This window comes from Schistocerca cancellata, chromosome 2 (genome assembly GCF_023864275.1).
Source record: "Schistocerca cancellata isolate TAMUIC-IGC-003103 chromosome 2, iqSchCanc2.1, whole genome shotgun sequence".
NCBI lineage: Eukaryota > Metazoa > Arthropoda > Insecta > Orthoptera > Acrididae > Schistocerca > Schistocerca cancellata.
This window is the reverse complement of record NC_064627.1, coordinates 868,140,228-868,212,316: the sequence shown is the minus strand read 5'-3', so window position 1 is coordinate 868,212,316 and position 72,089 is coordinate 868,140,228. Positions and strand designations below refer to the sequence as shown.

Sequence of the window (72,089 nt, the reverse complement as noted above, 5' to 3'; positions counted from 1 at the left end):
AAAGTTATTTTGAAATCGGAATTTTAGTGGCCAGTCGATAGGGCGCTCCAAATTAAGTTAGTCTGTTATTCGTTTTTTCGATATGTATTAACAGGGACAAGAATGCAACGCTGCTGACAAGGGTAACACCTCATCGCACCCCTTCAGATTTAGTGGTGAGAGGACCCAGTGGACAGCCCGCCAAAAACTGAACACAGATCAAACATGAAAACAGGAAAAAGGTGTACTGAACTATGAAAAGAAAGGAAAATAGAAAGTCAGCGAGCTCCAAGAACAAGAAGTGCAATATAGAGCAGCTTAGATTAGCAACGGCGTAGTGGCTGAAAGAAAGAAAATTTCCGCCGGCACGGTAGCTCAGCGTGTTCGGAAAAAAAAATAAACGACGAACTCAACGGTTTCAACGAACGATATCGACATATATACGCCGCTAGTCACCTAGCGGTGTCATGTTTCCTCCCCCCCCCCCCCCCCCCCCTTCCCTGTTCCTCTCGGGGATCGCGCGTGGGAGAAACGACTGTCTGAACGCCTCAGTACGAGCTCTAATTTCCCTTATCTTTGAATGGTGATCATTGCGTGATTTGAAAGTTGGTGGTAATAATATATGCTCAACATCCTCGGCGAAGATCGGATTTCGAAATTTAGTGAGCAGCCCCTCCCTTTAGCGCGTCGTCTATCTGTAAGTGTGTCCCACTTCAAACTTTCAATGAGATTTGTAACGCTCTCGCTATGGCTAAATGTACCAGTCACGAATCTTTGCGCTCTTCTTTGGACCTTCTCAATCTCTTGGACCAGACCTAACTGGAAAGGGTCCCATATAGACGAGCAATACTCTAAGACTGGACTAACGTATTGTAAGCAATGCCCTTTGTTGGACGACTGCATCGCTTCAGGATTCTACCAATAAACCGCAATCTAGAGTTCGCCTTACTCGTTACTTGTGTAATCTGATCGTTCCATTTGAGATCATTTCGAACAGTCACACCCAGATGCTTGACGGATGTTATCTCTTCCAAAGACTGGGTACTTATTTTGTACTCGTACATTAATGGGGAATTTTGTTTTATTATGCGCAGTAGGTTACACTTACTGATATTGAGAGATAACTGCCAGTCATTACACCACGCATTTATTTTCTGCAAATCGTTACTGATTTGTTCACAACTTTCGTGTGATACTACTTTCCTGTAGACTACAGCATCAACGGCAAACAGTCTAATGCGGCTGTGAATACCATCAACCAGATCGTTTATGTAGATCGTAAAAAGTAGCGGACCTATTACGCTGCCCTGGGGCACACCTTCTGTTGTAGTCTCCCAATTCAGAACGACATACCGCTCTCTGCCTGTTAGAAAACTTCCTGCCCTACTGCATATGTCATCGGATGACCCGCAAGCGCGCACTTTTTGGAGCAAGCGACAGTGTGGAAATGAGTCGAACGCCTTTCGAAAGTCGAGGAATATGGCATCAACCTGGGAGCCGGTATCTAGAGCCTCTGCACATGCTGTTTCTCACATGACCGCTGTTTCCTAAACACGTGTTGGTTTCTGCATATGAGCTTCTCAGAGTCTAGAAAGGTCATTATGTATGAACACAAAATATGTTCCATGATTCTACAACAAATTGATGTCAGTGTAATTGGCTGGTTATCATGTGCATCCGCTTTTCTACCCTTTTTAAAGATTGCTATGACCTGGGCCTTCTTCCAGTTCCGTGGAACTTAACCTCTGTTCCAGTGATCTCTGACAGATGATGGATAAGAATGGTGCTGTATTTGTAGCATAGTCAACACAAAATGAGATTAAAAAAAAAGTGGTTAAGTCACCATGGTGTTGGACTGCAGCTCGAGCAACCCGTGTTCAAACCTCACTCCCACGAATTTATTTTTCACTGTTCGCTGTATTTAAACTTGTGTCTGTGCCGTGGTGTAACGTCCGTTTGCAACAGCGGGCTGTAAGGAAGGAACCTAAAGTGACAGTTGATTCTGCACAACTACTCTATTAGCAGCCGAGAGGAATTGGCTTTTGAATGGGAACCCAAACGTTTGACGACTAGGTGGCAAGTCAACCGAATCCTCCGCCGGAAAACACGCACGTGGAAACGGTGTTTGTGCAGCAATCGCCGACACAGTGTAACTGAGGCGGAATAAGGGGAACCAGCCCGCATTCGCCGAGGTAGATGGAAAACCGCCTTGAAACCCATCTGGTGTCACACACGGCATTAGTGATAGTACGTGTGCCATATGATAGGAATCTCTTATCCAGGCATCTAATTTGTACGTCAGATTTAGGTGTTGGAATGAATGTGAATGTGATCACTTCCAAGGAAATGATGAAAACATGATACATTGTCACGTTAGTTGCTACAAATGAACACAACAGTTTCAAAGTCACACAGCTTCTCTGTGTCCTGTCGAAACATATGTTTTTAACGTTTTCTTAAGTTGCGTTCCGTTTTGGAAGTTTTTAGTATTGAATTCCTTTGTTGTAACATTTATGTATGTATTAAACTGGGGACCTAGATACGACGGAGAGGCTTCGTCCCGCCGTAGCCCTCACAACACCACAACAGGCGACAGCAGACCACCCACCCCACCGCCGCCTTACACCGACCCCAGGGTTATCGTGCTTTCCCGCCCACAGTGGAACCCCCGCCTCCTCCCCCCGGCGAACGTCTCAAGCCAGACCAGACGAGAGTAACTCCAAATGTTTGCGTGGTAGAATAAGTATGGTGTACGCGCACGTGGAAACGGTGTTTACGCACAAATCAAAAAAATGGCTCTGAGCGCTATGGGACTTAACATCTGTGGTCATCAGTCCCCTAGAACTTAGAACTACTTAAACCTAACGACATTACACACATCCATGCCCGAGGCAGGATTCGAACCTGCGACCGTAGCAGTCGCGCGGTTCCGGACTGAGCGCCTAGAACCGCTAGGCCACTGCGGCCGGCACGCAACAATAGCCGACACAGTGTAGCTGAGGCGGAATAAGGGGAACCAGCCCGCATCGCCGAGGTAGATGGAAAACCGCCTTGAAACCTTTCCACACCGCCTGGCCGGCACTCCGGACCTTGACGCTAATCCGCCGGGCGGATTCGTGCCGGGGACCCGAGAAGCAGCGCGTTAGACCGCGCGGCTAGCCGGGTGGGTTTAGTTGTAACATAGTACACTTCCGTTCATTTCTTGTTTTTATTTGTGTGAGACGTCTGTGTGGTATCTCTCCTGCCTTTACTTTCGATGGTAACGTATTCTTATCACATGTCTGATATTCTGTGACCAGTCTATAGTATGACAACTACCAAGACCACACAAATAAAACAGTCATTTCAATGACCGCGCGGGCGGTTCATAATGTTGAGAAAAAAATAAAATAAAATAAATGGCGCGAAGGAGTTTTTGAAACGGCTTCTCTGCTTGAGAGTCCAACACCATAATTACATTTTTTCTCATTTTGTTCGTTGTATTTGGTCGTAGCGGACGTCACATGACTCCGTTGAAGTTCATTGTTGATACTTTTACTGAGTTTTTTATTAGAGAGACCAGCCATCTCTCTGACTGAACAAGCTCAGCTGCCGTGCCGGCTTTAACCACTGCCGATCACTATCGCTCAGTATTGCACTTATTGCCTTGGACCGTTCACTGCTTTTTTTCTTTTCTAATTCAGTACACCTTCTTCTTGTTTTCATACTTGATCTGTGTTCAGCTTTTACGGGCTATTAACTGGGCCATCTTATCAATAAATCTGACGGAGGGTGCGATGGGGAGTTTGTCTTGTGAGTCGCTACTGGATTGCTGATTATTCTTCGTGTTTTACTGTCCCTGATGATACATATCGGAGTAGAATAATTTTGGAGCGCTCTGTCGAATGGATACGTGAAATTCCGATTTAAAAATAATTTTGTTTGTAATGGGAAACAAACCAACGCTTTCTGTTGACACTAAGTGTTGCATAAAAGATGCGGTAATTATTAGGGCTGACTCTAGCTGCACAATGCAAAAAGAAAATTGTAAATATCTGCAGAACCATCAGAGAAAATACGCCTTGTGACACTTAGGAGAGATACCCTGCGTTTTTAATACACATATAGATGTGTGAACCGTAAAATGTTAGTTTAGAAAGCCAGCCAGGCGCTTCAGTAGTGAACCGCTCGACCACTACGGTCGCTGGTTCGAAACCTGCCTCGGGCATGGATGTGTGTGATGTCCTTAGGTTGGTTAGGTTTAAGTAGTTCTTATTTCTAGGGGACTGATGACCTCAGATGTTAAGTCTTATAGTGCTCAGAGTCATTTTTTTTAGTTTAGAATACAAAATATCTTAATATTTGAGGTGCCACTGTCGCTATCGAATGATTAATCCCAAAACGTAAAGCAGATGAGAAACAGAGGTACTATGAAGTATAGAAAGGCTGAAGACAGCTCAGCAGAGCCACTGGAACGGCTCACATTGAGCAGTGTGATAGATAAAATGTAAATATCATGTTGTGAATCCAGAACAACTCAAGGAAATCCGGATCAAGGTACGCACCCGTTGACCAGATGGTGAGATATTCGTTGCACACGACATTTTATCTATTAATTCTAAATTAACAACAGCCTCAGTTGCAATGTTTAACTAGATTTACCTAGGTTTCAGTTGGGATAATCGAACCTTCTTCAGAATAAAAGGACTTCAGAATAAAAGGAATTTTATTCTGAAGAAGGTTCGATTATCCCAACTGAAACCTGGGTAAATGTACGAGGGCAGTTCAATAAGTAATGCAACACATTTTTTTTCTGAAACAGGGGTTGTTTTATTCAGCATTGAAATACACCAGGTTATTCCCCAATCTTTTAGCTACACAACACTATTTTTCAACGTAATCTCCATTCAATGCTACGGCCTTACGCCACCTTGAAATGAGGGCCTGTATGCCTGCACGGTACCATTCCACTGGTCGATGTCGGAGCCAACGTCGTACTGCATCAATAACTTCTTCATCATCCGCGTAGTGCCTCCCACGGATTGCGTCCTTCATTGGGCCAAACATATGGAAATCCGACGGTGCGAGATCGGGGCTGTAGGGTGCATGAGGAAGAACAGCCCACTGAAGTTTTGTGAGCTCCTCTCGGGTGCGAAGACTTGTGTGAGGTCTTGCGTTGTCATGAAGAAGGAGAAGTTCGTTTAGATGTTTGTGCCTACGAACACGCTGAAGTCGTTTCTTCAATTTCTGAAGAGTAGCACAATACACTTCAGAGTTGATCGTTTGACCATGAGGAAGGACATCGAACAGAATAACCCCTTCAGCGTCCCAGAAGACTGTAACCATGACTTTACCGGCTGAGGGTATGGCTTTAAACTTTTTCGTGGTAGGGGAGTGGGTGTGGTTTCAGGTTCGAAGTGATGAACCCATGTTTCATCGCCTGTAACAATCTTTCACAAGAAATTGTCACCCTCAGCCACATGACGAGCAAGCAATTCCGCACAGATGGTTCTCCTTTGCTCTTTATGGTGTTCGATTAGACAACGAGGGACCCAGCGGGAACAAACCTTTGAATATCCCAACTGGTGAACAATTGTGACAGCACTACCAACAGAGATGTCAAGTTGAGCACTGAGTTGTTTGATGGTGATCCGTCGATCATCTCGAACGAGTGTGTTCGCACGCTCCGCCATTGCAGGAGTCACAGCTGTGCACGACCGGCCCGCACGCGGGAGATCAGACAGTCTCACTTGACCTTGCGGCGATGATGACACACGCTTTGCCCAACGACTCACCGTGCTTTTGTCCACTGCCAGATCACCGTAGACATTCTGCAAGCGCCTATGAATATCTGAGATGCCCTGGTTTTCCGCCAAAAGAAACTCGATCACTGCCCGTTGTTTGCAACGCACATCTGTTACAGACGCCATTTTAACAGCTGCGTACAGCGCTGCCACCTGTCGGAAGTCAATGAAACTATACGTAACGAAGCGGGAATGTTTGAAAATATTCCACAAGAAATTTCCGGTTTTTTCAACCAAAATTGGCCGAGAAAAAAAATGTGTTGCATTACTTATTGAACTGCCCTCGTAGGTAAACATTACAACTGAGGCTGTTGTTAATTGAAAATTAATATTTATACAGTTGCTAACGGGCCGAGAAATGTTGAAAATATTAACATTTCATCTACTGTCGTGCTCCGCAAGCTACAGTGTTGTCTGTGGTGGAGGGTACCTCGTGTCTTCCTTTTCTTGTTCCACTCTCATATGGAGAGAAGGGAAGGTTACTGTCTACATCCCTCCGTAGAAACCTTAACTTCTCTTATTTTGCCTCCGCGAGCGTTAAGCTAAATGTAGTTTGGTAGAAGTATAATCGTTCTGCAGTCAGCTACAAATGCAGATTCTCCTGATTTTCTCAACAGTGTTTCGCGGAAAAACATCGTCTTCCATCCAGGAATTTCCATTTGAGTTCACGAAGCATCTCGCGTGTTGATCGAACCTACCTGCAGCATATCTAGCAGGACACCTCTGAATAATTTGTGTAACTAAACGTCTGAAGGAGATAATGAGCACCGTAGCAACATAGATTAAAAATAAATATCGCACTGCAGTGGGCATTTTAATCAGATACAGTAGAATAAGACTTGGAGTATACCTGCTGCAAAACAGGGAAGGAGATGTGTTGGTAAAGACATTCAACTCTGAAGTATGAGGCATTTGCAGTTGAAGTATAAATTAACGTGTTCAGTGATTTCGCACTCTTTGAGCTACAACTTTATTTCCATTCTTGTCCGAGGCCGCATTTGGTAGATACACTATGACAGAGTTGTTAATTGCACCAGGTGTTTTCCGTTATCTTGGTTCAAATGGTTCAAATGGCTCTGAGCACTATGGGACTTAACTTCTGAGGTCATCAGTCCCCTAGAACTTAGAATCACTTAAACCTAACTAACCTAAGGACAGCACACACATCCATGCCCGAGGCAGGATTCGAACCTGCGACCGTAGCGGTCGCTCGGCTCCAGACTGTAGCGCATAGAACCGCACGGCCACTCCGGCCGGCCGTTATCTTGGACAACATAGGATGTAGTACTGCAAATGGGACGTAGAGTGGCGCAGATGACTGTTGGAAAACTGTCTCATAAAGCATAACCGTAAAGTTGTAGCAGGAACCGGTTTAATGTTTAAATAACAAGTGTTATGTAGAGAAAAACTAAAAAAATGGTTCAGATGGCTCTGAGCACTATGGGACTTAACATCTGAGGTCATCAGTCCCCTAGAACTTAGAACTACTGAAACCTAACTAACCTAAGGACATCACACACATCCGTGCCCGAGGCCGGATTCGAACCTGCGACCGTAGTGGTCGCGCGGTTCCAGACTGAAGCGCCTGGAACCGCTCGGTCACACCGGCCGGCAAAAACTAAGCGGTAGTAGATTATGCGGTTCAGTTCATAATTCTGTTCGACGGAGGCAGCGATATCTGTAAGCACACATTCTCAGTGAGCTCAAGGCACCCAGCGTAAAGTGCTTCCTTCAGTGTCTAATCTGCTCAAGTAGCCTGCTCTCGACTAACGATCCGCCTGCGAACAGACGACGCGCCCTCTCTGTGTTGGGATCGGCCACTCGACAAGAGATTCACCGATTGTTTACTTATCATTAGGTTCGCCAGCTCTACTACTTTACCCCGTCAAGCGAGAAAACTAAGCTAGTGGCCTCTACTGGTAGTCGCTGAAATGCTTCTCCTTGAAAATGGGAGTACTGCTGGAACGTGCTGTAGGGGCAACGAGTAAGCATCGGCGACGGCGGCTCCCTCTCAAACAGGAGAGTCATAGTACAAGTACTTTGAATTACATGGGAAACGAAGAAGAACCTGGGGTAACGTGGCTGATCGGTGGATAGATTTCGCTAACTCGTGCTACGGGGTGTATACCAATTGAACGGATGCTTCGATGCCGTCAGCTACGCGTGAACATTGAATGCCGCCTTCATTATTATCCGAAATGTCGATAATTCTATCACATTTCACGCTCTGGTATAGTCGAGAAGAATTTTATTGAAATGGACGCCTGCTGCTAAGGTCTACGCTTTTAGGACGTCGTCAGAATTTCTGTTTCCCGCAGATATCGATTACAGTTATAGAAATGCGTTGACGTATTCCATCCGTGCTCGGTGGCTTATGAGCCAGGGTAACGGCATGCCAGTCCATTCGTCGAATATCCCTTCGTGCCAGAAGCTCCTATACCTGCGCATTTCGATCCGGTAGCGCATTGTCATCTGAAAAAACGAAGTCAGGGCCGAACGCACACCCGTAAAAACGCACATGCGGAAGGAGGACGACGCCGCAATAACGTCACTGGCGAGTGTAACGTTACCAGACAGTCCCTAATGACCTCGCTGTCGACGGGACGTGAGAAACTAAGCTCTTCCTCCCACCATTGTCAAAGATGCCGGATGTGCCCTCATGTGACGAGACGTGGGAACACGTAATGCACCCAGGAAAATTGTCGACCTGGTCCAGATATTATGGTATAGGGATGTATAATAATTTGGACATGTCTGTACTTCAGCGAAGTTTAAGAAATTACAGGTGCATAAGACAGCCAACCAGTTGCAATAAATTGTGGTTTTCAATTAAGCTTAACCATTGTTTCAAAGGATTTAAACCTGTCTTGTTCAGAAGAACAGACTTCACATTAACAAACAGTCAGTTAATAAATCGATCTCCATATCAAATTTGTCGGCAGCGGTTGGACGTCTATTCGAAAAAGGTAATGCTCCTAAAGCCGGGCGCTGTGGCCGAGCGGTTCTAGGCGCTTCAGTCCTGAACCGCGCTGCTGCTACAGTCGCAGGTTCGCATCCTGCCCCGGGCATGGATGTGTGTGATGTCCTTAGGTTAGTTAGGTTTAAGTAGTTCTAAGTCTAAGGGACTGATGACCTCAGATGTTAAGTCCCATAGTACTTAGAGCCATTTGGTTTGAATGCCCCTAAAATCAAGAACTTGTCACATCAGCGAAATCAATCAATTAAAATGCCAGACCATGTTAAGAGCTATATGCCGACTCAATGCATAAAGCTGCATGGGCGTACTAACCCCCAAACTCTCGAATACGGTGAGCTTACTGTTCAGGCTTATTGTGACACTTTACTCCTTCCTGATGTGGGTCTTTTCAGAGGTGCATTCAGCATGGTACGGCCAAACTTTCAGGAAACATTCCTCACACACAAAGAAAGAAAATATGTTATGTGGACATCTGTCCGGAAACGCTTACTTTCCATGTTAGAGCTCATTTTATTACTTCTCTTCAAATCACACTAATCATGGAATGGAAGCACACAGCAACAGAACGTACCAGCGTGACTTCAAACACTTTGTTACAGGAAATGTTCAAAATGTCATCCGTTAGCGAGGATACATACATCCACCCTTCGTCGCATGGAATCCCTGATGCACTGATGCAGCCCTGGAGAATGGCGTATTGTATCACAGCCGTCCATAATACGAGCACGAAGAGTCTCTACATTTGGTACCGGGGTTACGTAGACAAGAGCTTTCAAATGCCCCCATAAATGAAAGTCAAGATGGTTGAGGTCAGGAGAGCGTGGAGGCCATGGAATTGGTCCGCCTCTACCAATCCATCGGTCACCGAATCTGTTGTTGAGAAGCGTACGAACACTTCGACTGAAATGTGCAGGAGCTCCATCGTGCATGAACCACATGTTGTGTCGTACTTGTAAAGGCACATGTTCTAGCAGCACAGGTAGAGTATCCCGTATGAAATCATGATAACGTGCTCCATTGAGCGTAGGTGGAAGAACATGGGGCCCAATCAAGACATCACCAACAATGCCTGCCCAAACGACCACAGAGTATCTGTGCTGATGACGTCGTTGCACAATTGCGTGCGGATTCTCGTCAGCCCACACATGTTGATTGTGAAAATTTACAATTTGATCGCGTTGGAATGAAGCCTCATCCGTAAAGAGAACATTTGAACTGAATTAAGGATTGACACATTGTTGGATGAACCATTCGCAGAAGTGTACCCGTGGAGGCCAATCAGATGCTGATAGTGCCTGCACACGCTGTACATGGTACGAAAACAACTGATTCTCCCGTAGCACACTCCATGCAGTGACGTGGTCAACGCTACCTTGTACAGCAGCAACTTCTCTGACGCTGACATTAGGGTTATCGTCAACTCCACGAAGAATTGCCTCGTCCATTACAGGTGTCCTCGTCGTTCTAGGTCTTCCCCAGTCGCGAGTCATAGGCTGGAATGTTCCGTGCTCCCTAAGACGCCGATCAATTGCTTCGAACGTCTGAACGGAACGCCTTCGTTCTGGAAATGTGTCTCGATACAAACGTATCGCGCCACGGCTATTGCCCCGTGCTAATCCATACATCAAATGGGCATCTGCCAACTCCGCATTTGTAAACATTGCACTGACTGCAAAACCACGTTCGTGATGAACACTAACCTCTTGATGCTACGTACTGATGTGCTTGATGCTAGTACTGTAGAGCAATGAGTCGCATGTCAACACAAGCACCGAAGCCAACATTACCTTCCTTCAATTGGGCCAACTGGCGGTGAATCGAGGAAGTACAGTACATACTGCCGAAACTAAAATGAGCTCTAACATGGAAATTAAGCGTTTCCGGACACATGTTCACGTAACATATTTCCTTTATTTGTGTGTGAGGAATGTTTCCTGAAAGTTTGGCGGTACCGTTTTGTATTTGCTACACCACGAAGATGACGTGCTACAGACGCGAAATTTAACCGACAGGAAGAAGATGCTGTGATATGCAAATGATTAGCTTTTCAGAGCATTCACACAAGGTTGGCGCCGGTGGCGACACCTACAACGTGCTGACATGACGAAAGTTTCCAACTGATTTCTCATACACAAACAGCAGTTAACCGGCGTTGCCTGGTGAAGCGTTGTTGTGATGCCTCGTGTAAGAAGGAGAAATGCGTACCATCACGTTTCCTACTTTGATAAAGGTCGGATTGTAGCCCATCGCGATTGCGGTTTATCTTATCGCGGCCGGCCGCGGTGGCCGTGCGGTTCTGGTGCTGCAGTTCGGAACCGCGGGACTGCTACGGTCGCAGGTTCGAATCCTGCCTCGGGCATGGGTGTGTGTGATGTCCTTAGGTTAGTTCGGTTTAAGTAGTTCTAAGTTCTAGGGGACTTATGACCTAAGATGTTGAGTCCCATAGTGCTCAGAGCCATTTGAACCATTTTTTTATCTTATCGCGACATTGCTGCTCGCGTTGGTCGAGATTCAATAACTGTTAGCAGAATATGGAATCGGTGGGTTCAGGAGGGTAATACGGAACGCCGTGCTGTATCCCAACGGCCTCGTATCACTAGCAGTCGAGATGACAGGCGTTTGTAAGACAACAGCAGCATGGACTATCAGCTCGCAGACGATGGCTGCGGTTGCCGTTGACGCTGCATCACAGACAGGATCGCCTCAGATGGTGTACTCAACGACGAACCAGGTTGCACGAACGGCAAAACGTCATTTTTTCGGATGAATCCAGGTTCTGTTTACAGCATCATGATGGTCGCATCCGTGTTTGGCGACATCGCGGTGAACGCACATTCGAAGTGTGTATTCGTCATCGCCATACTGGCGTATCACCCGGCGTGATGGTATGGGATGCCATTGGTTATACGTCTCGGTCACCTCTTGTTCGCATTGACGGCACTTTGAACAGTAGACGTTACATTTCACATGTGTTACGACCCGTGGCTCTACCCTTCATTCGATCCCCGCGAAACCCTACATTTCAGCAGGATAATGCACGACCGCATGTTGTAGGTCCTGTACGGGCCTTTCTGGATACAGAAAATGTTCGACTGTTGCCCTGGCCAGCACATTCTCCAGATCTCTCACCAACTGCAAACGTCTGGTCAATGGTGGCCGAGCAACTGGCTCGTCACAATACTCCAGTCACTACTCTTGATGAACTGTGGTGATATCGTGTTGAAGCTGCATGGGCAGCTGTAATTGTACATGCCATCCAAGCTCCGTTTGACTCAATGCCCAGGCGTATCAAGGCCGTTATTACGGTCATAGGTGGTTGTTCTGGGTTCTGATGTCTCAGAATCTACGCACCCAAATGTGAAAATGTAATCACATGTCAGTTCTAGTGTAATATATTTGTCGAATGAGTACCCGTTTATCATCTGCATTTCTTCTTGGTGTAGCAATTTTAACGGCCATGTATTCTGACTGGTTTGATGTGGCCTGCCAAGAGTACCTCTCCTGCGACAATCTTTTCGTCTAAGAGTAGCGGTTGTAGCCTATATCCTCAATTATTAGCTGGACGTATTTACTCCCTACAGCTTTCTCTAGTACAATGCGAGTTATTCCCTGGTGTCTTAACAGATATCTTATCACCATGGCCCTCCTTCTTGTCAGTGTTTTTTATAATTCCTTTCCTCGAATATTATGTGCAAAACTCCCACATTTCTCACCTTATCGTCCACTAAATTTTCAACCATCTTTTGTTTGCGTCACATCTCAAATAATTCGATTCTCTTCTGTTCCGGATTTCCCTCGGTCCATGTTTCTCTGCCAGACGATGCTGCGCTCCAGACGAAAATTCTCAGAAATTTCTACCTCAAATTAAGGCCTATATTTCATACTAGTAGACTTCTGTTGGCGAGGAATGCCCTTTTTGTCTGTACTAGCGTGCTTTTTATGTCCTCCTTGCTCCGTTCATCATGGGTTATTTTGTTGCCTAGGTGGTAGATTTCCTTAACTTCGCCTGCTTCGTGAGCCCAGTTCTGATGTTAAGTTTCTCGCTGTTCTCATTTCTGATACTTCTCGTGATTTTCGCATTTCTTCGATTTAATGTATATCTATATTCTCTAACCATTATAGTGTCCATTCCATTCAACGAATTCTGCAATTCTCCTTCATTTCACTCGGGATAGCAATGTCGTCAGTAAAACTTATCACTCATATCCTTTCGCCTTCCACCTTCATCCCACTCTTGAACATCTCTTTTATTTCCGTCATTGCTTCTTCGATGTGTAGATTGAACAGTGGGACCGAAAGACTACATCCCTGTCTTACACCATTTTAAGCCGAGCACTTGGTTGCTGGTTTTCCAGTCTTCTTGTTCTCTCTTGGCTCTTGTACATACTGTACATTACCTGTTTCTCCTTATAGCTTACTCATTTTCTTTTAAGAATTTCGATCATTTTGCACCATTTTATATTATCGAACTCATTTTCCAGTTCGATATCGTATGAAAGTGTCTCGATTTTTCTTCAGTTTTGCTTCCATTATGAGCAGCGTATTCTTAACTGCCTCTCTGCCGCCTTTAGCTTTCCTGAAGCCAGACCGATGGTCTTCTCATAGATCATCAGTTTTCTTATCCTTTCTTTTGCATATTATTCTTGTGAGCAACTTGGATGCATGAGCTGTTAAGATGACAGAGCCATTATTCTCGCACTTTTCGGCTCCTGCTGTCTTCGGAATTGTGTAGATGACGTTTTCCGAAATTCGGACGGTATATTGCCAGTCTCATTCAATCAACACAATAAATTGAATAATCGTTTTGTTATCAGTTACCGAAATGATTTTAGAAATTTCGATAGAATTACCTGTGCTTTTTGCTTTAATTAAAGTCAAGTCGTCCAAAGCCGTTTTAAATTCAATTCTAATACTTCCCTGTAGATTTCTGTCTCTTCTTTTATCACGTGACCAAGGAACCCCTTCCCCCCAGGCAGGGCTTTGACGTACGCTTTTGCACCTATCCGCTCTCTTCTTTGCATTTAATAGTGGAGTTCCCATTGCACTCTTAATATTACCACCCTTGCTTTTAATTTGTCTGATGTATGTTTGGACTTTTTTGAAATCTTTTGTTTTTTGATTTCTTCACATTTTTCATAGAGCCATTTCGCTTTAGCTTCCCTACATTTAATATTTATTTGAATCCTAAGTGACTTATATTTCCGTATTCCTGAATTTCCCTGAACATTTTCGTTCTTCCTTCTTCTGTCGATCAACATAAGTATGTCTTGTAAGACCCAAGGGGTCTTCCCAGTTACCTACCTTGTAATTTTTCTTTCCAATTTTTGTGACTGCCCTTTTTAGGGATGTCCATTTCCCTTCATCTGTACTGTCTACTGAAATATTTATTATAGCAGCATCTATGGCCTCAGAGAACTTCAAGCGTGTCTCTTTATTCTTTAGTACTAAACTATCCCACTGCTTTGCGCGTTGATTCTTGCTAATTAGTCTCTTAAGCTTCAGCCTATTTTGGGTCAGTAGTAAATTGTTATCTGTGTCTGTATGAACCATGGACCTTGCCGCTGGTGGGGAGGCTTGCGTGCCTCAGCGATACAGATGGCCGTACCGTAGGTGCAACCACAACGGAGGGGTATTTGTTGAGAGGCCAGACAAACATGTGGTTCCTGAAGAGGGGCAGCAGCCTTTTCAGTAGTTTCAGGGGCAACAGTCTGGATAATTGACTGATCTGGCCTTGTAACATTAACCAAAACGGCCTTGCTGTGCTGGTACTGCGAACGGCTGAAAGCAAGGGGAAACTACAGCCGTAATTTTTCCCGAGGACATGCAGCTCTACTGTATGATTAAATGATGATGGCGTCCTCTTGGGTAAAATATTCCGGAGGTAAAATAGTCCCCCATTCGGATCTCCGGGCGGGGACTACTCAGGAGGACGTCGTTATCAGGAGAAAGAAAACTGGCGTTCTACGGATCGGAGCGTGGAATGTCAGATCCCTTAATCGGGCAGGTAGGTTAGAAAATTTAAAAAGGGAAATGGATAGGTTAAAGTTAGATATAGTGGGAATCAGTGAAGTTCGGTGGCAGGAGGAACAAGACTTTTGGTCAGGTGATTACAGGGTTATAAATACAAAATCAAATAGGGGTAATGCAGGAGTAGGTTTAATAATGAATAAAAAAATAGGAGCTACTACAAACAGCATAGTGAACGCATTATTGTGGCCAAGATAGACACAAAGCCCATGCCTACTACAGTAGTACAAGTTTATATGCCAACTACCTCTGCAGATGATGAAGAAATAGATGAAATGTATGACGAGAAAAAAGAAATTATTCAAGTAGTGAAAGGAGACGAAAATTTAATAGTCATGGGTGACTGGAATTCGTCAGTAGGAAAAGGGAGAGAAGGAAACATAGTAGGTGAATATGGATTGGGGGGAAGGAATGAAAGAGAAAGCCGCCTGGTAGAATTTTGCACAGAGCATAACTTAATCATAGCCAACACTTGGTTCAAGAATCATAAAAGAAGGTTGTATACCTGGAAGAATCCTGGAGATACTAGTAGGTATCAGATAGATTATATAATGGTAAGACAGAGATTTAGGAACCAGGTTTTAAATTGTAAGACATTTCCTGGGGCAGATGTGGATTCTGACCACAATCTATTGGTTATGAACTGCAGATTGAAACTGAAGAAACTGCAAAAAGGTGGGAATTTAAGGAGATGGGACCTGGATAAACTGAAAGAACCAGAGGTTGTAGAGAGTTTCAGGGAGAGCATAAGGGAACAATTGACAGGAATGGGGGAAAGAAATACAGTAGAAGAAGAATGGGTAGCTCTGAGGGATGAAGTAGTGAAGGCAGCAGAGGATCAAGTAGGTAAAAAGACGAGGGCTAATCGAAATCCTTGGGTAACAGAAGAAATATTGAATTTAATTGATGAAAGGAGAAAATACAAAAATGCAGTAAATGAAGCAGGCAAAAAGGAATACAGACGTCTCAAAAATGATATCGACAGGAAGTGCAAAACGGCTAAGCAGGGATGGCTAAAGGACAAATGTAAGGATGTAGAGGCTTGTCTCACTAGGGGTAAGATAGATACTGCCTACAGGAAAATTAAAGAGACCTTTGGAGAGAAGAGAACCACTTGTATGAATATCAAGAGCTCAGATGGCAACCCAGTTCTAAGCAAAGAAGGGAAGGCAGAAAGGTGGAAGGAGTATATAGAGGGTTTATACAAGGGCGATGTACTTGAGGACAATATTATGGAAATGGAAGAGGATGTAGATGAAGACGAAATGGGAGATAAGATACTGCGTGAAGAGTTTGACAGAGCACTGAAAGACCTGAGTCGAAACAAGGCCCCGGGAGTAGACAACATTCCATTTGAACTACTGATGGCCTCGGGAGAGCCAGTCATGACAAAACTCTACCATCTGGTGAGCACGATGTATGAGACAGGCGAAATACCCTCAGACTTCAAGAAGAATATAATAATTCCAATCCCAAAGAAAGCAGGTGTTGACAGATGTGAAAATTACCGAACAATCAGTTTAATAAGTCACAGCTGCAAAATACTAACACGAATTCTTTACAGACGAATGGAAAAACTGGTAGAAGCCGACCTCGGGGAAGATCAGTTTGGATTCCGTAGAAATGTTGGAACACGTGAGGCAATACTGACCTTACGACTTATCTTAGAAGAAAGATTAAGAAAAGGCAAACCTACGTTTCTAGCATTTGTAGACTTAGAGAAAGCTTTTGACAATGTTAACTGGAATACTCTCTTTCAAATTCTGAAGGTGGCAGGGGTAAAATACAGGGAGCGAAAGGCTATTTACAGTTTGTACAGAAACCAGATGGCAGTTATAAGAGTCGAGGGGCATGAAAGGGAAGCAGTGGTTGGGAAAGGAGTAAGACAGGGTTGTAGCCTCTCCCCGATGTTATTCAATCTGTATATTGAGCAAGCAGTAAAGGAAACAAAAGAAAAATTTGGAGTAGGTATTAAAATTCATGGAGAAGAAGTAAAAACTTTGAGGTTCGCCGATGACATTGTAATTCTGTCAGAGACAGCAAAGGACTTGGAAGAGCAGTTGAACGGAATGGACAGTGTCTTGAAAGGAGGATATAAGATGAACATCAACAAAAGCAAAACGAGGATAATGGAATGTAGTCAAATTAAGTCGGGTGATGCTGAGGGAATTAGATTAGGAAATGAGACACTTAAAGTAGTAAAGGAGTTTTGCTATTTAGGGAGTAAAATAACCGATGATGGTCGAAGTAGAGAGGATATAAAATGTAGACTGGCAATGGCAAGGAAAGCGTTTCTCAAGAAGAGGAATTTGTTAACATCGAGTATAGATTTAGGTGTCAGGAAGTCGTTTCTGAAAGTATTTGTATGGAGTGTAGCCATGTTTGGAAGTGAAACATGGACGATAACTAGTTTGGACAAGAAGAGAATAGAAGCTTTCGAAATGTGGTGCTACAGAAGAATGCTGAAGATAAGGTGGGTAGATCACGTAACTAATGAGGAGGTATTGAATAGGATTGGGGAGAAGAGAAGTTTGTGGCACAACTTGACTAGAAGAAGGGATCGGTTGGTAGGACATGTTTTGAGGCATCAAGGGATCACAAATTTAGCATTGGAGGGCAGTGTGGAGGGTAAAAATCGTAGAGGGAGACCAAGAGATGAATACACTAAGCAGATTCAGAAGGATGTAGGTTGCAGTAGATACTGGGAGATGAAGAAGCTTGCACAGGATAGAGTAGCATGGAGAGCTGCATCAAACCAGTCTCAGGACTGAAGACCACAACAACAACAACATATCTTCTCGATGGGCACACTCTAAAATATACTATTTGATTTGAGGATCTCTGCCTAGCAGTGATTTAATCTAATTGCAATATTTATTTTCGGCCTTTTCCAGGTGATATTTGAAGCAGAACTCAATTAGACTTTCTCTTCTGTCATTCCTACTACCAAGCCCATATTCTCCAGCAACCCTTTCTTCTACTCCTTTCCCTACAACCGCACTTCAGTCTCCAATGAATATTAGATTTTCATCTCCCTTTGCGTACTGAATAACCTTTCAACATTCTCATATAGTTTCTCTATCTCCTGATTTTCTACTTGCGATTTCGGCATACCTTCCTATTCATAACGAATACTACCATTTTCTGCTGCTGTTGATATTAAGCTACACTCATCCGATCAGAAATCCTTATCTTCTTTCCACTTCACTTCACTGGCCCATACCATACCTACACTGAGCCTTAGAATTTCAATTTACAGATTTTATAGCCGTTGATCATTGCTGATTCTTCTGCTTTTTAGGGGCAGTTTTCGACCCAACGGCAAGAGAGTGACGTGAAATATTCCGGCCTCTTTGTCAAGGCCCTTGGCAGAACAAGGGTGACTTCTTTTGCCGGAAGTCTTCGGCTGTCTTTGCTGATGATTTTCATCCAAAATTAACCAGTGGCGAGCTTCTAAACTGGAACCGAGGATATTTTGATTACAAGTCAAACACATTGCCCCTTTTCTTTTTAAGTCGCTACTTCTTTTAAGAAACTGCAACAAAAATCAAAGTTACCCTCACTTGGCACCGCCACTTCTACCCCAACATAAAAATGGTTTATTCATCTTCAGGAGTTGGCACTAATTATTCCCAAAAATTTTCCTAAGGCGTTAGGATCCCAAGGTGTCATAATTTATTTATTTATTTATTTTCAGTTATTAATTATGTGATTATAATTAATAAAAGTGTAGAAATGAAAATTCTGTAAAACGCAATGTTACACAGAATGTTAATCAAAGAATAAACAGAAGTGACTATTGTACATCACTTGTGCTACTTCAACTTAAATAATCTTTCTTCAAGGAATGGAACGACTGGATTTTTCTTGTCCACTGCCATTGGCATTTTCTACCTCTAGCAATGCCGTGTACCGTACCTGTAACAGACTCATTCTTCTTTGCTAATGTCTCAATGAATACAACTTTCCATGAGCCAGCAAATCTCTTTCCTTTCTCACTCCACACAGTTCAGGACATTCTGTCTTCATGCGATGCTAGATGGAACTTCCAACAGAGCATGGCAGTTCCCAGCTAGGGGAGGGGAAAACACTGCATAAATAAAAAGTTTTCGATTGTGTTGGGACACAGTCAAGCAATACTTTGTAAAAGAGCCAACAGCCATATGACTGTATATTCCGATATTCATCTTCTGTACATCTATATTTCGGATTTTATGCTATTATCAAATGCATTGCTAAAAGTTGTTAGAGCATTATTATGTCATACCTGTTAAGGCTGTCCAAAGCGGGTAAACTTGTACTTGATAATGGCATAAAACCCCAAATCTGCATACATCAAAACAAGTTTTGCATCACCTTGGTTCCGAGAGTTCCGGAACCTGTACAGAAAATTGGAAAAGAGACCAACATAAACATCATGTCCGTCCTTTTTATTGCTCATGAAAACCACAAATTGCATGTTGTACCACCATACAGCGAGACTTTTGGATCCCGGGTTCGATTCCCGGCGGGGTCAGGGATTTTCTCTGCCTCGTGATGGCTGGGTGTTGTGTGCTGTCCTTAGGTTAGTTAGGTGTAAGTAGTTCTAAGTTCTAGGGGACTTATGACCACAGCAGTTGAGTCCCATAGTGCTCAGAGCCATTTGAACCATTTTGAGACTTTCGGAGGTGGTGGTCCAGATCGCTGTACACATCGGTATCTCTAATACCCAGTAGCAGCCCTGCTACTGCATGCCTGTATTAGTCGTGGCGTACTATCCACAAGTTAATCAAGGCACTGTTGGTCCAGATTCACCCATTCCTTAACGGCGATTCGTCGTAGATCCCTCAGAGTCGTTGGTGGGTCACGTCGCCCATAAACAGCCCTTTTCAATCTATTCCACTCATGCTCGATACGGTTCATGTCTGGAGAACATGCTGGCCACGCTAGTCGAGCGATGTCGTTATCCTGAAGGAAGTCATTTACAAGATAGGCACGATGGGGGCACGAATTGTCGTCTACGAAGACGAATGCTTCGCCAATATGCTGCCGATGTGGTAGCACTAGCGGTCGGAGGATGGCATTCACGTACACCCGTTATGGCGTCTTCCATGACCACCAGCGGCGTACGTCGACCTCACATAATGTCACCCCAAAACAGCAAGGAACCTCCACCTTGCTGCACTCGCTGGACAGTGTGTCTAAAGCGTTCAGCCTGACCGGGTTGCCTCCAAACACGTCTCCGACGATTGTCTGGTTGAAGACTTATGCGACACTCATCGGTGAAGAGAGCGTAATGACAATCTTGAGCGGATCATATGTACCGCACTGCATGGTGTCGTGATCGCAAAGATGGACCCCGCCATGGACGTCGGGAGTGAAGTTGAGCATCATGCAGCCCATTCCGCACAGTTTGAATCGTAACACGAAGTCCTGTGGCTGCACGAAAAGCATTATTCATCATGGTGGCGTTGCTGTCAGGGTTCCTCCGAGCCATAATCTGTAGGTAGCGGTCGTCCACTGCCGCAGTAGCTCTTGGACGACCTGAGCGAGACATGTCATTGACAGTTCCTGTCTGTCTGTGTCTCCTCCACATCGCTTTCGTTCACTCCCAGACGCCTGGACACTTCCCTTGTTGAGAGCCCTCCCTGACACAAATTAACAATGCGGACGCGATCGAACCGCGGTATTGACCGTCTAGGCATGGTTGAACTACAGACAACACTAGCCGTGTACCTCCTTCCCGGTGGAATGACTGGAACTGATCGGCTGGCGGTCCCCCTCCGTCTAATAGGTGCTGCTCACGCATGGTTGTTTGGTGACATCTCTAAACAGTCAAAGGGACTGTGTCTATGATACAATATCCACATTGAACGTTTATCTTCAGCAGTTCTGGGAACAAGGGTGATGTAAAACTTTTTTTTTATGTGTGTAGATAGTTCAGAAGATAAATACAGTAATACATTGTCAAATTTCGGTTAACTCTTTTAAAACTTGTGTAAATAATTCACGAAGAACGTGCAGTGCCTAGGTGTGCGTTCAAGGATGTTATGAGCGTTTTTCAGGTACCTCCAGTACTCAAACGCTACTTTCTCCCGTTTGCCGAAGACATAGTTGATGGTCATTCCCATGAGCCATGTAAGCGCATGATATTTGTGGGAGGGAGGTCACAGGCAGCTGGAGAGATGAGCTTGGAAATTTCAGTTACTTCAGGTGTGACACGAAGGTAACAAGCTGAGATCTGTGTCAGTCGCCATACACCAGACGATGACACACACGAGAAGCGATGTTCATCAACGTTCAGGAGGCGTCAGCCAGGGAGAAGAAGGGGGGGGGGGAGTCAGTTAATCCGATAGCATGGAGCCAATATCTCGTAGTATATTTTCTGTTCGTGACTTGATACCATGCCACGCGCTCAATTGTGGGCAGAAAATTGTGGCGTATCGTTTTCCACACTCTTGGCCGATGGACAGATGGATACTTGGTTTCCACCAAGTAACACAGAATCGCCAGCAGAGGGCGGTGTAAAACTCGTTGCGGTGAGATCCGATTTGGCGTACCTTACTCAAGAATGAATGTCGATACATGGCAGAGCAGTGTCACGACGTGCGCCATCGACAGCGGCAGGACGTGAGAGACCGTCATCACAACTTCCAATAGGTGACCCGTGAGGGAGGCGTGTTGACTGGTCCACAGCTGCCTGTACTCAGACGTCATCAGTCCCAGCTGTCCATCACACAGGGGGAAGGAGAGAGTTTCTTTTTTTTTTGTGTGTGTGTGCTCAGTCTACTGACTGGTTTGATGCGGCCCGCCACAAATTCCTTTCCTGTGCTAACCTCTTCATCTCAGAGTAGCACTTGCAACCTACGTCTTCAATTATTTGCTTGACGTATTCCAATCTCTGTCTTCCTCTACAGTTTTTGCCCTCAACAGCTCCCTCTAGTACCATGGAAGTCATTCCCTCATGTCTTAGCAGATGTCCTATCATCCTGTCCCTTCTCCTTATCAGTGTTTTCCACATATTCCTTTCCTCTCCGATTCTGCGTAGAACCTCCTCATTCCTTATCTCCAACATTCGTCTATAGCACCGCATCTCAAATGCTTCGATTCTCTTCTGTTTCGGTTTTCCCACAGTCCATGTTTCACTACCATACAATGCTGTACTCCAGACGTACATCCTCAGAAATTTCTTCCTCAAATTAAGGCCGGTATTTGATATTAGTACACTTCTCTTGGCCAGAAATGCCTTTTTTGCCATAGCGAGTCTGCTTTTGATGTCCTCCTTGCTCCGTCCGTCATTGGTTATTTTACTGCCTAGGTAGCAGAACTGCTTAACTTCATTGACTTCGTGACCATCAATCCTGATGTTAAGTTTCTCGCTGTTCTCATTTCTACTACTTCTCATTACCTTCGTCTTTCTCCGATTTACTCTCAAACCATACTGTGTACTCATTAGACTGTTCATTCCGTTCAGCAGATCATTTAATTCTTCTTCATTTTCACTCAGGATAGCAATGTCATCAGCGAATCGTATCCTTTCACCTTGTATTTTAATTCCACTCCTGAACCTTTCTTTTATTTCCATCATTGCTTCCTCGACGTACAGATTGAAGAGTAGGGGCGAAAGGCTACAGCCCTGTCTTAGACCCTTCTTAATACGAGCGTACGAGATACCATGTCAGTGTGGCTGTTACTACGTCGGCCAAACAGTACGCACTGTGGAGCGACGCCAGACGGAACACGAGAGGTGCTTACGCCTATGCCATCCAGAGAGTGTTGTAACGAACGAACTTTAATTACTTGTTCTGTGGCCAGAAAATACGGAAGGCTGCCTACAGTTTGCCACCTATCAAAGCTGAAGAGGAGCGGAGCGGGGGGGGGGGGGGAAGGGGCGAAAGGGGCGAGACCTGTGCCACGTAACTGAGTTTTGACGCCACATAGAGATTCAGTTATTCCACATGTTGCAGCTGCTTAAAGTCCCAGGGCAGGTTCTCATTCACCATCAAGTGTGCGATCTGTTGTAACCATCGACAGTTTGCCGTGGCCATTCCGCGCACAGCCATGTATCTTAGTTCAGTAACTTTTAGGAGCGTGGAGCGACAGCGCCCAGCCCAAGACTGCACCCAATATGCAAAGTCACTGACTTGCTGATGTTCAGAAAACTGCCCCACACTGTCCGTATCGCTCGAGCCAGTTTGCAAACTTCATCAATCGAACGAATCAGCAGTAACAGGTCTGCGGCGGAAGGTGATGTCTCGCAAGGTAATGCCAGATAGCGTGCAGTTAAGTCTCCCGAGGTGTGGTTCGAGCGCGATTGCATAAAGGTAGGTAGAATTGGGGTAAACCTTAGTGGGTATTGGGCTCTGTGCACCTGGCTGGTGGCTGGTGCCAAAAGGTTCCGCAGGTTGTCGATGAGGTTCAGGGGAAATCCCATGTGGTCCATCACTTGTAGAAGGAAGTGATGGTGCACTTTATCGAAGGCCCAAGTGAATTAGATGGAGACGATTGCCGCTCTCAGGCAGCACGCCAAGGCGATCCTTACTGAGACCCTGCGGCTGCTGGTGGCCATTTGTATGTTGCCATCTCCTCCTTGCGACGTCTGTTCTGGGATGAAGATCATTGGTAACGTTGTTTCAATGTAACCTGCCAAAAGCCTGGCGAAGGTCTTGAAGTTGGTGTTCAACGCTGGTAAAACTCGATTGGTAATCCGTTAAGCGATGGAGATTATTGACCGCACCTTTGTCCAAGGCAACCCCACCTCTTCAGATGAGACTTCCCCCGTTAATGCCATCACTGTTGCAGTGTCCAAAGTGTACCTTAGCTGATGTAACACATTCACATTGGCCTCGTCGTCTATGCTTGTTTCCTGGCTTTCACTATGGTTGCTTGGGTCTCATGTCACAAGCCTTGGCATGTGATTAAGATCCTGTCATGATGATCTCTCCACTGGCAAAAGATTCCACTAGGATCTCTGGGACGGAAACTCCAAGGTGGACGTGACTATGAGTAACAGATTTAATAATCAACTAAAGTGTAAGTCAAATGGGAAGAAGACAAGGATTTCTGGTCAGATAAGTCTAGGGTAGTATGAACAGTAGCAGAAAATAGTATAATGGAAATAGGATTCGTTATGAATGAGAAAGTAGAGCAGAGAGTGAGTTACTGTGAGTAGTTCAGTGATAGGGTTGTTTTCATCAGAATCGACAGCACACCAATACTGGCAACAATAGTTCAGGTGTACATGCCGACGTCGCAAGTCGAAGATGAAGAGATAGAGAAAGTATATGAATATATTGATCAGGTAATTCAGTTTAAATGCAGATGAAAATCTGATAGTCATGAGGGATTGAAATGCGTTGTAGGGGGAGAAGAAAGGGGTGCGGGAGAATGTGGGCTTGGTGGCAGGAAAGAGAGAGTAGAAAGACTAACTGATTTATTCAAAAAATTTCAGTTTTAGAATCACAAGACGAGGAGGTATACCTGGAAAAGGCCGGGAGATAAGGGAAGATTTCACTTAGTAGTGATGAAGAGTAGGCAGAAGTTCAAGAGGCTAGTCAGGAAGAATCAGTATGCAAAGAAGTGGGATATGGAGGTACTAAGTAATGAAGAGATACGCATGAAATTCTCTGAGGCTATAGACACTGCGATAAGGAATATCTCAGTAGGCAGTTTGGATGAAGAGCAACTGATATCTCTAAAAAGGTCAATCACAGAAGTTGTAAAGACAAGCATAGGTCAAGGTGAAGAAACCATGGGTAACAGGAGGAATATTTCAGTTGGCCGACACGGAAGGAAGCACAAAAATGTTCTGGGAAATTCAGGACTGCAGAAAAACAAGTAACTAGGAACGAAATAAACAAAAAGCGTAGGGAAGCAAAAGTGAAATGGCTGCATGAAAAATGTGGAGAAGTCGAAAAATAAATGATCGAAGGCCTGTAAGAGGGCGAAAACATGTTTGATGACGTGATAGGAAAAGAAACAAGGGTCGATATAGAAGAGATTCAGAATGAGGATTTAAAAAGCTTTCGGAGACTTAAGATCGAATAAGGCCATAAGGATATATAATATCCCATCAAATTTCTGAAATCACTGGGGGAAGTGGCTACAAAACGGCTGAAATGTTGGCATGTAAAATTTATGAGTCTGGTGATGTACCATCTGAGACAATTCCGAAGATTGCAAGAACCGACAAGTGCGAGAACTATCGCACAGTCAGCTTAACAGTTCTAGCATCCAATAGCTGACGAGGATAATACACAGAAGAATTGAAAAGAAATTGAGGATTTGTAAGATGACGATCAGTTTGTTTTTAGAAAAGGTAAAGGAACCAGAGATGCAATTGTAACGTTGCGGCTGATAATGGAAGCAAGACTAAAGAAAAATCAGTGCGTGTTCATAAGATTTGTCGACCCTGAAACAGCCTTCGACAATGTCAAACGGTGGAAGATGTTCGCAATTCGGAAGAAAACGGGGGTAAGCTAGAGGAAGAGGCGGGCAATGTACAGCATGTGTAAGTAGGCTGTTTATGTTTTCTTATTGGCAACGTTACGTAGCGCTCTATATGAAAATCACTGGCTGTGCTGTGTGCAGTCTGTGGCTAGTTTGCACTGTTGTCTGCCATTGTAGTGTTGGGCAGCGGCAGCTGGATGTGAACAGCGCGTAGCGTTGCGCAGTTGGAGGTGAGCCGCCAGCAGTGGTGGATGTGGCGAGAGAGATGGCGGAGTTTTGAAATTTGTCATGAACTGCTATATATATTATGACAATTAAGGTAAATACATTGTTTGTTCTCTACTAAAATCTTTCATTTGCTAACTATGCCTATCAGTAGTTAGTGCCTTCAGTAGTTTGAATCTTTTATTTAGCTGGCAGTAGTGGCGCTCGCTGTATTGCAGTAGTTCCAGTAACGAAGATTTTTGTGAGGTTAAGTGATTTGTGAAAGGTATAGTTTAATGTTAGTCAGGGCCATTCTTTTGTAGGGATTTTTGAAAGTCAGATTGCGTTGCGCTAAAAATATTGTGTGTCAGTTTAAGCACAGTCATGTATAAATTGTTCTAAGGGGACGTTTCATATGTCGACCCTTAGCCGAGGATACCTCACTGGAATCTTCTGATTTTTTCTTGTAGTTTGTGTAATTAGTGTAGATTTTGTTTATTGCTAGCGCGTAATTGTAGAGAGAATTTCCTTTGTAGTCGCAGTTTTTCATTGTTGTACAGTAAAACAACTGTGGCATGCATATAGATTTGCACCAAGTATTTCGCAGCTGCGCTTGTAATTAACTAGATATTATTTTCAGTGCTATGTTAATGTGTTCCCTTATTTTTGCTCTTCAAATTGTGTTTTTCTGTGTTGTCGTGTGAAATATTGTGACAATAATGGCTTGTGAAAAACGTAACACTAGGCTCCAAAGTAAACTGAGAAATGACAGTGAAGACGAAAGCAGTGTGTTAACGCCACCATGTAATGAATTAACTAATATTCAAAGTAGTAATTTGGTAACTGTGCATAGGGAAATGGAGCGGGCGTCAAATAATGGTGTAGACAGTGGAACAGGTGGTAAACAGGGAAGCATTATCGATCGATCGGTCGGCAACAGCTCGCCTCAGGAATTGGGAATGACAGAACACAATATTGCAAATACTGTAGACTCTGGTTTTGGGTTCTCACCGTTTTCTCAAATGAGTCAAGACATATTTTCCGCTTGTCAAAATGTGAATGTTGCCGGTGCAAATTCACTGCCGAAAAGCGTAGAGGAACAGATTCCAGACACTAATGCATTGTTATTACAATTAATGCAACAAATGGGACAAAATCTTCAAAAGTTAGACACAATGGAACAGCACCAGAGACAAACACAGCAACAGTTAGACACAATGGAACAACACCAGAGGCAAACACAGCAACAGTTAGACACAATGGAACAAAAGCTTCAAAAGTTAGACTCAGTGGAACATAAGCTTGAACAAACACGTGAAGATTTAACTACTGAGTTACATAACATTGAATCGAAATGTCAAAAAGTCTGTAATGACGTAAAAACACAAATTTGTGAGCATTTTCAACCTATTTTTTCGCGGCATGAAAATGCATTACAGAATCACGAAGCAGCCATAAAAGAACTGCAAACTATTGTTCATGAACATCATGAGACCTTGCAAGCTAAAATTGACTCAGTTGCATCTACCGATTTGGTTACGCAACTTTCAAAAACTCAAGAAAACTTAAAGGACACAGTAGATACTCTGAAAATTGGTTCAGAAAGACACATGGAGGAAATTAGTTCATTATCAGAGAAAGTAGTTGAACTTTCGGATCAGCTAAATAATTTATCTACGAAGGTAGATGATAATCTGAATGACACAAAACCAGTAGTCTTTAATGACACAGAGGATTGCGAACAAATTAGGAAATTCAAACAAAATCAGAATCAAATTAATACGCAACACCAAAGAGAAATCCGGGAAGTACAAGATCAGCTGACACAGGTAATACAAGAATTACGTATTTCAGAGGACACTCGCGCCCCAATACGGGAAGAGGGACATAGAAATACGGAACAGCCACAAAATAATAACACAGAGCATTTCGGAAGTTATGAAAGAAATTGGCAATGTGCACCGAATTTTGAGATGGAACCGCCGAAACGACGTAACAATGACTGACATGCGACTCGCCGACATGATGATTTTGACTATAAACTGTTCATTACTACACGTAAATTCAAGACGTTTAAGAATTCTGCCAACGACATTCATCCACAAGCGTGGCTCCATCAATTCTCTCATTGTTTTCCTCCCAACTGGTCATTAGAGCACAGATTAGAATTTATGTGTGGCTATTTAGAGAATGAACCAGCTGTAAGAATGCGATCAGTCATTCACGATTGCCACAGTGAAGGAGAATTTTACCATGCTTTCCTCTCAGCATATTGGTCTCAAGCTACACAAGACCGAGTAAAACATAGCATCATAATGATGAAACATTTCGAACAATCTGAATTTTCCAGTCTTGTGAAATATTTTGAAGACATGTTGCACAAGAATCAGTACCTGTCAAACCCATACAGCCCCTCAGAACTCATCCGCATTTGCTTAATCAAACTGCCTGAACATTTACGACATATTATTTTAGCAGGATGTTGTAAAGACGACATTGAAGCTTTTCAGGGACTCTTACAAGAATTAGAAATTGACACAGACAGTCATGGGATGCGAAAACGGGAAAACAATCACTACAGGTCACATCCGTCACAATTCCGTGATGACAGAAACAATAACTGGCCACGACAAGCCTATTCTTACAACGTAAATCGTGACCAAAACAGACACCACCCGTATGACAACCACTGGTAGAGTAATAGGTACAGAGAAAGATCGCATTTCCGTAGTAATGAATATGACAGAGACAATCATAGAAACAGACAATTTGGCAACCAGAACTATTATTATCACGGGAGACAGAAAAACTTCAGATGCAACGGTCCACTGTGCAGTGATAATTCAGGGAGAAATTCTCCACCACTTAACCGACAAGAAAGAAACTATGGAATCTACCGACATGACGACAGACGATATAATCGTAACGACAGACCTGAACTACATCAGAACTGGCGGGATTTAAACAAGGCAGGACCCTCTCGTCACGGTGAATTTGTAGAAATTTGGTCTCTAAATCCCAATAACGACTCGCGCCAACAAAGAGACAATAGGCAATGACTCACACCGCTGGCAGCCACAAAACGTACTTATGAAACTGACGACGCAGCTGCCATAGCTAGTAATTATGTAAGAATGGAAGACATTAGAGACATCTTACTCCAGGAACACGACGTAAAACATAACAACATTGCATATCCTGTGATTCACATTACAGTAAATGACGTAAATTTACGGCAGTACTTGACTCTGGCAGTCCCATTTCAGTAATTAGTGAAACAGCTTTTAGCAAATGCAACAAATCGAACGATTGCCCCACACTTCCGTTACGTAAGATTAAATTACAAGGTGAAATCTTTGGAAAAAGTGTAGATGTACGCCAACAAACCAACTTAGAATTCTTTTGTCAAAGCCACAGCTTCCCTATGAACTTCCTTATTGTTCCATTATTGTCGACGGAAATTATACTGGGAGTAGACTTTTTGAATGAATACAAAGCAATCTTTGGCTTTCACGATGCTGAAATAAGTTTAGAGAAAGAAGGTAAGTCAATAGCTTTGAAATTTGAAGATTGGCTCTCAAACCATGACAAGGAAATTAATCGGCTTTACCTTCTGTTAGACAACAGTTCGGAATTTTCTACGGAACTAGACACTAACAATCACTCTGCAAGTACTGACAGGAATGATATCGACGGCATATTTGAAATTAATGAGTTAATTCAGAATAAAATTCAAACAATTGAGAACTGTAATGACACTGATAGGCAGGACCTTTTTGAGATTTTACAAGCACATTCCACAGTTTTTACTCACAAAACAGGAACAATCAAGGGATTTCAATACCAATTTCGTGTTCGTGAGCATACTAAATTTTGTGTTAGACCATACATAATTCCAGCACATTATAGGGACCGTGTTAGAACAGAAATACAATCTATGCTTGACGAGGACATTATTGAGCCTGCAGTAAGCTCATACAACAATCCATTACATGTTGTTGAGAAAAAAAATGGATTGATCAGGCTTGTCTTAGATTCGAGACAAATTAATACTATCATCATTCCTGAAACAGATAGGCCGCAGACGATGGAAGAACTTCTTCAAAATTTTAATGGTATAAAAGTGTTGTCTTCCATTGATCTCAGATCCAGCTTTTATCAGATCGAACTTCATCCAGAATGTAGAAAATACACAGCTTTTCTTTGTTTCGGCGTTTGTTATCAGTTTCGGAAACTTCCTTTTGGTTTGAACATTTCTTCAGCAGCATTCATTCGCGGGCTAAATTCCATATTACCTGAGTTCTTAAAACGTCACATCACCTTATATGTGGACGATATTCTAATAGCAAAAGCTTCATGGGAACAACATAATCGCATCCTCAACAGTTTGTTACGTATTTTTGCAGAATCTGGAATTACAGTTAACTTGGAAAAGTCTGAATTCGGTAGGTCAAAGGTGAGGTTTTTGGGACATATTATTTCTTCTGAAGGTATTCAGCCGGATCCTGAAAAGTTAGAAGCAATCAGAGTCATTCCAGTTCCATCCACGAAAAGACAAGTCCGCAGTTTTCTAGGTCTCGTAAATTTTTACCGTCGTTTTCTGAATATGCAAATTCTAGTTACACCAAAACTTTGTTCTCTCACTGGAAAAAATACTATTTGGAACTGGGATGAACAAGCATAGTTGGAATTCAATTCTTTGAAAGAATCGCTACTTAACGCGCCAATACTAGCTCATCCAGATCTGTCACAAGATTTCTGCCTTAGCACGGATTCTTCTATAGTCGGTCTTGGTGCCCATTTATTTCAAGAAGCCACAGAAAATGACACTACTGTTCAGAAAACCATTGCTTTTGCTAGCCGAGTGCTAACAAAATCTGAAAAAAAATTATTCCGTTACTGAATTAGAAGCTTTAGCTATCGTTTGGGCATTTAACAAATTCCGTTTCTTTCTTTCTGGCAAGCACGTAAAAGTATACAGTGATCATCGTGCATTACAATTTCTTATGTCTTCAAAATTAAATCATGACAGGTTAAAACGTTGGGCATTGTTTCTGCAAGAATTCCGCTTCACAGTAGTCTACATTCCCGGCAAGGAGAACATTGTTGCGGACGCACTGTCACGCGCACCGGTTGGGCTTGAGAAAAGTAACACAGAAGGCAACCTCGAGAAAAATTTCAATATTCTTTACATTCAGAAAGTCGCCTTTGAAAACTTCATCACCACATCTTTAAAGGATATTGCTAATGAACAAGATAAAGATCCGATTTGGAAAGACATCAAAAGTAAATGGCATGAAAAGACACACACTCAGATTCGGCATTATTACCTGGTTAGAAACAACATACTCTTCAAACGCTGCACTGTTGATGACAAGCTATGGGTACTTTGCATTCCTGACGATTTTGTTAATAAGCTCATTTGGTACATTCATTTCAGCTATGCACATTTTGGTCCACGAAAATGTTATCATATTCTTCGAACGACTTGTTATTTTAACAATATGGAAAAGCGAATTCGAAGAGTCTTGTCTATTTGTAAACTTTGTCAAAAGGCGAAACCATCTACTATCTCACATCGTGCTCCGTTGTTTCCTATTATTCCTTCTAAATTAAAAGAATTTGCTGCTGTTGATCTCTTGGGACCCCTTGTCAGAACATCGAATGGATTTTCGTACGTTCTAGTCGCTGTTGAACTTACTTCAAAATTTGTTTCTTTCACTCCGTTACGTAAAGCCACTGGACGGTCTGTATCCAACGCCTTTGTTAAAAATTTCTTACGTGAAGTTGGACACGTTAGTAAAGTCATTTCAGATAACGGACCGCAATTCAGTTCTGCTGTTTGGTCACGCATGCTTCGGAATCATAAAATCAAACCTGTTTTTATTTCATTGTACTCACCACATTGTAACCCGTCTGAACGGATTATGAAAGAAATCAATAAGCTTTGCAGACTTTATTGTCACAGAAAGCATCAGCATTGGGACAGATATTTACACTTATTTCAAAACGTGCTGAATGAAATGCCTCATGACTCCACTGCTTTACCACCTACTCTTGTACTAAAGAATGAAGAACCACCGAACAGAATCAGAGAGCTTGTACCTTTCCCGAATACACGAAAACTTCGACACAAAGACATAATTGATTTGGCTCTTAAAAATATAAAATCTGCAGCAAACAAAAGGAGAAAACTACACGGTAAAGCAAATGCAAAGAAATTATATATTGGTCAGAAAGTTCTCATTAAAGATCATTCATTGTCACATAAGAAGAAACACTTGAGTCACAAATTCTTTCTAGTGTACAATGGACCTTACAGAATCCGACGTATACCACATGATAATTGCGTTGAAGTTGAAACTCTGCGTACTAGGAAGAGTAAAGGTTTACACCACATTTCACATGTAAAACCGTTTATTGAAAGATAATCTGCTTTTTAAGTTTGTCTTTGCCATATAACTTTTCACTTTACATTACCAGTATGCTTTGTCAGACTTAGTATCTGTTAACATGCAACAGTGTTTGAAGTTAAACATCCAGTCAAGAACCAAGAGAACTTATTTAAACAGAAATTACGAATGCATTGTTATAGTGAACGGACGATGCAGTGTTGTTGTTTGTACATTCTTGCTTGTTAGTTGCACGATTACGTAACGACTATAAGGCTCACATACTTAGAACATTTACCAGTACTGCTAATGAGATTCTAATGCAACATTTTGGTGTACTTGAAAATACATTCTGAATTAAAGTACTTTCTGAGAGATACCAGATGACACAGTGGTTAGTTTATGTGACAGCTACACGATTTTATCACTACGCTACTAATGAGTGACAATTTACAATGTTGCTTTTGCGGTGTTTCTGTTTTATATCAGCACAGTAATTCTAAAATTGTTCTAAGGGGACGTTTTTTTGAAAGTCAGATTGCGTTGCGCTAAAAATATTGTGTGTCAGTTTAAGCACAGTCATGTATAAATTGTTCTAAGGGGACGTTTCACATGTAAAGAGCCGAGGGACAATAATAAGACGGGAAGACCAAGAACGAAGTGATTTGATTAAAAAGGACTGTTCAGTCTATACATCGAAGCAGCAATGATGAAATTAAAGGAGCTTTTACAACGGAATTCAAAATTCAAGGTGAAAGGATACCAATGGCGAGATTCGTTGATGACATTGCTATCCTCAGTGAAAGGTAAGAAGGATTACAGGATGTGTTGAATAGGATGAAAAGAGTCCAATGAGTACTGGATATGGATTGAGAGTAAATAGAAGAACGATGAAAGTAATGAGAAGTAGCAGAAAAGAGAACAGGGAGAAACTTAATATCAGGATTGGTGATCACGCAGTAGATGGAGTTAAGGACTACTACTACCTAGGCAGCAAAATAACCAATGGCGGACAGAACAAGGAGGGCATAAAAAGCAGATTCGCACTGGCGTTCCTCTCCAAGAGAAGTCTACTAGTGTCAAATATAGACCTTAATTTGAAGAAGAAATCTCTGAGAATGTACGTCTGGAGCACAGAATGGTATGACAGTGAAATATGTGCTGTAGGAAAACCGGAACAGAAGAGAATTGAGGCATTTGGATGTGGTGCTACAGAAGAATGTTGAAAATTAGGCGGACTGATGAGGTAAGGAGTGATGAGGTTCCTTGGAGAATAGGCGAGAAAAGGGATATATGGGAAACACTGACAAGAAGAAGGCATAGGATCGTAGGACATCTGTTAAGACATCAGGCAATAACTTCCATGCTACTAGAGGGAACTGTAGAGGGTAAAAACTGTAGGGAAGGCAAAGATTGGAATACATCCAGCAAATAATTGAGGACGTATGTTGCGAGTGATACTCTGAGATGAAGAGATCGGTACGTAGAGATATTCATGGCGGGCCGCTCAAACCAGTCAGAAGAAAACTAATATTCTAAATAAACTGATGCTTCCGTAGTGTGGTAACGACTTTCCTTAGCGCGTAGTGTTTGAGGATTATGAATATTTTGTCAGATGACGTGGCATTACACAGAGAAAAAAATTATTGAGTTCAAGAGGTTCATCTTCCCTTCGGTATCCACCCATGCAGCCACATTTTCAGCCCTGAATTCCTTTCTAATGGTTGGCAAGAATTTAATAACTCACGTCTGTTTTCGAGGACGCTGAGGCGTGCTTGTGCGATGGCGCCCGACCTGGAGATATTTAGAATTTCGATGGTGAAAGAAATTTTCATCACCAGAATTTTGTTGGCGAATGGGGCCTTGTTAGTTTTGATGTCATGTCGTTATTTACGGTGATTCCATTGAACGAAGCTATCTTATGTATAGTTGATATTTTTACAGCAGATGTTGTGGAGTTATTCAGACACAACCTCACCAAGACCTATTTTCAATACAACAATGATTTTTATGAACAGACTGACGTGGTGGCTGTGGGCAGTCGTCTTATTCCCGCTGTTGACAGTTTGTTTGTGGAGAACTTTGAACAACAGGCGTTGCAGACTGTAAGGAAAAGACCAGCCAGGTTGTACCGCTATGTCGATGATACCTTCGTAGTATGGACGCAGGGTGCAGAGGAACTGGAGGCCTTCCTGGTGCACCTCAACAGTATGAATCCGAAAATACAATTTACTAAGGAGGTGTAGAACAACAGCCAGCAGAATTTCTTGGATGTGGATTTTATTAAGCAAGAGAACGGGACGTTGGGCCATAGAGTATACAGAAAAGCCACGCATACTGATCGTTACCTGCATAAAAACTCTAACCACCACCCAAGGCAGAAAACAGGGGTGGTTTAAACGTTGGTAGATAGAGCATACAAAATTTGTGAACCGGCTTACTTGAAATATGAGTTTGATGGGAGAGAAAGTGGACAGATGAGGAACGACGGCAGCCCAAAACGGAAAGTTTTCCTTCCAGTCATCAGTACGATTACAGATCGCATTGGAAAAGCATTGAGCAAATTCGGGTTGGAAACTGCCTTCAGGCCCACCAGGAAGATAAAAGAATGTTTAATATCGGTAAAAGATGTACGATATCCTTTGGCTACACCGGGTGTATATAAAATTCCTTTTGGTTATGGACTGGTACCACAAAAAGAAGTGACAACACCCGTCTCGTTGCACAAAAGAGGAATTGGCTCCTAGGACGCACGGATAAATCGGCCGTAGCGGAACATCTTTACTAAGAGGGTGATCATAAAATAAAATTCACTGCCACGGGTGTCATATCGTAACATGGCATTATCATGCACGTACATATATTGAGGCAATTGAGATCTACAAATACGATAATAATTTTAACAGAAAATGGGATTGTGTTAGAGTAGACAAAGTTTGGATGTCAACGTTACAGCGTAAGAATGACGATCGATTACTTTCAATCTAGAATGTTGGAAATACCAATGATAATCTCGTAGCCGACGTCACGTGATAGACTGTGGTGCCCTCTACACTGCCTACATAATCGGTGCTCCCTTGAGTTCCGGTTGCAGTTATCCATTTTACCCTTGAAGATGTCTCCAGCAGTCGGAGCAGAAACGTTAGGAGAAAGTTTTATACATCGACCACGGCCTAATAGAGTTGTTGGTTGACGAGTCGCATGAGCCACTTCTCGTCCCATTATATCAAGTATGTGCTCGATTGAAGACAAATCCAGAGATCGTGCTGGCAAGGTAAGTTGCTGCATGTTGAGTTTCACGGGCAGCGGTGTGATCGAAAATTATCCTGTTCGAACAACACATGACCTTCCTATTGTAATAATGGCGAAAGAACGGGTCTAACAGCGCTCTACAAGTACCGAGCGCTGGTTAGCGTGGTTAGCGTCCCCTCCAGAAACATTAAAGGTGAACAATATTTGTATCTTATCGCGCCTTGAGTGGGCCGGTGTGTCTTGGACAAATGTTGTCTACGAGTCAGAGCTCGTCAGGTCTACATCCTACGTGCAAACGACCATTACTTGCGTGCAGGCAGAATCTGCTTTCATCGCCGAAGACCACGGCTCGCCACTCCATCCTCCAAGAGATCCTCTGACGGCCTCAGTCGAGATGTGACATCGACGATGTGGCGTGAGTGGGAGAAAGGCTAGCAGCGTACGTGCCGTTAGTCCCACTGCTAGTAACCGTTTCGTAAGGCTGTGTGTTGACACCTCTGGGCTCAAAAGCCATCTTATCTGTGCTCTGGTAGCTATACGATCTGCCACTAATGCTCTTAAGACACGACGATCCTGACGGGCGTCTGTGCTGCATGGACGTCCAAAACCTCGTCGACTGGTGTGGTAATGTTTAGCTGACCAGTGATACCGGCATCGTTGAACAACTGACGCAGCACGTCCAACTTGTGCGACAGTACTCCGAAACGACCATCCCGCCACTCGGAAGGCCACAATTTGACCCCTTTGAAACTCGCACACTTGGCTTTAAGGAGTGGGTCTCCTTAGCATGTATGCCTGCTTGTAAGTTGCACCACACTGAGCCTTTTGGCTGCACACATTCCCTGTTAAATTGTAGACACAGATGGCACTTTGGTAGGTACGTCATTAGCTATCTGTTGGTGGGCGACGTTGAAATCATTGTCAATATATCTGCTGAAACTTCCTGACAGATTAAAACCGTGTGCCGGACCGAGACTCGAACTCGTGACCTTTGCCTTTCGCGGGCAAGTGCTCTACCAACTGTGCTACCCAAGCACGACTCACGCCCCGTCCTCACAGCTGTGCCTGGGTAGCTAAGTTGGTAAAGCACTTGCCCGCGAAAGGCAAAGGTCACGAGTTCGAGTCTCGGTCCGGCACACGGTTTTAATCTGCCAGGAAGTTTCATATCAGTGCACACTCCACTGCAGAGTGAAAATCTCATTCTGGAATATATCTGCTGCTCCCCAGTGACATGTGCCGTCATCGGATCATAATCGACGTCGTCTCTACAGGTGCACTAATTCTTTCCCCCGGCAGTGTATTATGATTTTATGAGATCGGGCAGCACCTGTACAAAATATAGCTGCTAGAAATGTTGCCGACCCATTTCGTGTGTTCGTTATCGCGTGAAGTCGATCTCGTGCTGATTTTTTTCTCCTGATGTATCAATGATTGGCTACCACCTATTATCGAATTTGGTGTCTTCCGAGCATTCCACTGATGTTCGGTAATATGCTCTGGCTTCCCACTCTGGAGCTATATATTCCACAGAACTGACACACATACGCGATAGGAACTAGTTACGGCGAGGTTTCGGTGCTAGGTTAAGCTGAAGCGCCTTGGACGACGCGAGGCGAGAACTTGTCGGCAGTTAATAAGCAGATGCCGCGCGCCGACCGGAAATTTGTGCCGCTCCCTATTGACGGGGAGGGGGAGAGGGGGGGAGGGGGAGGCGGAGCGTCGGGGGCGGCCCCGGCGGTGCGCATGCGCGGCCGCACGCTCGCGCCCGTCCCTGACCCGCGCCCGCCGCCCGCCGCTGCCGCCGCGGACAGTTGCCGCCACGCGCCGCGACGCCGCCGCCGACGCTGCCGACGCCGCCTCCGCCATGCGCGCCGCCGCCGCCAGCTAGCAGCGCAGTCCCGCCGCGCCGCGCCGGCGGTCCGCACACCGCAGCGTCTCCATGGCCCTCCGCGCGTTCCTCGTCGAGATATGCAGCCCTACCTAAGGGGGCGCACGTGCGCAGCTGCGGCCAGCCGGAGGAACGGAGCCAGTGCTCGGTCGTAGCCACCGCAGAGCGCGTGGACTCTCGCGCGCCCAGGAGGCGGCTACCACTGCTACCGGGGGCAGGGCGGCGGCGAACTCGGGCGCAGTTCTCCGCGTCGCGGATCAACCGGTTCGTACTCGTCGAGCGTCTTCTCTACAGCTACGCAATCGCCGGCGAGAGACCAGTGAGTTCGAGGACATTGGCGGGAGCGAGAAGAAATCTTCCACAAAGTATTTCAGTGTCTTAGGCGATTCCTTTTACGTAGGGAGACGTCTTTGTCCTATAGAGGACCACTCATCTATTTTTCTACTCTCCGAGTCAGAAGCTTAGCGTAGCAACTATCGTAATTTTTACGGCAGTCCACTCTTCTGGAGATTAGATACGTGCGGGAGGAAAAGAAGTAACGATTCCTAATAGATTATTTGTGAAATATCTCGGAGACTAGTAGCTGACCTCTTCAAAGTAACTGTATACTGAAAAATTACTTGTAAAAAAAAGTATTTTGAACGAAGTGTTGCTACACGCCATAGGTATACGCTTGGAAACTTTCACGTAAACGTTAATATTTTTGAATAGAATAGGGAAGGAAAAAAAGAGAGTAGTGATACCCATTGTGTCTTTCGCAATAGCCGAAGAAATTAGCTAGATTATTTTTTCGTTCGCATACTGTATAGAGACTGAGTGGGAGAAGTACTTCAGTTGCACTCGCCGAAATTGTATTTCACCCATCTCGTGTCCAGAGTTATTTTGTGATAGAGTAGAGAATATAGTGTAGAACTTGTGAGAGAACAAGAAGAGAATCACCATTTAAAGCATTAAATAACTGCAACCGAGTGGATCAACAGTGAACCGAGTCTTTCATAGCCCTCCTCGAGCCGACGGCAGTGAGCGTTATAAATATTTTCTTAAGTGAGAGGGAAGATCTCGCACGTGTGCTCTTGAGAGCGTGCCAGCAGCAGTCAGCTGGCCAGGGCAGCGGCAGTGGTGCGCAGCGGGTGCGATATCAACAGGCAGGCATCTGTTGCTCCGCCGGGGGGATAGGGCAGCGCGTCGCGCGTGAGCCGGCCGGAGGCGGAGCGGCTATGACGCGCCGGGCCGACCGCTGACCACTAGCTAGTTGGACAGCCATGGCGCTCTCGCAGCAGCAGGTGCTGCAGCTCCGCGGCGACGAGCCGTGCGCGACCTCGGACTCGGAGTCGGACGTGGCCGAGCTGTCCGACCTCGAAGACGACGCCGGCCTGCCGCCGGGCGCCACCAGCAGCGACGAGAACGACGACGACGACGACGACGACGACGTAGACGACCTGGAGCTGGGCAGCGGCGGGGCGCGCCGGCGCCGGTCCGGCAGCGCCGCGGGCGCCGACGAGGAGGTGGACGAAGAGGAGGAGGAGGAGGAGGAAGAGGAGGAGGAGGAAGAGGAGGAGGAGGAGCTGCCCTACCCGGGCTTCGTGCCCATCGCGCTGCGCTACCTCGACCAGCACACGCGCCCGCGCAGCTGGTGTCTGCGCATGATCACCAATCCATATCCTTTTTTCTGCAATCTCTGCTGCCTGCCCGCCGTACAAGGTAGTCGTGCACTTCATTTTCCTGTGTCTACCGTTTAGCTTGGATGTGGATCTACTATGCCCACCCATTTGCAGGATCGTCTGGAACGTCGTCAGCGAGAGTTTCGACACTCAATTTCTCACTTTTTTTTCTTACAACACTTACGAATTTTGCGTGAGAGACTGAAGCACTATGCCCTTCGAATCTTTCAATCCCCACTGTGCCATAGTTACATCACCTGACACACGAGAAGTTCTCAACTACCCCTCTACTTCGAGGAGAACTTCAAAGTTTCGTTCTACTTTGGCGTTTTACATATACTGGCAATAGCGTAAGAATGACATGAATTGGACTGGGGGATACTGGAGGAGAAGAGGTGGGAGTTAGTTCACTTTGACGGTGAACGATGAAATACATCTTAGATTTTCACGACATATGGCTCTGGTTACATTTACTACATCATAAGAGTTGTGCCTTTCTTCAAGTTGCCTCTGTCTCAGAGGACTGTCTGAGTGAAGATTTTTTGCTATGGGTTTGGGGTTGGAGATGGGGGCTGGGGAAAGGGGGGAGAGGTTTGAAGCTGTTTCTCCCCAGTATGCTCTTGCATGCTGACTGGGTCCCTCGCTGATGCATAACACCAGCTTGCCTGGTAATGTGCAGCAGCAACACGTGTTAAATTGTGATGCAAGAACAGATAGCCAGATTTGCAATTAAAATGGATGTTTATTTAGTCGGTGACCAGTTTCGGGCTATGCCCATTCTCAAACCAACCAATGTTTTCAAGTAAAATGTTCGCCCAAAATAGCAGGAAATAAAATGGGTACATATGTGTATGGTCCCAACTGAAGTTCATTAACAGACTGTTATTTTGAACGTAAATTTTACTTGGCAACAATGATTGGTTTGAGAATAGGTGTATCCCGAAACTGGCCACCGACTAAATAAACATATATCTTGGTTGCAACTCTGGCTGCCTTTCCTTGCATCACTACCTGTTCCGTATTGTCTGGCGATAGACACTTTAACCATTGTTCGATCGGTGGTGAGGTAGTAGATCGACCAGAGGAGACCTGCCACCAGATGGTGCTGACCGTCGAAGTTGACACTGCTGGTGATACGTTCTCCTTCGAAATACTGATCGGCTCTAACTGGATAATCAAAGAGGGTTATCATCAGACGCTGCTGACCACAGCCATTTGATAAGTGTAGTCTGGTAGCTTGTGAAATAATTATTCCGAGCCTACTGAACAAACAAGTAAAAATTTTCAGAGTTCAGCTACTCCGCTGTAATCACAGTTATCCCGTCCGGCGGTCACAACAGTTTATTCCTTTACTTAAATTTTTTGTAGGTCGTCTTCTACAAAGCTTGGAAGTAAATATGGTACAGGACTTACAAATCACTAGAACAATGAATCAACCTCCTAAAAACCGAAATACGTTTATTAGATCTTCAGTGTAGGTACCAGATTTTCAGTTGGTTATTTATCGATATGAAACAAACTTTCGTCCCAGGAATTATTCGGTCCAGTGAAATTCCATTTCGGTATTAGTTTTTAAACAGTTACCGACATTTTCCATAAAATACTTCACGGTTTTGGACCATTTTGAAACGTTATGTACTACCGTTTCTGCCAGATATAGAACATACCCTTTTGTAGGTCACTTGTAATAATGATCGAAACGTTCGTACATTAATTTACAGTATGACGTGGGTTGCAACCGAGAGGAATTTTATGATCCTTTGGAAGATCTAAGAACACTTACGTGATAGTTATTATGTTTAAGAATTGAACAGCGAGGTTTGGAAACATATTATGACGGTTTAAAGCAGGTCAGACACCACGTCCTTGCGACCCAGGGTGAAATAAATAAAACACATTTTGTTTTGTCATTTGTTTTATCATTCCGTTACCTCATATGAAGAATACTTTACAGCTGAACGATCGTAAATGAAAATGGAGTCCAATGCTATTCGCGCAGTAAGTTTCGATCTGCAAAACAATTTCTGCTACATGTTATTCGTTATTGTAAGAATAATATGTTGCAACGTATCGGTACAACGATTCTACAAATACAGGAGTATACAAGGGAAGTATTGTGCAATTATAGCGCGTGCCACTAAGGAGCTGCTTTGATTTTACGATTTGCGATAAACGTACTTCTGCAGACTGTACGATTATATCTAACAAAAATGGAAATTTTCGGGCACTGCGGTTAACGAATTTGTCATGTATAAGTGATGGTGCGCTATTACTTACGCAAGAATTAGTAAAGCTGTTTATGACAATAGAGGTCGATCGAACAGGAATGGACTTGATAGTTTACTCTCGGATGTCGTTGAGAAGCGTTGCTCCCAGCTGAGAGCTGGTGCCTCCGCGGACGTGCGGTGGCTCCGGCGGGGCGCCTGCCACAAGGTGAGCCACCCGGGCCGGGTCACAGGCACCCTCCGCCCCCACCGGCAAAAATCGTTGTCTGCCATTGACGTAAGTGGACTCCATGATGATGCCGCCATTTTGAATTCCAGACTGGGAGAAAGCGGTTGCAAGTGCGCTAGCCGCTCAGCTGCGCGCTCTATTCTGGGCCGCTGTTCGATTCATCAGTGGCGCCACTCTAATAACAGACTGTTACTTAAAGCAAAGCCGTGGTTCACTGTTGACAGTTTGTTATCAGCAGTTACTGTCGACGGTATCTGGCCTAAAGCATTACGTTTTGACTGTAGACATTTCAATTTTTACATTTTTTTCCTGTTTGTGCGAAACATCCCAAGTAATTTGCGGACATTTATAGCGTTCATTCATCCGCTCTCCATGACACCAGTCCTCCTTCAGTGTCAATTTTCTGCTTAGCGAGTAATGATTTCTAACTTTCAGAAAAGTGTTATTACCTCTCCGGAAGCGCATCAGGAATAAAACATCAGACCATCATAATCTCTGATAGAAAGTGATTTACGGCGATGTGATCTGCTGGCCCTCTATTGACAGTTATAAAAGTAGTACGCTGAGGAGATATTGTACGCTGCAACATTTCGTATTTACCATTCCATAAATTTGATGTCTATATTATTCGAAGTTATTGTCATCCGTAGAATGTCTCCAGTACAGACTGTTATTCTTTCTGTGTTATGAAAGGTCTGTTAGTCATAAGAAACGGAGGTTACCTCACCATTCTAAGAAACTGTGTAATACAAGAATAGATGCCATGATAACATTGCCAATCTTCGTTTGCTTTCGTGCTGGATCAGAATATAAAATATAGAATGAAAATGGGATGTCGAAAGACATTTAATCATGAGTTTGTTCAATTGTTCATGCCACTGTTGTCTATAATATTTGTTGATCTCTGTGGTAATGAGTGAAGGAAACCGAAATCAGGCAATTATAATCTCGCTGTGTAAAGTACATCACAAATCTAAGCCACGCTCTTTTGGCTTTTACAGTGGATCTGACAGAAATAGTAGAAGACAGTTTTCTTTCCTATTAATTTGAACTGTAACAGTACGGGGCTTACAGTGAAATTGCGTAACATTGGAACAGAATGAAAAACTAGGAGTAATTAGAGGTTGTCTTTAGAAGTGTTTTAGTCCAAATTTCCTGCTACTGGTGAACTGATTAATGGCGCTCTTGCCAGTAACTAAACAGTTACCTACAAATGTAGAAATTATTGAATTTGGCATCAAGAGTTTGGGTTTGCAAAATTATGGTTCTAGTTTTGCAACTGACGATACCAAGAATTGTAGACTGGAGTTTACGATGTCCTGGAGTCTGTGGTCAGTGATTCCCTTTGTGGTGAGAAAGTGTCGAAAACGGAATCATGGCGCAGTCTGCTCAACAGACACAAGTAGAACAATGCATGCTACAGATTTGATTTATTACTAGAAGAAAAATATCCTTAGAGTAATTTTGAATTTGACGTGTTTTCTCTGCCAAAGTGTACCACTAAAGGAAGTCGTTGCGTTACAAACATGGCGCAGTTGTCCTCGCAGTCAAACGAAAAAACATCACGATTTAATCTGAAGCTTAAAAGATTTAGTTGTAACTAATGCTTCGATGTTGGACACTGTCCTACCCTCTTTATTATCACAAGATGCGACTGTGTAAAACAGATTCTAAGCACGTACTGCATTCTCAGAGTTGTTGATGTAGTGATTTTAGTCAAGGCAATAAACACACCCAAGTTATTTCGACAGCTTTCTTTCGCTGTAGATACAGAAAGCTCATAGAGAAGGATGAACTAGATTTGTTATAAGTGCAGAGGATGGTGATAATATAGCATCAAATGCATAGTTATTCTGATATTCACTTTTTTTGCCATACCTGCCTAATGGCTATTTGTAGAATCCCCACGAATATTCCGTTGTATACACTATTAAATAGATGCACCTTACAGCAGTTCATTTCTCCTTACAATAAACAGAATCAAAATAATGACTCAACTCAGTTCCACACCCTTGGCGTCGCTGGAGTGATGAAAACATTACTCAGGGCCCTCCTACGATAATGTGTTAATTGAGATAGTGGGCATAATGCTGTTAAGTTTAAAGCCAAAACTCACGGTGTATAATGTGGGTATACCTCTTTTATTGGAAATGCTAAACACTAAATGATATATTGGGCGCTCATGCCGAGCCGTAGGAAAAATGGAAGTAATGAACTGTTAATGTCTTCGGATATGCTGATCCTTTGTAAACTGAATAATGGCTTTTGTTCAAGATGACTGATGAGAAATATTTCCAAAATATGTCGAGTAAGTTAATAACAAACCTTTGATGCAATTAAATGAAAATAAAAATATATTCATTTAAAACGGATTTGTTATTCGCAAAGCGCATCTCTAAAATACATTAGAGAGATGCTAAGCATTTGTTGTACACATTGTGTAACACAGTAGAACATAGAACGTTGCAAGCAGAGCGAAACTGGAAACTAGGTAGGGGAGTAGCATAGAGAACGCTTATTATTTTTCTCCATTTAAAATTGTCATACGAAAGAGAGCCGAAGGATACGGTTCAGTCACTCACTGAACTAGGGTACGTTCTTTATGCACTTATTATGCCATTTCAACACTTGTTTGTCCCTGAAAGAAAGTCTTTACAGAAAAACGGAATTAAAGGTATTACACCAAAGTATCTCGTAGGTTCATATCATTCAGCACTTGAACGGGCCTCTTAAAAATTCATTTTTTGAGGCTGAACATCCTGCCTTGAAATCTCTGGTGTAGAGGCGGTATGGTGAGATGTAGAAATACCGGTCACCGCGACCAGCTCGCAAACTACTCCTGTCATAGGCCTTTGCTCTGCGCTGGAGCTTCAGTCTGGTCCATGGAAACACAAAGATAGATATGCTGCTTTAAGTATCTACATTTCAGTGATTGCTGTTTCAATTGCGCTATGTAATAAACTCGTTCCGTGGGGAGTAAATCGTCTTGAACAGCTGTAATCGGAAATTCTTCACTTCTTTTTTTTTCCTTTTTTTTCTTGTTAACAGCTTTTATTTAGCCAATAACAGGGTGCGTACAATAAAACAATAAAAGTACTGTACAATAAAAAGCTAGCAAGCGTTAGTGAAAAATGATCAACCAAGAAAATATAGACAATTATGAGCAACTTGATCTACAAATGTCTAATATACAGCGTATGGCGTTTTAAAAATTTAGGAGATGATAAAGGATGAAATTTTTGAACGTTTTTATATGAGGAATCTATAGCCGGAAATGTGGAATAAACTTCCAACAGCTACCACTGGGCTGTTGAATATCAACGCACTACCCGGAGGAGAAGTTACCAGGTGACATTGTCAGTGAAAATTTGGACTGGAATTCTTAGAGATCACCTTGCTGCACCATAACATCTTACCATATCGTTTGAATGGAAGGTGGTAATTGAACGTTTTGGTCTGACCTCACTTCCCTTGACTTTTTGCTCTAGGGGTATGTAAAAATGTTCGTGTACTCAACGCCAACAGGGAAAGTACCGGATTGTTCAGCGCATCTGTACAGCATTTGATACCATCATCGCGGAGAGCGGATACTTACATAGAATTAGACAACATGGTTCGTTGTTGCACATTACGTAAACAAGTTGTCGGTCGTCATATTACTTTACAGTTGTGAAGCCTCGGAGTCGGTTTACAGTATTTAATTGCACTTTATTGTCAATCAACGTTGTACAAACTACGGTATTCTGCTGTTTCATTTAATCTACCGAATGTGTAAATGCGCCTGGTGCTGTAGAAACTTTATTTCACATTTCTGGCTGTAGATTCTCTATAGCAAAATGTTTAAAATTTCATCCGCTAAAATCTCTGATAGTTTTAAAACGTTTTTCTGTAACACCGTGTATATGTTTTTATGTGATTTATACTGAAGTGCACAGCAAGACACAGGATACTGAATGGTTTTTTGAACTTTGACATGTGTTTTTGTACATGTGCTGTACACGAAACGCAAAATCAATGAGTCACGTGTCATTCATCGTGGTAATTACATTGCAATGCATTCGAAAAGATAAATAAAATTGAACAGTGACATAGACAATTTCCTATCGAGCCAGGAAGCATGTTATACTTGGCTAATCTAATGTTAAGGCGATGGAAGGAATTTTCAACTCTGACTTCAGATGGAGAATACAAATTTATGGCAGATGTTTACTGTTGTGACGCAAAATCTGTGAACATTGGCTTACGTTCCTCTCTTTTTCTCCTTCAAATCTTTATAGATAATTAATTACTAAACAAATACATTATTTTTTTATGCCGTGGAAGAGCGTGTCGGAAAATCAGTTGAAATAGTAATGAATAAAATAGTATATTTAAAAGTGTAGCTCCATCTGATCGATTTCATAAAATGAGTCTTTGTACCTTAGCGAACATCTTACAAGGACGTTGCGCTTTTCATTTATATTTTAGGAAGTAGCATATCGTCTTGATGGTACCGAGTGCTGCTCTACGTGGCTGTAAGTATTCATCAATGAAATAAAACCTGTACAGGTAAAAATACTGCTCCTGTTATCGATACTTGTCCTACAGCAAACTCATTAAGTAACCATTTCCCTTCAGCTGCCATTATAAAGAGTAGTATCTGTCGTAATAAATATTCGCAGTCCAGTGAAATTTAGAATGTAGACTTAAAATCGCCATCAGAAATTTTTATGAAATCTTCGTTCTTTACCTTATAAATACTTGTAATAAGTATATTGTAATAATATTAGCGTAGCCTATGGGGAACATTAGTAGTATAAACACTCCATTCTGCATTAAGACGGCTGATACTGATAGCAATGAAGCATCGTCATATTGTGCTTATACTACTGTTATGTACAATAGATGGTAAAAAGTAAGTACACAAAAACTTCAGAGACACCTGAGTGGATAACTAGTAGGTGCTTTGGACAAGTTGCAAAAGAGTGTAATTTTCTTCCTGCTGTCAAACGAAATAACAGAATCCGAGATATCTCGTGTTTTTGCACGTGATTCAGTTTTCATGTTTATTTACGTTAATCGTGTACCAGACTTTGATATTTTCTTCTGTGCATATAAGCATTTCATAATGTATCAACAGTCATGTGCCATAAAAAGATGTAGTAGTCATATGAATTACTACCTTCGTTAAAATCACACCATTACTTAGGAAGAAGTTTAATATTGATACAAAGCGTAACATATCGTACAAATAAAAAAAGTAATAAATATTTTCAATGATCGTTAACAGTTTTTAAAATGTTTGTAGTCTTTCTTAATTATTACTTTTTTTTATTGAAAGTTGATCATTTTGATAATGTCAAAGCTCTAACATATTATCTTTTTCATTTGATCCACAGCCAGTTTTTGAAAGAAGGTGTCTGTAGAGGTGATTCATAATGATACGTTGATATCTTTAAGACAGTATAAAGTAATTCGTGCACTAGTAAAATATTGTTTAGTTGCAAAGCAAACTGAAAGATTACTACAATATTTCCTTCAATTAGGTGGCCAGAAATATACACAAACAGCAATACTATCATATACGTTATTTTTACGTTATTTTTTCTTAAAGTTTGATTGTTGTATTTCGCTAGATAAAGAAGAGGGGCTTTTGTTAACAAAGGCAATAATATATACAGGAAATTAATATTTTCACTATAAAAGAAGAATTAATTGACAGATTTAGTCCACTTTATAAAATAAATGTAAGAGACAGGAATTTAGTGGCTTAATAAACAATTCTGTTGCAGATGTTGTTAATATCAGAGATTTCTGCGGATTGTTTTTCACTTCAGTCTTTTGTTTTTAGGTATAAAATTTCAACCTTCACATTAGAAACTTTGTCGCTAATTAATGTTACTCAGTTCGTGGACTGGCCGGAGGACTCTGGCATTAATGTGTAGCGTGAATGTCGCTTCGCTGGCACAGGAAATTAAATTATGCCACTACAATAACAGGGAATGTGCTCGACACGACAATAGCACACATTCGCTTAATACGAGACAGAAAATATAAATTAAGCCGAAACTAATTAATGGTTCGCTATTTGCAGCCCTTAATTATAATCGAATTTTCTTTCAAATCTCCCTTTTTCGAACATTCCAATTACAATCCACTAGTAACTGAAACTGAGTAATTGCATTGAATGTAGTCCGGTAGAAAATATGCAAAGTACTGCAAACAGCTTTCTGCTGAGATCTCAGATCAACTGTCGTTACATTTTGTGGAGATTGCATTTTCTGAACTCAGCGACCACTATGCCAAATAATGAGGAATTAGTCACGCTAAAGTAAAGAACGAATTAATGAGTCTCTTTTCTGGCAGCCATAACTTAACGGGCGTCCCCTGGTGAGGAACTTTACTAATGAAGATTTACCAATTTTCTAATCCTGACATTCCTCTTTGTTTTCCTGTGCACCTGAGAGTGAACAGGATGATGCAGGAATATTCGTTGCATTGTACTACGTAACTGATGACGAGAAAATGTCCAAGTACTAAAGTTCAGCTGTTGATTTACTTGCTTTTCACTTGAAACCTTCGATGTCGATGTGGCTAAGTTTGAAATTTTGTTCGTTGAATTGGAATGTCGCACAATGCTGACGTTGTCCAAACTTACCACATCTATTCATTGTTGAGCTGACTGACTAGAACCTTAACAAGTTTTTCAGAAGTCTATGCTTGTCCTCCTCAACAAGATAATTTATCGTAGAGCGGCAGAACAATTCTCCTGTCATGTTTTCTTGAATGACAGTCTCTCCGTAGAATGCACGAATATTTCAGATGGGCAAATGTGTCGAAAATTTGCGTTTTTTCCTTCTTGCACTCTTTCTCCTACAGTTCATCAGTTCGAAAGATTTTTAAATTTAAAAGGATCCAAATGGTATGTAGAAGCAAAACATTCTACGCGAGCAGTGGAGTGTGGTGAAGTGCTGCATTTTTTTGATTACTGAGGAAGCCGTCCCACATATCTAACGTTTATAACGAGTGTTTCACCGTTCTCTCTGAACCTGCAAACATTTCTGGATGACAGAGGACAATGTTACCATTGCAGCATCTTTGGTATATGATCAACACATGATCGGAGAACATAAGTAGTAACCGCTATCTCCGTGCCACCACAAAAGTCAGAAATATATTCTTTTGACTGCCTCAAAGTGTTCTTACCAACCTAAACCACATTATATATTATACTGCACGGAATCCATAACAGATCATCAACATTCTTGCCGCACTTGGAAGCGCATATTACGTCCGTATTACATCTTAGAAGCTGCAAAATTGTCTTCAAATGTATCGAGCAAACAATACGTGTTCTCGTGCTTAGGAGGATGTGTTAACAGAAAGACAAAACGAGAAATATTTGAAGACTAACACTTCTTTTGTGATTCGTCAAATGATTAACTTTAACTGGAAGCGCTTATCTTGACAATCCATTATCATACAGATATTCAATTCAAGGAATTAGGCATGGCGCCTTTGCCTTTATTTCATGCGACTTCCGTGACTTTTTTTCCCAAGTGGTACAAATTTCATGACTTTGGTGGTAATCGCCACACTGAAATTTTTCTCACATTTTCCTGGATCAAATTTTAATGCTTTCTAATGCTTTAACTTTTTTATTTTATTTGATTTTGTACATCCTTTCACGAATCCTGGGCATTTGGCTTATGACAACTGAACTACTGTATCAATCGCTTGGGAACTCTCTACATTTCATAGTCCTAGCGAGGTACAGGAACTCCCATAGTTTTTCATGATATAATTTTAGTTTCTTTCTTAGCCTAATTTTTTTAAGAATTCTGTTTACAGCAACACAGTCGTCTTATGTTACGGACAAGTTCTCAGTCGTCTATGTGTTCGGCTAAATGTCTTTATATAATCTGTAAATGATCGATGCGTTCTATAATGTTAGCCTGTTCATTTCTCTGTGAGTTTTCGTTGTACCGAACACGTATTCTCTTCCTCTGGAAGAAGTCCTTCATTTATTATTTGTACTCTTTCAGAGGTCATTCTGGTGTACGGTATATCTTATTTGCCGTATCTACCAGACTTATACCTCTGTAATTTCCACAGTCATTTAGCTTTCCTGTTTTTTAAGAGAGACATAACAACAGAAATCCTTCATTCACCTGGTACTTCCTTCTGCAACCAGCACAAGTTATGAAAATGTAACATCCTAAGCTTTAGAAACATGTCACCGTATTTTATAAGATCTCCACTGATTCCATCTCCTCCTGATGATTTTCACCTTCTACTTTGGAAAAGTAGCTTCGTCGAGTTCTCTGGCTCTAAATAAACCTCCAGTTTATTCAGTTATCTCGATGTTTTCGAGCTCGTTTCTGTACATTATCGATAAGGGACTAAATGTGATGTGTTTGGATACGATGGCGAACGACCTGTTATTTTCGAAGACCTGGTTTTCGCTTGCGAGAAACTGGGGCCGTTCCTGAGAGGTGACGTGGGACTGCGTCCTTGGACCACCCGCAGTGGCGCGCAGGTCTGCAGCGGGTGTCGGCACGCTCATTAAACAGGCGTAACTACTGCCACGGCGACGGACGGCTCCGGGGCTGTTTGCCGCTGCGCAGTGGGCATCATGGCTGCTCCGTGTGATCTGATGCAAAGGTACACAAATAACCAGTTCTCAAAAGCCACAGCGGCCTATGCGCACTGAACGGGCTTTTAGACGTTTCAGCAAAATCGTTAATCACACATGGTTATCTAAGGATCTGTTCTACAACAGAAGGATCTGTTCTACAACGGGTATTGATACTTAATCGTCTGCATTAACGACTATAAGAAATTTCCATTACGGAAAGTCAAAAAATAACTCGAGATTGCTTCAGTTTTATCTATCAGTCTATTATTAAAAAAAATCTAAATGTTGATTTGATCAAAATCGCTAATTTCCGAAAGCTGTTTACAGCTTTTTTAAAAATTTTGACACAACTTTCCATTCTAATACAGGCTTGTTTTTAGGTACACACATATATATAATGTTTTGAGATTTTTTGGTAGCAATTTTTCCCGTTAGTTAAATTTATAAAAAATTATGTATCACTTGCATTAAAAATAGGTATATGAAACCACACGCCTATTCCAATGCAACATTGTATCAAAATTTCAAAGCATTAGGTCAAAAGCTTACAGAGATTTGTGATTAGGAGTATTTACAGTTTGTATATAAGCACAAACGTAGATATTCGTTTCTTAAAAATCTCAAATCTTCTAAAGCTCTTCAAGAATTGCTTTGAAATTTTGATACAGCACTACATTCGAATACTCACGTGTTTTTATATACCTACTGGAACGCCATCTGGTATACATGTAATAAAAGGGAAAACATTACAACAATGTAAATATTGGTTTGTTCAATGTCACTATCTTCGCTAGTTTTTTACCGGTTGCTCTGAATTTTGAAACAACACTGAATTCTAATACAGGCTTCTTTTTAAGAACCTAATTCCCTAATACATGATGTTTAAAATATATAACTCTTTGTGAATTCTGTAGTCGCGTTTCACTGTTATTCAATTAATATAAAATAATGTGTTACATAAGTTTTTAAAAAAGGTAAATATAAAAACGCACATAAACCAATGGAATGTTATATCAAAATATCTCAAATCTCCCAAAGATCTTCATGGAGTACTTTGAAATTTTGACACATCATTGCATTCGAATAATCAAGTGTTTTTGTATCCCGTCTGGAACGCCGTCTGGTATATTCAATAAAATGGCAATGTTATAAAAATGTAAATGTAAGTTTTTTCAGAATCTTTAATCTCCAAAACTTCTTAGCAGGTTACCTAGAAATTTTGACACAACACTGAATACCAACACAGGCGTGTTTTTAGGTACCTAATTTTTTAATGTATGTGTGTTTCTAATATATATATATATATATATATATATATATATATATATATATATATATATATCACACACACAAGCATTGTTACCTAAATTCTCAAAATGTACGTTTCCGATTTACTTCACATTTTTACACGTTACTGTTATAAACTGTTAGACACTAGCTTACTGGTTTATGATTAGAAAAATAATACAGAATCTGAATTTGCAATAACAATAAACAAGGCTCAAGCCAGAAAGAGAGGTGAACAGGAAAGGTACAGAGGGGTGGCAGGAAAGGATATGGCAAACGGGAAGGAGGAGACAGAGAGAGAGAGGGAAAAGATGGACGGAGAAAAGGGGGAGGAACTGATGGACTGAGAGGGAAAGAGGAGGAGATGAACAAGGAAAGTGTGAGGGAGGGATGGATAGAGACAGGAGAGAGTAGGAGACTAGGTCTTACATCTAATTCGTGTACACATTAGAAAAGTGTGCTTTCTCTACTCTTTCATTTCCATTTAAGCAGGCAGTCACAGCAAAGCGTAGTAGGATACAGCTAGTTACACACAAATAATCGGCATGATCACCCGATTTTTATTAATCTCGTCTGAGAGAGATACAATTGATAGCTACATTCCCTTTTATAATAGGCCTTTTTTATATGAGACCGATGTACAGTTATATGTTTCCTGTAACCAGAATGATTGTCGAACTCATCTTGACTTGATACACAGGACGATTTTTCTGAACCAGGAGAAACTGCAGGAAACGGTACCTGAGAGGATATTGAGCAGAAAACACAATTGGACATATAGCCAGAAATGCATTCCAAGGGAGATACAAAGTTGTGAAATACTGTTGGTATTAGTATTGCCAAATTTTATGACGACCACTTTTCAAATGAAGTGTTTTTCTGAAATTGTATCTATTTGAAGTTATGCTACAGGGATGTACTAAGCAATGACGAGAATAAATTATTTTATTAAAACATTTTATTTATTGAAAATCTTAAACAGGGCTGCGAAACAGCAACTGTGTAATCTATTTGAATTACACAGCTGCTATGTAATTCAGAATAGACTGAAAAATCAGACAACCAGTTGGAAATAAACGTTTATCATCCCTTGACCATGATATTGATATTTGTAAAAGTATCTTCTTCAGAAATATTGGCCTTATTACATCATATGATGCAATAGGCGACACAAGACAAAATATTGGGGCAAGTTACATGTACCTTATGTCACATACTAAAGCCAACTGCTCTTTTATCTTGTGACGCCTGTTGCATTACGTGATGTAATAAGGCCAATACTTCTGAAGAAGATATTTTTTCATATATCGAAACAATGGTCAAGGGATAGTAAGCCTTTCCTTTAGGAACAATATTTCCATTTCTCCACATAATTTCCATCCCTCTCAACTGCCTTACGCCATTTTGGAACCAGCTGCTGTATAACTGCACGGTAAAATTCTGGACCAACCTGTTGGAGCCACTGTTTGGCAGCGTGCACAAGGGCGTCATCATCTTCAAATCTTGTTCCACGCAGAGAATCTTTCAGTTTCCCAAGGAAATGGTAGTCACATGGAGCCAAGTCAGGACTGTAAGGCGGGTGTTTCAGTGTTGTACATCCGAGTTTTGTGATCTCTTCCATGGTTTTTTCACTGACTTGTGGCCGTGCATTGTCGTGCAACAGCAAAAAATACTGCTTTTGCCGATGTGGTCGAACACGACTCAGTCGAGCTTGAAGTTTCTTCAGCGTCGTCATATATGCTTCAGAATTTATGTTGGTCCCACTTGGCATGATGTCCACAAGAAAGAGTCCTTCGGAATCGAAAAACACCGTAGCCATAACTTTTGCAACAGAAGGTGTGGTTTTCAATTTTTTTTTCTTGGGTGAATTTTCATGATACCACTCCATTGATTGCCTCTTCGTCTCTGGCGAAAAATGATGGAGCCATGTTTCATCACCTGTCACAATACTTCCAAGAAATTCATCTCCACCATTCTCGTACTGTTCCAAAAGTTCACTGCATACCTTTTTTTCTTGTTTCTTTGTGAGCCACTGTCAACATCCTGGGAACCAACCTGGCACAAACGTTTTTTAACGCCAACACTTTCAGTATTCTGCAAACATTTCCTTCCCCTATCCCAGCGTAGCGTGACAATTCGATCACTGTGATACGTCTGTCAGCAGTCACCAACTTTTTAACTCTCTGCACATTGTCTGGAGTGTGTGCAAAATGGCTCTGAGCACTATCGGACTTAACAGCTGTGGTCATCAGTCCCCTAGAACTTAGAACTACTTAAACCTAACTAACCTAAGGACATCACACACATCCATGCCCGAGGCAGGATTCGAACCTGCGACAGTAGCAGTCGCGCGGTTCCGGACTGCGCGCCTAGAACCGCGAGACCACCGCGGCCGGCGGAGTGTGTGCAGTACGAGGCCTGCCGCTGCAAGGACAATCATCCATATTGCCGTGCCCGCTTTCATCACATAATCTGCTTGCCCACCGACTAATTGTACTGCGATCGGCAGCAGAATTTCCATACACCTTTTTCAACCTCTTGTGGATGTTTCCCATTGTGTCGTTTTCACAGCACAGGAATTCTATGACAGAACGTTGCTTCTGACGAACGTCAAGTGCAGCAGCCACCTTGAAGACACGCTGTTACGGCGTCACTCACGGGAACAGGTTGAACTGAGTTTGAATACAAGCGGGAAGGATGTATTTACACACTGTAAAACTTTCACACATGCAGAATGAAAACTGTAGTTTTACAAAAATAGTGTGCATTTCTTTTGGAGTGACCCCCGTACATCGTCTTTGAGATGTAGAAGCAGCCCTACCAACTCTCATTTGTGTCGCTCAACTCCTCCTTAGCACTCCGTCGTCAGGCCACAAGTGGCCCATCGGGAACGTCCGACCGCCGTGTCATCCTCAGCTGAGGATGCGGATAGGAGGGCGTGTGGTCAGCACACCGCTCTCCCGGTCGTGATGATGGTTGTCTTTGACCGGAGCCGCTACTGTTCGATCGAGTAGCTCCTCTATTGGCATCACGAGGGTGAGTGCACCCCGAAAAATGGCAACAGCGCATGGCGGCCCAGATAGTCACCAACCCAAGTGCCGGCCACGTCTGACAGCGCCTAACTTCGGTGATCTGACAGAAACTGGTGTATCCAACGCGGCAAGGCCGTTGCCTTGAAAATGGATGTAAACTATCCCGAAAAAGTCTACTTACAAAGTTTCAAGAACCAGCATTAAAAGATGGCTCTAAAAATGTACGAGAACCCCGTACGTATCTCTCCCACAGGGATGGTGAGGACAAAATTTGAGTAATTACAGCGCATACAGAGGCATTTGTGAATGGTCCAGGAAAAAGCCTAGTTACTGGCGTTCCATCCGCTGTGCGCTTCACAGTCGTTAGCGGAATATGAATATTGATATAGATGAACGACATCTTATTAACCGACGCCTTGCCAGGTTCCGTGTATGGCGGCTGGCTGATTTAAATGTAACGATTCTCGTCGTTGATGCCGCAAATACTGCACAGTCCACTTAGTGGTGCAGTGGGACTGCGCTGAGCAGACCAGGTTGTAAACTTTGTGACTTGGTTGTGGGAAGACTGTTCGATACAGAGAAAAGAGAACCAATGCACTGATGTATTTACATATTAAGGGTTCCACATATAAAAATTTCTGCACTTATACCCGTTACTCCAAATGTAAATACACGGAGGTCGAGAAAAATGTAGAAACTCTTCGATAGTCAATGTCAATAGAACAAATGGATACGCCTTTACAATTCTTGCACTGGGGAAGTTTATTTGGTGTGTTCAAAGTGCACCCGCCCCCCACCCCCCCAAACAATGTCGATGCCGCTGAATTTTTGAACGAACTGCGGCTGTCAGTGTTGCCTCTGTTATAGCCGTACAGGACGCCTCGATGGTTTCTCGTAGGTCGTTCAATGTTGTTGGCTTTTATCGATGAACATCATTTTTCAAGGTCTGTCGTAGGTAGAAGTCAAGAGCTGTAAGATCTGGAGACAGTGGTGGGTACTCACAGTTCCTCCTCGACTTCTCCATCGTCCAGGTAGATTTTCATCCAAGTAGGCTAAGAAACCATTTTGGTAGTGAGGCGGAGAACTATGTTGTTGTAGGTAAAATCTTTCATTTCAAAATGCATATCGCATGGCAGGTAAAATCGACGTTTGCAGTATATGAAGGTACACATCACCAGTTACAGTGTCTTCAAAGAAGAATGGACCAATGACAGACATTAACATCGGGTAGATTAACGCTTTTGTCCAGATCAATGTGAGGGTTTTCAGGAGCCTACTACACGCAGTTGTGACGGTTTACAGTACCGTACAGTTGGAATTGTGCCTCGTCAGGCGAGATAACCATCTCTGCGTACCGTTCGTCCTTGCAAAGCACGCCTTCAGACCACTCGCAGTACTCCAGCCTTCGATCCGGTTCCTCCTAGTTCATAGCGTGCAGCGATCTTAGAATGTACACTTTCCACTTTGATCATTCAGAACTCGTCACACATTTGATCGGCATACGGTAGGTCTGGCCGAGCAAAAATATCAACAAGCCCAGCTTCCATAGCTGCTCTATTCTAGGTCACCTGAAAAGTCTGTGAAGCGAGGTACACGTGAAAACTCCTTGGTGCTGCGATTTTTTTCCGTAAGTGTAATTTGAAGTACACGCTAAATCACGAACACACTGTCACCCCGACCAGAAGCGACCCCGAGTCCGCGGGCGCTCGGTATTGCGATCCTAATGGCTAGCGGTGTATAGCCCGGCCAGTACCAGCAGCTTCGGCCCGCCGGCCCCCCGCGGCAAAGTGTCTGCGCCGGCGCCTGGGGCGATAACGCCGGCCCCAGCTGTGTCTGCTATCTGCAGGCCCATCCAGTGGCGTCCGGCACGGCCACCGCCACCGGCCACGGGCTGCCCCGGCGCCGATGCGCGTCCCTTATCGCACCTTAAAAGAAAAAAAAAGTGCCTGCCCTGCTTCGGAACAAGGCGCGCCGCTATCGCCGGCTGTATCTCGTCACTCGTCTCATGATTTATGCGACTCGCACGTGCGCGACGCGACACCGCGCCGTCAGCGGCAATTTGTTTCGCCCGCCCCGGCCGGCGCCGCTGACTGCCTGACCGCCGGTGGCAGGCAGATCAACACGCCATCCATTCAGCGTGCGTCGATTGCTATCGTCCCCATCAGCTCGATTACCTGGCACGCAGTGCCGGAAAGCGGATTTTTGTATCAGCCTGGAGTAAAAACGAGCAATTTATCAAAATTTATAGTTGTACTTTGCACGATATGTAAATGTCTCACAAATACACTATTGGCCATTAAAATTGCTACACCAAGAAGATATGCGGATGATAAACGGGTATTCATTGGACATCTATATTATACTAGAACTGACATGTGATTACATTTTCACGCAATTTGGGTGCATAGATCCTGAGAAACCAGTACCCAGAACAACGACTTCTGGCCGTAATAATGGCCTTGATACGCCTGGGCATTGAGAACAGAGCTTGGATGGCGTGTACAGGTACAGCTGCCCATGCAGCTTCAACTCGATACCACAGGTCATCAAGAGTAGTGACTGGCGTATTGTGACGAGCCAGTTGCTCGGCCACCATTGACCAGAAGTTTTCAATTGGTGAGAGATCTGGAGAATATGCTGGCCCGAGCAGCAGCCGAACACTTTCTGTATCCAGAAACGCCCGTACAGGACCTGCAACAAGTGGCCGTACATTATCCTGCTGAAATGTAGGGTTTCGCAGGGATCGAATGAAGGGTAGTTCAAAATGGTTCAAATGGCTATGAGCACTATGGGACTTAACTTCTAAGGTCATCAGTACCCTAGAACTTAGAACTACTTAAGCTTAACTAACCTAGGGACATCACACACCCATGCCCGAGGGAGGATTCGAACTTGCGACCGTAGCGGTAGCGCGGTTCCAGACTGTAGCGCCTAGAACCGCTCGGCCAGAATGAAGGGTAAAGCCACGGGTCGTAAGACATCTGAAATGTAACGTCCACTGTTAAAAGTGCCGTCAATGCGAACTAGAGGTGACCGAGACGTGTAACCAGTGGCACCCCATACCCACACGCCGGGTGATACGCCAGTATGGCGATGACAAATACACCATTCCAATGTGTGTTCACCGCGATGTCGCTAAACACGGATGCTGTAAACAGAACTTGCATTCATCCGAAAAAATGACGTTTTGCCATTCGTGCACCCAGGTTCGTCGTTGAGTACACCATCGCAGACGCTCCTGTCTGTGATGCAGTGTCAACGGTAACCACAGCCACGGTCTCCGAGCTGATAGTCCATGCTGAAGCAAGCGTCGTCAAACTGTTCGTGCAGATGGTTGTTGTCTTGTAAATGTCCCCATCTGTTGACACAGGGATAAGGACGTTGCTGCACGATCCATTACAGCCATGCGGATAAGATGCCTGTCATCTCTACTGCTAGTGATACGAGGCCGTTGGGATCCAGCACGGCTTTCCGTATTCCCTTCCTGAACCCACCGCTCCATATTTCGCTAACAGTCATAGGATCTCGACCAAAGCGAGCAGCAATGTCGCGATACGATAAACCGCAATCGAGATGGGCTACAATCTGACATTTATGAAAGTCGGAAAAGTGATAGAACGCATTTCTTCTCCTTACACGAGGCATCACAACAACGTTTACCAGGCAATGCCGGTCAACTGCTGTTTGTGTATGTGAAATCGGTTGGAAACTTTCCTCATGTCAGCACGTTGTATGTGTCGCCACCGTCGCCAACCTTGTGTGAATGCTCTGAAAAGCTGATTATTTGCATATCACAGCATCTTCTTCTTGTCGGTTAAATTTCGCCTCTGTAGCACGTCATCTTCGTGTTGTAGCAATTTTAATGGCCAGTAGTGTATAAAGTGCTAATAATACTGTAATCGAACGATAATGTTTCAAGTAGAAGAAGCCCCAGTCTGCAGACACGTAACCCTATCAGCACATTTATATGATTCTATGAACGAATTACAATAAGTCAGATTCACTGTAAAACCATACCACATTAATACCGAAAACTCAGAGAACTAAAGTTGGCTTTAATACCATCAACTACTTTTAAAAACTTGTTTAACACGATATTCAACAAACTGTTCGCAATGCCAGACAAAACATTACAGATGTGAAAAGAAAAAAAAATTAAATAGACCAGTAATATCAGTCTTGTTTTCCAAACAATTTATTTGCCAAGATCATTACATTAAATGGTTCAAATGGCTCTGAGCACTATGGGACTTAACTTCTGAGTTCATCGGTCTCCTAGAACTTAAAACTACTTAAAGCTAACTAATATAAGGACATCACACACATCCATGCCCGAGGCAGAATTCGAACCTGCGACCGTAGCGGTCGCTCGGTTCCAGACTGTAGCGCCTAGAACCCTGCGGCCATCCGGCCGGCTCATTATGTAGATTAGAAGTTTCGGTAATATCTATTGCCATCCTCAGACCTATAAAAAGAAAATATGTCGAGGTCAGACTCTTACAGTTATATAAAAAAAAAATGCATGATTACGTGACGAAATGTTTCCAATTTTTGTTTGTTGGCGTAGGCGGCCATCCATTACAGTTTACAGTACGCTGTTTCTTTTACACAAAATTTGTGTAAACTTTGTCTTTATGATTACTTGGTGTATACTAATTTTATGTAACGTTTCTTATGTTAATTCCAATGTGAGACAAAAGTGCGACCCTGTTGCACTGATCGGACGTGAGTCAGCGTTACACTGACCGGTTGTAATCTTCGTCAAGCAGTGCAGACAGCCATTTTGTGGTGTCTCTGAGCACTAGCTTCAGTTGCACTCCAGATCCAGTCGTCAGTTATCTATCGCAGCCAGCATGACATTAGCCCACGAAGCGGCAAAAGGTGGCACGTGTCTGTCTTGTTCGTGCCATTAGTACTCGGTTCTACATAGTTTATGATAACACACTCGGCATGTCACAGTAGATCCTTGATTTTTATGGTATGTTTTTATTTTAAAAAAATTACTTATTAGAGGTATTCGTTATTATATATTGGCTTTGGTTTGTATCCCTCAATATGAGTAGAATTTTATGAGCGTTATTTTTTTGCAACATATTCTACAGTCTTCATGTGGCACTTTGGTATAAGCATTCTGTCACTTAACTATCACTGCCCAGCTTTATGTGTATGTAAATTTTGTCATAGCTGTTGCATATGCCCTGCTACATTTTTATATGGTTATAAGCCTGTAAATTCGACATATCTTCTTTTCACAGCTCTGAAGATAGCGATATACAAGTGTTTATAATTAAAGTTAATCCTTCAAAGGGCTGTAGAAATAACACCACTGGTCAGAATGACGTCAAGTTGCAACGGACTATTATCGGAGAAGGGGGAAAACGTATGGCGGGAGAAAAAAAATAGTGTAACAATTGATCAATAGAGCGCGCTGTCTGTGCCAGAATACGTAAATGAAAACACCTGTCAGGCGCACGAGCCATTGAAGTTGATATAAACACGTCGGGTACACGGCTTTCCCTCCTTTCGCGTCTGCGACGTTCGCCATGACTGTCTCAATGCTGGATCGCGTTCTGCTTGTAAAGCTGTATTAAAAGAATGATGACTGTGCACACGTCGCTCTGCAGAAGTTCCGGAAACTGAAGGGTTGGAAAAAGGCGTTGGTTCTATGACTGCCGTGGATTCTTTTGGTGTGCAACCTTGTAGAGTGAGGAAACAAACTGATTCGACGTCAGTGGAAGCAGTGGCCACAGCAATGCTGGAGGAGACGAGTGGTGGTATGCAAAACGCGTAGTGCACGGAGAATTGCCCGAACATTGGACATTCCCGTGAGTACAGTGCCTAGAGTCCTGCGAAACATGCTTCTTTGCTATCGATTCAAAATTACTAATGTGCACGAGTTGCTTACTGTTGATCTGCCATCAAGAGAGACCTCTGCTTTAGAATTTCTTGCTCGCATGAAAGTGGACAATGATTGGCCGTGGAAGATTTTGTGAACAGACGAAGCCCACTTCCCTATGACAGTATATGTCAATACGCAGAGTTGTCCGGAAGGGGTAAAGGAAAATCCACACGCAAATCAGCCAGTACCACTTCATTCAGAAAAGGTCACCGTGCGGTGAGGGTTTACAGCATCATTTATCATAGGGCCATATTTTTTCTAAGAGACACGTGCTTCAAGTCCTATTATCTGTACCGTCACTGGTAAGTGCTATGAGTGTCTTTTGCTCAACCACGTCATTCCAACTCTCCAATAGCGTGGATGTGTGGGTGGGGTCATTTTTATGCAAGATGGCGCACCTCCGCACATTGCAAATCCAGTTAAGCAACTGCTGAAGCGCCATTTCGGAAATGCTAGAATTATCAGCCGCCATTTCCCTACAGCCTGTCTGAAACATGTTGTGTTCAGTATTCCGATTGAAAACTTAGCTGCATGAAGCCACGCATTGCCCAACACATTCTGAACGTGACCCCCGAAACACTTGTGGAATATGCTGTTTCTCGATTTCAACTTGTTGTAGAAAACAACGGTGGACAGCATACTGAAAATGTTTTGCACCAGTCACACGGAAATTAATAATCCGATCTGATTTTGATTGATGTTTTTCATGCGGTTTTAGGCCTCAGGTCAATTAAAAACCAATGTGAGTGATGCTTTTTATGCAGTTTTTGATCTCAGGACAATTAAAAATCGTTTTCTCCCATCCAATATGATATGACCTTGTCGTGGTGGATGGGATTACGTATCTAACAGTATCACACTGTACACCCATTCACACTGAGTAGTACGTCAAACGTACACCTTAGGCATTGTTGTCTGATTCATTTGTCATTTGTAGTCGATCACTATTAAATTATAATGCTTACAGCGCCATCTATTGCTACATTTTGTAACTATTTACTTTTCTTCTGCTCTACGTTTTCCGCCTTCTCGGATAATATTCCGTTACAATTTGACATCATTCTGACCAGTGGTGTTATTTCTACAGCGGTTTGAAAGTTTAACTTTAATTGTAATCATCCTGTGTATTGACGAAACGAGTAATCCAGTAACTGTGTTAACAAAGCGATCTTGGCAAATAAATTTTGTTTTCAAATAAAGACTGCAGTACAAAATTATAGATTGTCTCCTGCACTGAATGATAATGTCAGGTAACCATAGTATCAATTTTGTTATGAACCTTCAAAATAGCAATTCATTGTCTCTGTTGAAATCTTGAGCTCTCAGAAGGCTGTTAGAACGCATACACCGTTAGGAAAATTCTGAATGTTTGTAGTTTCCTTGTTATTCTTGAAATAATGTGTCAGTTTCAAATTTTCTGCTAAAACACAAACTAATGTTTAAAAATTCCGTTTTGTTTAGCGACAAAAAAGTCTCAATATTTAAGTAGTTCCATTAGCTCATTATTCAGTTCATCACAGTAAGTGTATTTTGTGCTTCCTTAAGATAGCCAATACAAATCACATCATTCACCCTGGATACTGATGTAAGATGGGTTGCCTATCTTAAGTTAGCATGAAATATTTTCCAGACTAGTTTGCTTTTGCCCAACTAGTATACACGCTCTGATCCAAAGCGCAATTATGTTCACGTTGTCAGGGCCTCTGTTGTCCTTTTGCTGCAGCTAGATTTTTGGAAAATTGCAAGGCTCATAGTCATTGTTTTAATCATTGTTAGCTGAATATGTAAGCACAGTGCTGATATATAATATTTCAGGACCTAAACTCTAAAAAATGCGTGACTTCACCAAACAAGTACAATTTCGGAATAACTGTTTGATTAAAATAAGTGATCTTAGGAAGCAGGGAACTGTTTAGGATCTGTAGACTCTTGGGCCGAACGCGTTCTGGGGGCATTACCAGAGGAAATTTTGTTACAGATAACCCGAATTTAAGACAAATTTTCGAATTAAGGACTTTTAGGCAGCATTTAAGGTTTATTGTATAATTATATCAAATTTTACTACACAACCTGTGATTTAATGAATTGTTGTGATTAAAAAATCATTTAGAAATTCAACACGATTTAAAAAAAAAAGCTAAGATTAAAGCCCAGGCAAGACTCAGTGTTTTTGTTTCAAAATCGATATTTTATAATTACAATTAAACGTGATTGTTGCCAGCATCATATTTAAAGTACCAGGGAAGCAGGTTGCTAGCCTTACTTGCCCCGAGTTCCATTGAGTTTTACCCCTAACGGTTGAGGGACTAACCGGTGGATTTGGTAGTCTTTGCCGTATGAGCACAAAGGTGACCACGACTCAGAATATGTCCGAGATGCCCAGCCTTATTCCAAAGTAACTGGTATCCCGACTGTCGGGACCACTTACTTGGTCACTCATACGTTGCCCGTGGTTCATGAACTAGGACATGACTACAGGAACCCACACCATGAACCAGTAATATTTCAGAGCTAGATCAGAAATGTAAGGACTATGGTATGAAGATTAGCATCTCCAAAACGAAAGTAATGTCAGTGGGAAAGAGATATAAACGGATTGACTGCCAAATAGGAGGAACAAAGTTATAACAGATGGACGGTTTCAGGTACTTAGGATGCATATTCTCACAGGATGGCAACATATTGAAAGAACTGGAAGCGAGGTGTAGCAAAGCTAATGCAGTGAGCGCTCAGCAACGATCTACCCTCTTCTGCAAGAAGGAAGTCAGTACCAAGACTAAGTTATCTGTGCACAGTTCAATCTTTCGACCAACTTTGTTGTATGGGAGCGAAAGCTGGGTGGATTCAGGTTACCTTATCAACAAGGTTGAGGTTACGGATATGAAAGTAGCTAGGATGATTGCAGGTACTAGTAGATGGGAACAATGGCAGGAGGGTGTCCACAACGAGGAAATCAAAGAAAAACTCTACAGATGTAGCAGTCAGGGCGAACAGGCTTAGATGGTGGGGTCATGTTACACGCATGGGAGAAGCAAGGTTACCCAAGAGACTCATGGGTTCAGCAGTAGAGGGTAGGAGGAGTCGGGGCAGAGCAAGGAGAAGGTACCTGGATTCGGTTAAGAATGATTTTGAAGTAATAGGCTTAACATCAGAAGAGGCACCAATGGTAGCACTGAATAGGGCATCATGGAGGAATTTTATAAGGGGGACTATGCTCCAGACTGAACGCTGAAAGGCATAATCAGTCTTAAATGGTGATGATGATGATGATGAATTAAACGTGTTTTAGTGTTGTGCAGAAGCAAGAGAACATGAATGTATCAACCAAGCAAATTTTACCTATATTTAATTGAGGTACAATATTTTTAAATAATTATTTATACCTCAGTCATACCAAAATATCTCAAAACTGAGCTAAACGAAAATGTTTAGTCTGTCTTCTAATTTGGAGATCCAAAGGAACTTCAGCTCTGAAAATGAACTTTTTCACTATTGTTGGTGATCGTAAGTGACAGGCGCATTCGTAGAGCTTCTCTGCCTCGTGATGACTGGGTGTTGTGTGATATCCTTAGGTTAGTTAGGTTTAAATAGTTCTAAGTTCTAGGGGACTGATGACCATATATGTTAAGTCTCATAGTGCTCAGAGCCATTCTTAGAGCGACACCGATTTAATAGTAATAACAATAGTAATAATAAATTATCTTTGTCGTTTTGTGCTTCCTTGGTTCTTTTGATGAAATAAGGTATCGAATAAATCGACTTCCCGCGTAATCTGACTCACATAAAACTGCCAAAAGTGCGTTTTTCATTCTTAGAAAATCACAAGCTTTTTCCCTAACTGAATTGACAACGGCTGACGAGGTGCTATCGGGAATTCGAGGCTAACTTGAGAAACGAATGGTTGCTGATTAATATCAGCTTTCAACAGATGAACTCAATCTAAAAAGTCTACTCAAAATAATTACGTCTATTTCTATTGGTAAGGAGGCCCATACCATAGTACTGAAACTATGAGATACGTTTTTTAATTTTTTGCGATATGGGTCCCTAGACGGCAGCTGAGATAGTCTGCCCTGTCGGGAAGTCACTGTCCACCATCTTCGTTTTTCTGCTGTTGAACATCTCTGGAGAAGATAACGCCACCCAGAAAACACCAGCACGTCGCTAGCTCAGTTGCAAGAAGAACGCTGGGAATGAGAGAGACGGGGTGGAACGAGGGAACCTGGCCACGTCTGACACAGGAAATGGCGCCTCTGCGACCGTCTGCAAGCGCACTGCTGGCATTTCGAGTCGCGTTTCTCCAGCAATGAGCGCGGAAATAGCGACGGCGCTCTTGTTTACGACCAGGAAAATCCAGTGACTGCTCTCTGCAGAATAGGAAAAGCACGAACCGGGTCTTTGTTCGCAGTGACACGACTGACAAAAACAATCCCTTACCAAAAGCCGGCTCACAAATCATAACAACAGGCTTCATGTCTGGTTTGGACTCCGTTCAGGTTTAATAATCCAATTTAAAAAGAAAAATCTATTAGGAAAATTTATAAAACGACATTGGACTTGGCCCTATGAGAAGAAAGGCAATGAAGGTAGAGAGGCAGATTACATCTTAACATCCTATCGATGACAAAGCCGTTAGAATGGGGTACAAGCTTGGATTGTGGGAAGATGGGAGATGAAACCGTTTGTGCGCTTTCAAAGGAATCCAGACGTTACACATAAATCAGATGACTGAATGGGGTTCTGAACCTGAATCCATCAGAGTGTGAGTCCAGCGCCTTAAGACTGCAGCCCCTCGTTCCACGCTATGACAGTGGATTGAATGACTGTTAGTAACAGTGATTTTAAATCACAAAATGATAGTCAATGATGGCTCACCCCGAGCTGGAGTCTACAGTAATATCTTAGTTTACCGTAATAGCATCACTCTGACACCTACAAACAATGGAGCAGATACTTAGCGATTCAGAAAAAGGATTTGAGTTGTTTTGGACACTATTTATTCCTGTTATAAGGGACGTGCTTACCGAAAGCACGCTGAAGCACTGTCGTCTTTAGCCGCCTTACTTTTACTGTGAAATTTGAACCCGATATGCTTAATTGCGATTGACTTGTGCTATTTTTCTTTCAGTTATACTTTGTTTCACGAAAGGCTGTAATTTGTTATAATATTGTTATTTTAATATGTGGAGTTTTTATTACCTCCAGAGCACGTAAAAAAATGACGCCCAGAAAACGGGTACTACTTTGTCTGAATTTGGCCTGCCGACGTAATGATCCACTAAAATTTGATAATAATGTTAATCGCTTCGAAACCGATCATGCAAATAAATAAACGAAATAGTCTTAATACTGGCTTTATATTCCTGCTCGATAAATTTAAAGAACCAATAAAAACTTATATGGCATTGTTGGCTGGGAACTGCGGGACCCTGTGGTGACGACAAATCAGAGGGTATCACGAAACGTAACTATCGTCCGAAACAGCACCTCCTCGAACATCGACTGATCTAGAACCGACCGGTTCACTTAGAATTTTATTGACGTATTTACAGAATGGCCAATATCACTCATCAAAAGAATATTCTATACCAACATTAAGACCAAGATTATATAGGGTGAGTCAGGAGGAAAGGTACATGCTTGAGGGGTGATACTATTAGTGATACTGAATAAAAAGCTTTATATGTATTATGCCATACTCATAATGGTTTCCGAGATAGAGCACATTTAATATTCATTGTTATTTATTTTCTATACTGTTAAACGTTGTCACTGTTTACAATGTACCACAGTTGAGACGAACAGTTTGATAGCGGACACTTGTGCTCTATCAAGTCGGGAAACAACCTCGAATTGGCCTACAAAAAGTAGTAAGCTACAGAGCATGCGCGTCGAGCGAGTTTTTCAACATTCTTGCGCTCTCTTCGCACAAACCATTAGTCCTAGAGAAAAAAATGAATACTACCTTTTTTGTAGGAAATTTAATATAGTTTAATTTTGTACTGCGACACGTTTTCGCTGGAGGGTGCGGTTTTCGAGCTATTCAAGGAAAACGTACAAAAGTGATATTAAATGTGTTCCATCTCGGGTACCATTCGGAATAGGGCGCACGTCAATACGAAGTTTTTTGCTCTGTATCACTAATACTATCACCCCTCATAGCATGTCCCTTTCCTACTGACTCAGTCGGTATAGTTAGAGGAAACCAGAAACAATTTGCTGCCCGCGGTGGCCGAGCGGTTCTAGGCGTTTCAGTCCGGAACCGCGCACTGCTACGGTCGCAGGTTCGAATTCTGCCTCGGGTATGGATGTGTGTGATATCCTTAGGTTAGTTAGGTTTAAGTAGTTCTAGGGGACTGATGACCTCAGCAGTTAAGTTCCATAGTGCTCAGAGCCATTTGAACCATTTGAACCAATTCAGACTCCTTTAACGGGCTAAACAAAGAATGAATAAGACCGAATGGATGAGGCTCCTTCTTATACACTTACAGACAAAAGGAAAAAAATTAAAAACCTTTTACGTTTTAGCTCAATTGAGAGAACGGCACAATGGATGAGAGTATATCATATTCAGTCGGGCTACACTGATTTAGTTGTTTCGCTGTTTCATTAATGAATAAACCAAAAGTTGAGATCGTTCCGTCAAAGATGCCACTGCTTACTTTCTGCTTCATTCTTGTCCAGTCGTAACTTGTGTCCGGATTCTAACTCACACTTCCTTCACACCGTCTTACCAACTAGACAAGTATTTGAAATGTTTTTTTTTTCTTAATTTGCCAAATCTAATTTTACTCTAAGCCCTACGGAGGCACGTGCCTCGCAGAAACATAGCGTGCTGTCATTCGTTTTCCGTTAATCTTCGTTCACGTAAACTACTTGAAACTTCATGGGGGGGGATTCAGGTCACTGTTGAAAAAATTATGCCGAGGCTATTAGGTTTCAACCTTACAGCCCGTCCGAGCTCTCTACATGTTAAAAATAAAACTGGCCTGCGTAGTGTTTCACTCTTCATTGCGGCGCGTAGGAGAAAATTACCTGAGGTGCGGCAAACATTGTCAACCGCAGAGGAAGTACTTTGCTGCTTGAGGCCTATGGGCCGTGAACAGTCGCTGTGCAAGGCCCAGCCGCTCAGGTTGTGACATTCAGAACGTAGCGAAGGGTATTTAATTCACCAAAAGCCAGCAAAAAGAACTTCTGCATACGTAAAATTGTCGCCGTATCCATGAGCTATACAGTACCAATTGTTCTTTTATGCCCCTACTCATGCATCACAGTTACAATTAATGTAGAGTTCTCAGATTTACAGCTGCTTCATTCCGGCCATATTTCCAAATGTCTACCGCAGTTGCGAGCTACACTCCTGGAAACTGAAATAAGAACACCGTGAATTCATTGTCCCAGGAAGCGGAAACTTTATTGACACATTCCTGGGGTCAGATACATCACATGATCACACTGACAGAACCACAGGCACATAGACACAGGCAACAGAGCATGCACAATGTCGGCACTAGTACAGTGTATATCCACCTTTCGCAGCAATGCAGGCTGCTATTCTCCCATGGAGACGATCGTAGAGATGCTGGATGTAGTCCTGTGGAACGGCTTGCCATGCCATTTCCACCTGGCGCCTCAGTTGGACCAGGGTTCGTGCTGGACGTGCAGACCGCGTGAGACGACGCTTCATCCAGATCTCGCTGGCCAGGGTAGTTGACTTACACCTTCTAGAGGACGTTGGGTGGCACGGGATACATGCGGACGTGCATTGTCCTGTTGGAACAGCAAGTTCCCTTGCCGGTCTAGGAATGGTAGAACGATGGGTTCGATGACGGTTTGGATGTACCGTGCACTATTCAGTGTCCCCTCGACGATCACCAGTGGTGTACGGCCAGTGTAGGAGATCGCTCCCCACACCATGATGCCGGGTGTTGGCCCTGTGTGCCTCGGTCGTATGCAGTCCTGATTGTGGCGCTCACCTGCACGGCGCCAAACACGCATACGACCATCATTGGCACCAAGGCAGAAGCGACTCTCATCGCTGAAGACGACACGTCTCCATTCGTCCCTCCATTTACGCCTGTCGCGACACCACTGGAGGCGGGCTGCACGATGTTGGGGCGTGAGCGGACGACGGCCTAACGGTGTGCGGGACCGTAGCCCAGCTTCATGGAGACGGTTGCGAATGGTCCTCGCCGATACCCCAGGAGCAACAGTGTCCCTAATTTGCTGGGAAGTGGCGGTGCGGTCCCCTACGGCACTGCGTAGGATCCTATGGTATTGGCGTGCATCCGTGCGTCGCTGCGGTCCGGTCCCAGGTCGACGGGCACGTGCACCTTCCGCCGACCACTGGCGACAACATCGATGTACTGTGGAGACCTCACGCCCCACGTGTTGAGCGATTCGGCGGTACGTCCATCCGGCCTCCCGCATGCCCACTGTACGCCCTCGCTCAAAGTCCGTCAACTGCACATACGGTTCACGTCCACGCTGTCGCGGCATGCTACCAGTGTTAAAGACTGCGATGGAGCTCCGTATGCCACGGCAAACTGGCTGACACTGACGGCGGCGGTGCACAAATGCTGCGCAGCTAGCGCCATTCTACGGCCAACACCGCGGTTCCTGGTGTGTCCGCTGTGCCGTGCGTGTGATCATTGCTTGTACAGCCCTCTCGCAGTGTCCGGAGCAAGTATGGTGGGTCTGACACACCGGTGTCAATGTGTTCTTTTCTCCATTTCCAGGAGTGTATTAATCCAGCGACCAATTAGCAACTAATGAACGAGACCTTGGAGAGTGAACTTACACTTCCGAGCCTTGGATTCAAGTTTGACCTTATAGTGTAAATGTCATTACGGGCCACTTGGACATCATAGTTCTACCGATTATAATAAGGGGCGCATACGAATCCCAAAACATTTTGTTAACTCATACTTAGAGGGAGAAAGGGTAATCGAAATAAAATAAGAGTAATCAGAGCTGCCAAGAAAAAAATATGGGTGTCACTTTTCCTACATGCATGCTGTTTTAAAGTGAAACGATCGAGAAATATTCTGGAAATTGTTTTGTGATACCTCTGCCAGACACTTAAACCTTAGTTGAAGTGTAACCATGCACGTGTTTCGTAGTGACTCATTTGATTTCATTGGAATGTAGATAGAAACTTGGAATGAATTTTATCTTGAGCACTGAAACTAAAAGTTTATATCAGCCAAAGTTGTAAGTTGCTGGTTTATGAGGTTGCTGATTCAGTTCGCCCGCTCGCTTATTACATTATATGCGTCGATAACACAGCATCAAAAGGCGATTTGTGTTCTCCGTTTTCATAGTTGCAATTCAGTTTCAATTGTGAGTGGTGATTTTTGTCCATACCAGGACACTACTACTCTTACAGCCTCAAGAATTCGTATGTAAGTAGGATCTAGAGGGGGGGGGGGGGGGGGGCGCGATGGGGTGGGGAGTGGTTTCTGAGAATCCATCTATGTGCCACCATTTCCAACACCTTCTGGTGAACTGCAACGCGGCATAACAACAGCAGGAAAGGAGCTGAGATATGCTCGTTAAGGAATGTGACGAGTTTAAATATTTACTGAATGTTAGTCGTGTGTCCGGTGGAGGACACGTTGAACATTTAGAAGAGGTAAATGAAATCTGTAATCCTAAACGTAATTCTAGAATCTGCCCTGAGGTTACATGTGCATGCGCGTAAAAGAGATATCTTTGTAAATTCGGATGATCCTTTAGAAAATAAGAAGTTTGTAGTCCTATGCGTAAGTTACAATTCATCCCAAGTTTCTTTCTTCATTCGTGTAGAAGATGTCTTGTTGTGAAATCTGTTCTGTCAGTTCTTGGTAGAATATTTTACACGCCATGAGTGAAACGAGTATTGTTGTGTGTTTCATTCATAATGAAATCGGATATATCTTTTTGAAACAACCTGTATTTTAATTACGGAGATATGTCTGGTAGCAATGTGAGAGTAACGCCAGTATACACTTCTTATTCAAAAGACTGCAATAAGAGGGGCTCTGAGCACTATGGGACTTAACATCTGTGGTCATCAGTCCCCTAGAACTTAGAACTACTTAAACCTAACTAACCTAAGGACATCACACACATCCATGCCCGAGGCAGGATTCGAACCTGCGACCGTAGCAGTCACGCGATTCCGGACTGAGCGCCTAGAACCGCTAGACCACCGCGGCCGGCAAGACTGCAATAACAGCAAAAATATCACGAGCTGAATTTCAGACTACGGCCCGTGAATATTCAAAGCCTAACATTATACGTGAATTAATAAAATATAGAAAAGAAAGAAAAATATATTAATTTTTGGGTGTTTGGCGGTAAATCGGAAATTTTATTTGTTTATTACCCAAAATGCTTAAGCAAACCAAAGTGAGTCTCTTTTCATTCGTAATGAGTGATTACGAACGTTATTAAGACACTTACGTAGTTCCTAATGCGTAGCTATCCTTTACTACACTGAAGAGGCAAAGAAACTGGTACACCTGCCTAATATCCTGAAGGGCCCCTTCGAGCACGCGGAAAGTGTCACAACGCGACGTGGCATGGATTCGACTTACGTCTGAAATAGTGCTGGAGGGAAGTGACTCCATGATTCCTGCAGGGTTGTCCATAAATCCGCAAGAGTACGAGAGAATGGCAATCTTTTCTGAAGATCACGTTGCAAGGCATCCCAAATATCCTCAATTATGTTCATGTCTGTGGGATTTGGTGGTCAGCGGAAGTTTTTAAACTCAGAAGAGTGTTCCTGGAGTCGCTCTGTAGCAACTCTGGAAGTGTGGTGTGTCGCATTGTCCTGCTGGAATTGCCCAAGTCCGTCGGAATGTACAATGGACATGAATGGATACAGGTGATCAAACAGAATGCTTACGTACGTCTCACCTATCAGAGTCGCATCTACACGTGTCAGGGGTTCCACATCACTCCAACTGGCTTGAAGTCAAATGAAGGAACTGATTCCCCATGGTACACTAAACAGATCAGAACATTGTTGCAGAAACAACGAAAAACAATATCAGATTTCAACGAACACAAACTCCCCAACTTTGGCGATCTTTTACAGGAGCTCTAAATTCAACGAGGGCTTGAAAGCAGGATGCTTGTAATAGTTTCGAAAATGAAATTTTGTCACGATATTTGAGAGAAAATCTGAAGAGATTGTGGTCGTATGTAAAATATGATAGATGCAAGACACAACCAACTCCTAGACTGAGCCTTAGCTATGGAAGTACTATCGATGACAGTGCTGCTAAAGCAGAGTTACTAAACACAGTCATAAGATTCCTTCACTAAAGAAGAAGAAGTAAATATTCCAGAATTCGAATCACGAACAGCTGCCAACATGAGTAACACAGAAGTAGATATCCTCTGAGTAGTGTAGCAACTTATATCATTTAATAAAAGTAAGTCTTCTGGTTCAGACTGTATACCATCTACGTTCCTTTCAGAGTATGCTGATACAATAGCGTCATACTTAATGATAATAAACAGCCGCGCGCTTGACGGAAGTTCTGTATCCTAAGACTGGAAAACTGCACCAGTCACACCAATGTTCAAGACAGAAAATGGGAGTAATCCACTAAATTGCAGGCCCATATCATTAAAGTCGATATGCAGCAGTATTTTTATTGTGTTCGAACATTATGAATTATCTCGAAGAGAACGGTCTATTGACATGTAGTCAACACGGATTTAGGAAACGTAGTTCTCGTGGAACACAAATAGCTCTTTACTCACAAAGTGTTGAGGGCTGTCGCCAAGGGATTTCAGATTGATTCGTGTCTCTAGATTTTCTGAAGGCTTTTGAACCGTACCTCACTAGCGGTTTGCAATCAAATTCCATGGTTATGGAATATCGTCTCAGTTACGCGGTTGGATTCGTGATTTCTTGTCAGAGAGGTCAGAGTTCATATTAACTTCCGGAAAGTCCTCGAGCAAAACATAGGTGATTTCTGGCGTTCTTGAAGGCCCCTTGCTGTTCCTTATCTGTATAAACGGTTTGGGAGGCAATATGAGCAGCCGTATAATGTTGTTAGGCGATGCTGGTGTCGTTTATCGTCTAGTACAGTCAAAGATCTAAACAAATTGCAGAATGATTTAGAAAAGATATCTGTATGGTCAGAAAATTTGCAATTGACCCTAAATAATACAAAGTGTGAGGTCACTGACATGAGTGCTAAAAGAAATTC

The 72,089-nt window shown here is 42.9% G+C and overlaps 1 protein-coding gene across 1 annotated transcript; it reads left to right on the top strand.

Moving 5' to 3' along the window:
• Window positions 1-37,031: 37,031 nt before the first annotated feature.
• Window positions 37,032-48,931, top strand: LOC126159465 (sodium/potassium/calcium exchanger 1-like). Its single transcript, XM_049916552.1, has 3 exons — window positions 37,032-38,360; window positions 38,457-38,631; window positions 48,876-48,931. Exons 1-3 carry the CDS (start codon window positions 38,193-38,195, stop codon window positions 48,929-48,931), a joined length of 399 nt encoding a protein of 132 aa, XP_049772509.1. The 5' UTR covers window positions 37,032-38,192.
• The last annotated feature ends 23,158 nt before the right edge of the window (window positions 48,932-72,089 follow it).

Excerpts from the sequence above, each read along its gene's own strand:
- LOC126159465 (XM_049916552.1), top strand. The coding sequence starts at position 38,193 with ATGGCGCTCTCGCAGCAGCAGGTGCTGCAGCTCCGCGGCGACGAGCCG. Across the intron at positions 38,361-38,456 it reads ACGACGACGACGACGACGAC|GAGGAGGAAGAGGAGGAGGA; the intron begins GTAGACGACCTG and ends GAGGAGGAGGAG. Across the intron at positions 38,632-48,875 it reads CTGCCTGCCCGCCGTACAAG|CAACACAGTCGTCTTATGTT; the intron begins GTAGTCGTGCAC and ends TTCTGTTTACAG.